Source organism: Cyanistes caeruleus, chromosome 1 (assembly GCF_971803275.1).
Source record: "Cyanistes caeruleus chromosome 1, bCyaCae1.hap1.1, whole genome shotgun sequence".
Lineage (NCBI taxonomy): Eukaryota > Metazoa > Chordata > Aves > Passeriformes > Paridae > Cyanistes > Cyanistes caeruleus.
The window spans coordinates 79,855,684-79,927,772 of NC_141701.1; the positions used below are offsets into that span (position 1 = coordinate 79,855,684).

The following is a 72,089-nucleotide window of genomic DNA, read 5'->3' on the forward strand; positions in this document are numbered from 1 at the left end:
CAGAGACATTGCAGTGTCCTGCTGATGGAGACGTCTAAGAACAAGTAAGGCACATATCCTACAAATGTTGTTGATATTACTGATGTTTTCCTATCAGCATAGTGATAGAACAATCTCTAGATGCCTTCTTCTGCCTCATTTCCTATGACTGTGGTTTATATAAGCTATTAAATAAATATCAGGAATATGTGATATTTCATTTTGATTCTGAGTGATACAAATGCTTAAACCATAGAACTCCTTGTGACATTAAAGTTCTGCTGGTAACACCCCACTGGGCTGGTCAGAGGTTTCTGAGACCTTAGTCTTGGTAACTTCTTTAGACTTCTGGAACCTCCTTCTTTCTATTGTCAGCACAGTGGGAGACTACCCTAGTTCTGTTCTTTTAAAAGCCAGCTTAAGGACCATGATCCTGGGTTTAGGAGCATAATTTTGCCATCTGTTTCACTTTTGTGATCAAGTCTAATGGTTGCTGGGAAGAGTCTGTGTATACAAAAGAAAAAAACAAAACCAAAATATGATTTTTTTAATTAAATGAAAAAAAAAAAGGTAGAAATGGACACAGCTACAGAAGGGTACAGAAGGGTAGTGCAATATATACACATTCCACCTTGTGATTTGGATAAGTCGCTACAAGGAGAATTCATTCATGTTACCGTATTGTGTAAATTTTACCTTTTATTTCTTTGGGGCTTTATTGCATAAATAATCTTTCTGCAGTTCTGTATATTCTATGCAACATCAAGATACATAATTTAGAGAGTTTTGTGTATATATTTACAATGAAGTGAAATTTCAGTTTACAAAGAAGTTCTACCTCTTGAATGGATATTTTGAATTTTTTTTTTTTTAATGCTTTGGAATCAAATATTAATGATGGTAAATGAGGGTCCTAGAATCCTAAACCTTTTAGCATGGATGACAACCCAGAGAATATTGCATGCCCTGTTTCCTCCACAAAATACTAAAAACGCACACAGATGTTGCCACCCTTGTGCTTGCAATATGAGTTTCACATTAAGGAGTTAATAGTATATTTCAACATGATTCTCAGAGATATCAGAGCTGTGTGAATCATTATTTCATGCTTTATGTACTGCTACATCAGATACCACTAACTAAAAAAGCATGTCAGGACACATGTGAGATTCAAAATATGTTGTCCTTGCCAGAGAGAGCAAACTAATCATGGTAACAGTGACTCTTAAAAGTAATGCATTCGTATCTGTAGAAATGTCCTTTGTTCCTAAGTATTAGGAGTATTAGGAGGCATCTTTTCACAGCTGTACAGATGTTGCCAAGAGTATGATTTATTTTTTTTTCCACTGAGGAAAGGTAGGAAATACTCTTGCACATGGCACATTACTTCAAAAAGCCATGAGATAGAATACAAAAAAGGTACAACTTATCATCTGTGTATTCCCTCTTGTCTAGTTTTGCTGCTTTGTGCCTACCTATATTTTTTTGTTTTGGAATTTGGTTTGAAGGGTTTTTATGGAGGGTGGGGGGCTGTCTGTTTTATATAAATAATGTGCATTTTTACAGCTACATATTAACCAAAGGATCTTAAAAAAATCAAATTAATGGAAAAGAAGTATGTAACAGGTAGTAGAATAGCTCATTAACAAATAACTGAGAGGTAAAGATGACTTTTTACAAAGTTCAGAGTGCTTTTATTTAGCAAACAAAATACCAGGGCTTGATGGTCTTGAGCAATGATGTTTTCAGATATTCCTTAGAGTGATTTCGTATGGGGCAGGTCCAGGCCTGTAAGGACCTTTGTAAGTGTCTCAGCTTATATTTAACGCATTTAGAGCAAATGTAACTTGTGACATGCAGTACACATGAATAAATAAGAGGCTTGGAAAATGCTGGGGGTTTTATACTTTATACTGTACTTCTCTCAAGGGATTCTTGGGCTTTTTTGTGTGTTGATCAATTTGTAATGGCCTCTGGTATCTAGTTATCTGGAAAGGTTTTGTAGCACACGATGAAGAATCTGGTTCTACTGATAAAGTCCCGTATTCCATGTCTGCAAGACAACTGAAATAGACACACAATTATAATATGAACAAAGCTAATCCTAAAATCACATTATGAAATGGCTACTATGTATTTAACAAAAGAAAACCAATAAACAAAAATCTTGTTAGAAACATCCTTACTACCACCTAAAAAAAATTATAAAATTTGTAGACCTTAATGATGACCTTTTGTGTCTTTGAGTGATGCAAATTGTTAGAAGTTTGTTTTGTGAAAATTGCAGTCAATCCACCAAGTGTAGCTCTGCTTGTGTGCACATGTCTTTTGACTGGTTGCATGTTTTACTTCCCCCTCTTTGTTGGATTAGCCAGGGACATGGCAACAAGTGGGCAGTGATCAATGGTTTCATCAGCCTAACCAAGAAAATGAGGGCAGGAAAGACAAAAAATGACCAGATACATCTCTTCTCCTTGTATAAAAATTTATTTTTCCTCAGAAAATATTTTTTTCATCTATTTATCCCCTAGACCATGTCCATTTTATCTTGGAGTTAGGTCTGAATTGTCACCATGAAAGAAGTGCAGGTACACATCTGACAATAATAAAACATAATTTGAAATTCAGATTCATTCTAATGACACAGTGCCAATACTGGAAAGAATTTTGTGGATAAGATTGATTTTTTTTGTTATAAAATTAAACATCGTAAATTAATCAAATTTTCTTTCTTTGACTTGCCTAAGTGTCGTGGTTTTAAACCAATAACTAAGAAAATTACTTACTTCTTGCTGTGAGATATGGATTAGAACAAGAGCAAAACAAGCATATAACTTAAAAGGGAAAAAAAGAAAGTTTATTGACAACCTACAACAACAAGAACACCAGAATAAACCTCCAGAAAAACCTTTCCATCCCCTATCTACTCACCACTTCCCCGTTCACATGACAACAGAGACAAAAACTCTGGAACTTTGATGGTTAAAACAGTCCCAATTCTTGCTAGTCTTTTCACCAGTCTTTATAGAGAAACATAAGTTTCTTCCTGTTAATTTATGGAGTTTCTCACAAGAAAACTATTTTTGTTATAGTTTTCTATTGCCCTAATGTTAGCTGCTCAGAGCTGCTATTATTAGAGTTCACTCCTCCCATTTTCACATCACTTTGATGTGTGTATGGGCCATGAGTCTAGAGATAGCATTTTTAAGGATAAGTTATTCAAAGGCAAAAAAAGTCTTCTTCATCTGTTTCTGTGAGCTTCGCCAGAAAACAGTTTTCTCATTGCCTTTCAAGGCTTCAAATCTCCCAACAGTTTTCTCATTGCCTCTCAAGGTTTCAAATCTCCCAGCACTTCACTGTACCATAATTACTCTTTACTCAAATTTACACTTTGAACACTATTCCTCTCCAGATCCTATATCATGAATTAAAGGAGTTCTTTTCAGGACTTCATTGTCCATCTCCTTAGTTTTAACAGGGAGATATTTCAGCTTAATTAAAGCATCTTCTTAATTCTCTACCTTTCCTGAAGCTTCTTTTCTTTCCTGTCACTGGTAGTTTATAAAGTCTCTTTTCATGTTGATCTCTCTCTCTCTCTCTCTCTCTGGATAAAAAGATTAATCCGCAAGTCTCATCTGGGTAATGAAAGAGTTAACATCTTGCCCAGGCTTTTGTAGATGGTTTGGGGATCTCTGCCGAACAGAAACTGGAGCCGTCTGCGATGGGAAGTTCCTCATGGCTGCTCTGGAGCGTGTAGTCGCTGCTCCAACCTGCTGCAAGTCCAGGGCCTCTCTCTTTCTTCACTGGGCAGTTTCTAGTGAATTAGTTACAGTAAAACCTGCAGCCGAGCCAGAGATCGGCTAGGCCCAGGCCTGAGGAAAACCTTCCCCAGGCCCCCCGATCTCCCGGCCGGGAGACGGGGCAGGCCCGGCCCCATCCCCGCCCGGCCGCATGGCCTGGGCAGGGACGGGAGGCCTGGAGCTCTGCCACCCTCCACAGCCAGAAAACAAAGAGAACCCAGAGAGCTCTGCTTTTACATTTTAAGGTAGGGTTCACAAGTTGATCCCACTTTTCAATGGCCTAAACTGCTGTCAATTCCCAGCAATGACCGATAATTGGTCAGGAGAAAAGACTCCAAGCGCTTCCCAGCAACTCCAACTCCCTTAAAGGTAAAGTAACTCCATGACACTAAGTCTATAAGTCTATATATATATAAGATTATATCTTATATATATATATATATATGCCTATATATAAAGAGTAGTTTAAGCTTAATTGTGACCTTTCACTTTCCTGAGGTAGTAGGTTTCAAATACTGTAACTTGTAATTGCCACTTTTTCATTAGGTCTAAAAACTACATATATAGAAGAGCAGATGCTTTAAGCAGAGGATTCCGACTATTCTCTCTCCGACTCTTTTCTTCGTAGCAAGCAGCATCATGTCACAGCATGTGTCAAAGTAAACCAAACCATGAAGAATTCATTTTAAGGAAATGGCTGAATTGTGAATATATAAAGTTGACAATATCAGTCATTTCAGAAGACACTTGCTACAGCAGAGGACACCTTGCTCTATGGCTCTTGTCAAAACTCAGCAAAATACAGGGCTTTGTGCCCTCTTACAGAAGGGGGAGTTAAACTCATTTCTCAAATGTTGTTATTCCTATTTCCTACTAACAGACATTTTCTGTCTCTGAAGACCTTATTACCTTCTTTTCTTTTCAAATACTGCTGCATGCTTTTGCAGCTCTCTTTGGTGGCAGTGTTTGAATAAGGAAAAAGCTGTAATTAAGTCTTCAGCTGAGACCACAAAACACAGCCTCTGTGGCATAAAAATAGAAAATTAAAATGCATACAGAATATGTGCTTTTGTGCCACTTTATTTTTAAAGTTCTAATTGTATGCTGGCAAGTTATTGTGTGCTGGTAAGACATAGACATCATCCAAACATTTCTAAGCTCAGTATGTCATTTGATCGTACTCCTTTCCATAATTTATGTTCTTGGTCATAGAACTGAAGACAAAAGTGTCAAACAAGGACTTGCACACAGATATTTCAAAATATGGCAACATGCTTTTTCAGACTTTCAGTGAAATAGAGAATCAAAAAAAGAATTCCTTTTGTACCTATTCAGGCTGAAATATTTTTCATCCCTATTGTCCATCCTATCCATAAAAGAACTTAATCCATAAAAGAACTTTGCAGAGTAATTGCATGCTAATAGAGAAATACTTGAAATGGTATTTTGAAAATCCACAGGCATTTTGCTGCTGGACTTGTTCTGTATGACCTCCTATCATTCCAGTTATCTTGCTGGAATACCACAGAACTCACCTTGGAAGACTTTTTCTCTAGCAGGTAAAACTGAAATTTGAAAATGAATCACTGTATTTTTACATACAAACCATTACTGCTGTTTTTCTTGTTTTAGTAGCCAGTGAGAGTTATGAATCATTACTGCAGTAACTTCTTCTATTTATTGTTTTTATTGGCTAGTTTTTGTACTGGGTTGGGTAAGGCTAGAGTTGAGTAAGAAGAAAGTGAGCTACTTTGTTCTTGTAAGTTACTGCCACATAGTGTGGAGTGAGACAATAAAGTGAAATATAATTCATGTGTTGATAGCTAAATAAAGACTTTGACACTTGAAAAGTGTCACATTGGTTCTGTTTAAAAATAAAGATATGGCATAATATAATTTATATATCAATGTGTCTTAGAAGTCTGAATCAAAGTGCAGTCATTTTAGCAGAAGTGTTTTTAATAATATTGTATTCTGTAAATATTTTCCTGTAGTGGTTTTCAGTGTTAAAGTCAAAACATGGTTTTCATTCATTTCCTCCTTCTTGTCTTCCTCTCCCATCCTCCAGCCACTACCTTTTCAAGCAACCTGGTGTATAAATGCTGAGACACACTTATTTTGTGGAGGAGGGATGAATATGATCTGAAGTTAGTGAGCAATGTTCCTGGGGGTGAAATGACATCTTGTTCCCTCTGTCATGGTTATACTGGCTGGTGGTCATAAACTCACAGAAAATGTGGTATGGTTTTGTTTTGGGCTTGTCTGGGTTTTTTTCCCTTTCTGAAAATTAAGGCGCCACAACAGAATATCATGCTGTTTCAGCTGAACTCCAGCTGTCGTCTGTACAAACCAGATATGTAATAGAAATATGAACACCCAGAGTGCACCTATGAAAATTTTAGGGTGGAGAAGCATTATCTGAATTGTGGCAACGTGTCTGGAGGCATTGCAAGCACTGGATGAGAGAAGGGCACATTGCAATTCCTTCCTGCCTGCCTGCCTGCCTGCCTGCCTTCCTGCCTCCCTGCCTTCCTGCCTGGCTTCCTGCCTGGCTTCCTGCCTGCCTTCCTGCCTGCCTGCCTGCCTTCCTGCCTGCCTGCCTGCCTGCCTGCCTCCCTGCCTGCCTGCCTGCCTTCCTGCCTTTCTTCCTGCCTGCCTGCCGTGTCCACCCGTGTGCTTTTACCAAGAAATTGCTTGGCCTGCCCTGTGTTATCCTCTGGATGTGCCTCTTCACCCTACCTCAGACCCCAGTCTACACAAGCTACTGCTGACTGGTGGTTCAGAGTTCACAGGTCTATCTGACATATAAGAAGGGTTCCTTCAACCCTCAAGCACCCCCACAGCTCTGACTATTGCTGAGATGGAAACTGCCACCTTTAGAATTACTTTCCAAATCATAGCCTAAGAAGATATTTTTGTCTCTCAATAAGATATGCATACAGTAATGTTTTCCCATCTGTGTAATGTGCTTACTTATAACGGTGTTTTGTTTGAAAATATGGTAATATTCAGAAACAAATCGTTGTGTTTAGCACATAAAATATTTTTTTTTGTCTTTTTAAAACCATATCCTGTCCTGTGGCTCACACTATAGGTGAGAGAATATGCTCAGTGTTCTATAAACTGATTAAATTTTATACAGAGAGGTATACTGAGGTTGTGTGTACGTGCTTCAAGGACCTACTATAATGAGGCAGGTATCTGTCTCCTAAAACACCAAGTCTGTTTTGATCCTTCAGATATTTATTTCTCTTTTTTTGAAGAGTGAGTTTGAACATTGAGAGGTGATGTGCTATAATTTTTTTTCTCCCGATATCACCACAGCATCACTATCAAAGTAATCATGACTTTTCGTCAGCAGGTAGCCTCAGGAATTTTTGGTTTTAATTTTGAAAAGTTTGTAAGATTATTTGTGTTGTAGAAAATCTGGCAACATAACTTCAGGATTTCAGTCAGCTTATCACAAAGATTGCTGATGTTCTCAGTATAGTAAAAGTTAAGTGTTGTTATAAAATAAATATTTCCATTATTGTGAGGATATATTGCTTACATGAAAACTGATGGACCCAGTTATTCTCCTATGGCCATGACCTCCCTCTAGGTTTTTGCTGTAGTGGTGATGAGCTCTGTGGAAGGGGTACTTTCAAAGAGAATCTTAATAGCCTGTCAGTCTCCTTTTGATCTTAATCAGATTTTTTTTTTTCTTTTTCCATTATAGTCTGGAAAGATAATTTTTCTTCAGCAATTTTAGTCAAGTTTCAGTATATAATTTTCATCTTTTACAGTGCTGACCTAATTTTTAAAAAAATCACCATGGGCATTTTTAAAAGGGTAAAACTATGCTCAATGTTCCATTAATTGTTGATCACATAACCTGCTGCTGCATTTTATTTTATTTTTTAAGTAAAATATATGATTGGAATATAGTATCAAAATGAAGCCATTAAGAACATATCTGAGTAGGGCTTCCTTTTTGTAAAGGGATAAACATGTACTCTGAATTGATTCTGGTTCAGAATATCTGTAAAAATGCATAGGTATGAGTCCCCAGTTTGAATATGAAATAATTTTACAGTAAAATTTCTAAAGAAAGAAAAGCCAGGGAACTTAGTCATCCCTTTAAGCCTTGATGCATGCCTGTTCCCTTCCTGCATTAAAGGTGGGGGTTACCAGCTTACTGCAGTGACATCTTTTATTATGAGCACATTGCACGGGATGATAACAAGAGTGAATGTTTTTTTCTCAGTATGGATTTCTAGCCTTATTGAAGTGTCAATATTATGCTCACAAAGACTAAAATAATTGACTTGATTTCATAAGAGATCATAAGAATAGCAGCACTGTATGGTTTTTCAAACAAAAATGTGCTTCATCTTTGGTCTGCAGGACTTCCTGGCAAGGAAGTCCCCAAATCAAAAAAAGTATGGAAAAACAGTCACTTGTTGTCAAATTACTGTTTTACATGCAGAGATAAAATCACAATCATGACTATAACTTAGCTGGTGTATAGCTGAGCCACACTACAGTGAAGCTAAACTGTGGAAACCAGTATTGATCTTCTGTCACTAAGCACACAGACTTTTATTTTCTGCTGATTTAGAGGCTACAGACAGACCTTTAGTGTCTTTTCATTTCTATCTCCAGTTGCTCATTGCATGTCATCAACAAGATTAATGTTCCTACATTTTTTTTCTGTGTGAAGCTTTACCCTATTCTGCTCCATAAAAATTCAGTCAAATTTAACCACGGCACCTGCATAAACTGAAACTTGGTGTGGGTTGGGTTGTTTTGGTTGGTTGGTTGATTTTTGGGGGTTTTTTGGGTTTTGACTTTTTGGGGTTTTTTTGGTAGTGTGGTTTGTTGGGTTTTTTTGTTGTGTTTGTTTGTTTTGGTTTTTTGTGGGGTTTTTTGGTGCATTTTGTTTTTGTTTTTAATTGTTTTTTTGCTTGGGTTTTTTTGGTGTATTTTTTTTTCTCAGAACAGTTGCATTGGGTGCCTTACTTGAACAACTGGGGGAGGTTAGAAGTTTGAGAATTTCCAGTGGAGAGGTTACAACAGACAGGTGATGAGAAAGAGTGAAAAAACCATCAATCAAAAAGATGATTTTCAAAAAGGATAGTAATCCAAGACTTGGAATATAGAGATTTTAAAATGGTGCCTCTTTCTATATGTGCTCTATTTGTGTTAAAGAAAAAATAGTTGTTAGAAAATAGACCAAAATCACCAGGCTCACTTAATTTACTGTTCCTTTATAAGAATGTCTTATTTTTGCACTAAGCTGTTTTAATTCACTGATTAAATTTTGACAAATTGGGTTATAGAGCCAGGAAGGTTGTATGTCTTTAAATAAACATTATTATATTTAGTGAAACTGAAATGAAGTTTTTTTTCTAAAGACATACAATCCTCTTGGTGTATTGACTCAATTATATTATAATATTACAATATAGAAAGCTACATAAAATAGGTATTTAGTAAGTATCTATTAAATAGTTTGACTTCTGTCAGCGTCTGGACAATCCATATTTCAGATTTTCTCTTTTTTTTTTTTTTTTTGTAATGGAAGTAACATAGATGTTCCTCTGTAATTTGTAAATTTGTAAACTAGGTTTACCTAGGCTTTTATTTAAAATATTTATATTTCTTTTTTTACTCTTTTTTTTTTTTAGGAACTTATTTTTAGTTTGTGTTTCTTTGTTTTATTATGTATTATAATTCATTATTGAACTAAAGGCAAGGTAGAGTCAGGAAACCAAAATACTAAAGGTTTAGAAAGGAGAAGCATATGAAGAGAATCCACCAGAAATTATTTTTCACAGTATATTGAATCATACATTTCCTCCACTAAAAGCTGGTATGATGGAGATTTGGACTTTTTTTTTTTCTTTTGGCTGTTGCCTGACTTCTTCAGCCTGGTGTTTCAACATAAGAGGACTACAGGCATTTTCTAACTCTTAACTCGAGGAATCCTGAATGACATATCCTATGTCTTACTGGGTTGTTCCAGTTTTACTCATGCTGTAACATGGTGTGACTTGCGGTCTACTGAGGACTGGTTGTAGGATCTTCTTACACACATTAACAAGAATTATCATCAAAAGTGCTCACTGTTAACATATTGCCGTGGCCTTGAATTACAGGATTTTTTAAAGCTCACTCTTAGAAAAATTTGCAACACCAGTGATATCTGCATTCTATATTGTAACTGGCACTTAAATTAATTGGAAGGGATGTGCTCTGTGTAAATGAATAAAAGGTGACTGTTAAGAATGTTCTGCATTAAACAAGAGTCTGTATTACACAAAACTGATTAGCTACAGATATCACAGTGTTTCTCCCTTTTGACATGGGCAGTGGTGAACGTCCAATTACAGGTACTGTTGATGTACCTGTAAGAAGTACAGGAAATAAGAAGAAAATGAGATAAGCTGCTAAAACGGGAGACATTCATTTTTTACAAAAATTATGCATTCACTGCTCAGGGGTTCTGACTGTGTGCACACAAAGTTACTTATCCAGGTGAGGAAGAAGTAGTTACAGTGCAGTAATTCAGCCCCACTGCAGTCAGTAGTTCAGTGATTATAAAAAAATAAAAACATTAAAAAAAAAAAATGTGCTTATATCAGGCCATGAAGTTTTCAATAACTTTAGTTATAAAACATGGTAAAAATAATTGGACTTCAGTTCACCAGGAGTCATATAGACACTGGAAGAGTGGAAGTTAATTATTTAGAAGATGAAATTTAGCATCTTTCACACAAATGTGAGGCCTTTCACACAAATTATGATGTGAGACCATAACCAAATTCTCAAGGACGAATGGACTTAAACAATGTTTTTGTACAGGGAAAACAGACACACTGAATTATCTAGAGAACTTCAACAACATGTATTATCTGGAATAACATGGGGATTCACTTATTCTCCTCACTGATGTTCTGTTAAACACCATTTTTTCCCCAAAATATTGAGCAAAAAATGAATTTGTGTCAATGGTTCCTGACATTTAGAATGCTACATCAAGCATTTCTGTTCTGTGCTATTCTCAAAAGACAGTGCTACTAACATTTAGCGGTGTGGAGTTGATTCTGTGTACCTCAGGGGAATTATGTCCTAATTTAATATTACAACATAGTACAAATTATTTACCAGGATGAAATGAAACTGTAAGGAGCAGATACTCTGTTCTAGAATTTCCACTTTCCCTGAAACTGTAATATCACCTCTTCAAAGGAGAAAAATAACAAAATAACTTTTTACAGCTTTTAAGTGCTGATAGGCATCCAGAGCAATTTATCATTTGAATGTACATATCTTGAGATTTTCACTAAAATTTAGGAATATCAGAGAGAACACAAGGGCAAAGTAATAGGCCAAGAGTCTAAGCTGTTGAAAATTTTAAAGTATTCAATTACAGACTTAAGTAACTGTATTCAAATGTTGTGTTATCTGCCTTGTACTTGTGAAATAAATTTCTAAAGCATTTCTAGAGTTGTTTAGTTAAAGTTAACTGAATTTTAAAATATAATTCTGAAAAATAGCTTGAGATGTAAGTAGCACAGGTCAAACTACTCATTGTGAACATGTTTATATATTATAGTCACTTGATTCACTGGTTTTCCTACTGAGCACATCTAAGAACAATGAAGGAATCTAAACAAAAGCAAAACTCTTTCAGTACATTTTGTAGAATAACTGTAAAAGTATTTTTTCCATGGGATCTTTATTGTTGCAGGACTAACTACTTAAACTGTTAAAATAAAGGTTACCTAAAAAAATTGTTAAGTCCCTCAAGGACAAGGTACACAAACCTTGACATCTTCATCTTGAAGTCAGGAAATATCACTATCTTTAATGGAGCTGCATGTTTAAAATTCAGTCCTGAGTAAGAGTATCATGGGTTAGAGTGAACTAGTAATCCCAGTATTCCATAACAGATTTGAAGGAGAGAATAAGTACAGACATTGTGTAGTGCATGCACAAGTTTGTCCTTGCCAAGTGAAGCATTGTTTCTAACTTGGTGGTTTGAAAACCAATTGATTTCTTGATGAACAAAAGGAAGAGGTATATAAGACATTTTTATCAGCTGCCTGGCTTAGTGCATGACATCCAATTTTCTCCAATCACTTTCTTACTGAATAATTACATATATGTTGTATGTGTCTTGTCTGATTTATAAAGACTAACTCTGACTTGCCTTAAATTTTTCTATGCAGGAGAACTGAGATGGGTACTTTTTCTTTCCATAAATCTGTGGATGGTTACCATGAGTCCATTGGTTAACAAAGCCCTATTACAAACCAATAGATGCTTTGTGAACTAGTGCAAAAACCCCAGGAAATGTCTAAGAGGTGATTTATTCAAGAATAAGATCAAGCCCTTCATAGAAGGCAAAGAAGGTCCGAAAAACAGTGAAACATGAATGCTAGGTTGAGAAATAATTTTAATCCAATTTGTGGCAATGTTTGTAAGTTTGTGATCATCTCTGATTGCCCTGCCCTGCCCCCTCTAATTTCTCATTTCACACTCATAACTCTAAAGGGTTAAGTTTTGGAGCTGATAAGAGAAAATATGCATACTCTAAATTTGCAGTTGAATGAGGCACACAGTGTCACCATTTCTGTTCATCTCACTGCACTTGGCAAGGGAGCTTAGGAAAACTGACAGTACCTGCTGCATTGCCCTGGGGACATGGGAATTGAAAGCACTAAGCAGGAGGCTGGGAATGATGCTTCAAGTAAAACTCTTACTACTTTTTCTCTGCCTTACAGTACCACCTGCAAGCAGTAATTCTGTCTGTCTTGACTACAGACTAAGAAAGCCAGTGAAAGTGGTTGCTGCGCACCCTTCCTGACCTGCAGTACCCCTTTGGCAAAGCTGTGAGAATAAGGGTTTGATTCAGGGATTGCAGTGGCACTCATTTGCTGCTCACATGGCTTGTTTGCAAAGAACTAAGAAGAAATTTCCATAATGCTGCAGCTGTAAATCTAGCTAAATTTGAAATCTATCCATTAGGTGAAAGAATATTCTTCTATTTCAGGTTAATTGAGACTACATTACAGGCTTCCTAGGAAGAATAATAGACTCATCACTGGCTGCTAGTGGACTCCAACCATATTTGTGTTTCAGTGAAATAAGACTTTGTTGCAGAAAGAATGGATTTAGTTTTATTTTGCAGTCCCCAGTACTGACATGCTATTTTCTTTCCATCACCCTTGTGCCTAAAGCTTCTAAATCCCGCCATGCCAAAAGAGTAATTTCAGGTTTTGCTTTTAAATGTCTCTAGCTTTTCACCACAGGCGCTGCAAACAGTTTTATGCATCAGTATCAAATTTCTTTGTATCAATTTGTTCGTTTTTGGTGTCAGTGTAATCAGTAAGCTTGTAGAAACCCAGAAGAAAAGGGAAAAATGTGTATATGTCAAACACCAATAATTGGATGGCTGTGGATCCAGGCAAGGACTGTTGGTAATAACACGTGGGAACTGTTGGCAGCAACCAAGGGCTGTTGGTATTAACACCTTGTGAAAAAGAACTGGTTGTGACTTGAGAAAACAGCCATGCAGAGGTAGTGCAGCACTTTTCTGGGACAAACAAACTTGTTGCAGTTCTGGAGCTAAGAGCAGGAATGAGTCCCAGAACTGAGCAGGGACTGGAGGTGGGGATCAAGACAACCAGATACTCCCAAAGCCCTCTGACCCATTTCCAGAAAGGTCTGAAAGAACGGACTGTGCATGATAACTAATTTGCATTGAAAGTGAGAAAGCCATCTTCAGGGTGGGGAAAACCCATCTACATGAAGCTACTCTGACCAAGATTGGGCACTGCCCTCTAAGATCCTGGATATCCCATTGGCTGGACTGAGGCAATTGGATCAACCCTGAAATCAGGATTAATATCTTATCATTTGGATCAACACTGGAACCAAGACTGAAGACCTCTTTTTCAGACAGTTTTTCCTTCTTTTTTTCTTTCTCCTCCTCTTTAATTAATCTTTTCCTTTCTCTCTTCCTTTTTACACTTCCCCTTTATCCCAAATCTACTGCCCTATGCTTATATAGGTGGTCAGGGACTAACACACCAATTTCCATTTCAGTTGTGCAATTTACTAACAAAGCTTTCTGCTTGTTTGAAGACCCTCTGACTTTTGTTGTTCCTGGATCAGGAGCATTTGCAGAACTTAGGTGTTTCATTCTCCTTCAAGGGGGGATGTCACATAAGCATGTGACAAAATGCTGAAATATTTTAGGGCATTTACAGGAATAACAGACAACATCTAGTATGTAAATAACCTCAAAGTTGCTTAACAATCTTAGAACAATATTAGGTGCTTGGTTATTCCTTTCCTTATCACTATAAGTAAAAAAGAGAAAGGCAGAAAAATCAATTTGAAAAAAGCCCCAAACATGAAGAGTATCTTTTCTTAACAACCATTCCAAGAATGATGTCTTCATCAATCCATTCATAAAGTTACCTTCTGTTTTATGTGCACACATATACTTCCTATGGTTTTGGGTGTTTTTTGAAAGTGAAAGTAAACTGAGTTTACATGGCAGCATCCAGATTAGTAAAATGTCCAATGAAGTTACTGACAGCAAGACTGGTATTGAATATAATCACATCAAACATGCATTGGAAGAGGAGAATCAAAGGTTCGTACCTTACCTGCCCAATGTGGGTAAAAAGGAAATAATAGAAAAATATGCAGAGCACAAAATAAAAAAGAGATGTAAAGTTATCAATTACTGGCTGAGATGAGAGGTTTCAAAAATATTTGTATATCATTATAGGACACTCATTATTGAGAAAGAAAATTCCACACTATTTTCCACACCTAAGCAGTAGGTACTTGACTGTCAAAATCATTTACATTAATTTTAGATTTTGCTTAATTCATAGAGTGTCGAGTTTCAACGGGGATTACAGAAATATTTCCAGGTCTCAAAGAGATACGAGCAGTTGATGGTTGCTAGAAAGGTATTTATTGTATAAAAGCATCAGTCTCAAAGGCAGAGAGTTCAGGGAGTTGAAGTCTTTGCTAAAAGCTTTGGTATAAAGTCCTGAGTTCTGGGCAGCAGCTCTCTGGTACAAGGTCCTGGTGTTTGGGGCAGCAGCTTCTCGGTGTGGAGCTCTGTTATCTTGGGCCACAAAAGCAGTTGGTGATGATGGAGCTGCTGTTCTTCTTCAGATGTTTTTTTTCAATCCCCAACACAGTGCATTAAATTCATAAATCATCCTATCAGCTAAAAACACGCTTCTAAAACAATACTTTCTACACCAATCTGAACTTAACTCTAACATGTGAAAGCAATGTTCTTTTTACCTAAATCATATGTATAGGGTGTTACCTGTTTACGTGAATAATTCTATCTGTTCTTATCTAAGAATGCAAATTTATCTAAGAATGCAAATTTTCATTATGTCTAGAGCTAAGTTGAATTTGTGAAGGGTATTATCACTGAACTTTAAACTGGGTAATAAGGCTTTTCACTAGCTAACACAGACTCTCAGGGCACTTAAGTTATACTTTTACTTACAGTGAAAAAGCATGTAACCTACAGTAACAGTAGGTTAGAAAAAAAGTTAACGTTTTTACATTAATTATTGTTAATTAACAGTAACTTACATTGAAAAAAAAAAGTACCTTATTGATACTTTCATTGTATTTTACCTTAACCCTTACATAGCATTAGTCTGTAGATGAGGGGCTTTTACTGCATGAAAAACTACACTAGAACTAAAACTTGCACTTTTACTCTATGGTTTAATATATTTTAATTATTTTCTCTCTCTGAGGAGCTCAGAGAGACTTTTATTTTGGATTCCAACAATAGAGACTAATTATCCGCTTAAGAAACTGGAAGCATCTTTCAAATACTTTCCAGAGGCAAGTATCTAGTGCATGCAATAGTCACTAGTCCCAAGGGGAGACACAGTCTCTGATCATAGGATAAAATAAGATTGCACATTTGCCATCATAGCTGTAGTCTGACAGTTTGTAACAGCTTTGTTAATTTTATGTTGCTTACAAAACAGTTTCTTTGCTACCAGGACTGGTTTGTCCTGTTCACAGATGTATGCCTATCTTGTTTGATGTACAGCTGATTTATGCTTTCTTATTATTTTTCTTAAATTAAAAAATAAGTTCTACAACCAAAATTACAGTTTGGTGTTGGGTATGAAGAAGGCAACAAAGCTGTAATGTTCAGCTGGAATGATTTCTTCTGTCACAGCAGTCCTTTAAGGCAGATGTGTGATCTAGGGCTTGAATAACTTCCCAGAAAGTTTAAATCACTTGACTCTGTCTGTATAATTGAGAAGATACATAAAATAAATCACCTATTGAGTTGTCTTACTATCATTTGTTAGTATTTTGAACATTAATATGTTCTTGACGTTGCTTCAGTATATTTTTTGGGCAGGGGGAAGACTGAGACTATGTCAGAACATGTTTAAACCCTAAGTTACAGAATATATCCCCATTAGTACTCTGATACTAAGCACCAATGTTGTTTGTGAAGTGGCTACCATAATATGTTAAATCCAGTTAAAGCAGGAATAATAAACTGCATAATGAAATATTTGTGTTACACAATTTTATTGTGAAGCTTTAAACTATGTATGTGTCATTACCATCCACTAGGAATTTATATATATCATAACTTTTCAGTCTGGATCTGTTTATGCTAGGGCCCACAGACTTCCAGAAATTAGCTACCAACCATTTTTTGAAATGAGTGAGGAACACTCAAACAAACAGACAAACCCCAAAACCCAAACAGCAACAATGAAAAGGAAACAGCTTTTAATCTCTAATAAAAATCTGGCAATTTTTTTTTCCCCAAATGATCTTTCTTAATGCTAAAGGAAATTTACTTATACTTGTATGTATGCAGAGCAATCAGCAGCTCTAATACATGCAAAAGATCTGGCCCATTGCCTTTCCTTCAGTTTTTACTGCATTCAGTTTGTATCGTCATGCCGTGCTTGGGAATACTGCTGCTACTTGTTCTGCCCACTCTTTATCACAAAGCTTCTGGGGTTATATTCTTAGAGAAAAATAGTTCCACTTAGATATAGATTGAAAAATACTGCTTAGAGTCAGACACTGATTCTACATTGTTTTAAAGCACTGCAGCCCCACTGAAGATGGCAATTGTCTTTAAAAGCTTTTTTAAAATTCCCCTCATGATGAATGTATTCTGCCCTTACTCAGGGACAGTTTTCCCCAGTGCTGGCTTCCTTTAGATATCCTAGTTTGTTTGGATGATCACATTTGTCATACCTGATGCACATACACACATTTTGACATGAGTCATCCATTGCTTCATGCAGGGAGTAGTTCTTTTTCAGTGAAGGGTGTAGTAAGATAAATTCTTTTATCTTTAATCTATAGTCTTTTGAGTTATTTATATTGTCTCCACCTATTTAAAACTTAAGAAGTATTAGCTTTAAAAAGTTAATGATTAACAGTGGTGAGACCTAATTACTAATTTTGGAATTCATAAGTGATAATTCCAGTGATAAGGTAAGAATAACAAGTTTGAAGTTTAAAAATAATGATAAATAAGTCAGTTTCTTTATCGCTTTAAAAATTTGGCTACTGTTTTAGATTCCATCTCTTTTGGAAAAATTGAGCAAAAAGAAAGGAAAAACCGTGAAGAATGCTGAGCATCAATGCCTACATTGAAAGTTTTAAGGAATGAAAATGGCAAGTGGCAAGTATTAAGCCATGTTCATCCAGTAAGGTTCTTTGTCAAGTTGCACATTATTGTAGCTGAAACCTGAAAGAACCATATTCAATGCTGTGTTTTAGAAACTCAACTCCTCTTGTAACAAAAAGGGACATTTCCTGAGCAGTGGGACTGCATTTTTTATGAATTGTCAACATGCTGAATATTTATCAGCTGATTTTGGAGAAAATACTTTTTGGGATTGTGAATCCTTGATCCTATTTCCATCTAGTATGTAATATAATACAGGATGCAAATCAGTTCAGGGCGCTTCAATTCCCTACCTACTGGGAATGATGTGGGAACAAAACACAAAAGAACAGAGTACAGGGTTTTTTTGGTTGATTTGGTTCACTGGAGAAAGCAGTGGACAAAACCATTGCAGCAGCATTAAGTATGTCTTTATTTGCATATTATATTGACTATGGCTTTCCTTAATTAGTTTTTGCTAAATCATCATTTGGAAAACTAAGAAAGTGCTAAATGGAGGGTGGCAGGACTCTAAAGAACTGATAAAAATGCTATTTATATATTTCATCAAAACTAGCTGCAATGCAAGCTGAAAAAAAAACCTGTGCTTTTTAATGTCAGACATAATTTCTATGATGTATGTTGTCCTATATTATTTTTGTGTGTCTGAAGGCCCTTCATTATTTTAGTCCATGCATCACTAAAAATATTGTTTACATCGGACCACCTGAAGAATTCACTGCAGAATGAAACTTCCTTGTACAATGAACTGATACGACAATTAAAAAGAAAACACCCAGTAAATAACATTCCACTAAATTTTTACTTGATATTTTTAAGAAATTTCTTCAATAAACTGGAAATGACAGAGATGCAATATTTTCTGATTGTTGTTATCTGAGTTTACATCATTGATTTCCGTGTCAGAATGTGCAGTGAGAGTAGAAAGTGATCCTTTAAAAGACAGGAATGTAATCAAGTGGGTTTTTAGTTGTGATACATCAATATATATGTAACAAGTGAGGGGTTTATTGGAAGAGTAAATTCTTTATTTCCCTCTGCATTCAGTTTTTTATTAAGAAAAAAGTCAGAGAATCATGTTTTGATAGGTTAAATAATGAGTGCAAGTGTAACAAAGAAACATGTACAATGAAAGGTCTTCACTGTACTTGAGCAAAATCTAGTAGAAGAATAATAGTAATCGATGCAAAAGGTTACATTAAAATATTCTAGTAATTTTCAAAATTCTTAATCTAGTAAATTAGGGTATAAATCCATTCTATTGAAATTATATTGCAGACTCAAGAGAGGGGAGAAAAATAAATATTTAACATTACTTTTGATACTTAATTGTCAGCTTTTTTTCTAACACCACAGTCCAAATGGTAACAAATGAGTAATTTTTACTTATTTGCATGTACTATGTACCTATATATACACCTGAGTGATCATTTGAAAAAAGTTAACGTTTTTACATTAACTATTGTTAATTAACACAATCCTACCTTGAAAAAAAAAAAGTTCCTTATTGATACTTTAATTGTATTTTACCTTAACCCTTACATAGCATTAGTCTGTAGATAAGGGGCTTTTACTGCATGAAAATAGAAACCATCAAAGATATAACTATATAACTATATGTTATAGTATAGTAAACATCTTTAGAAAAAAGCCACTTAATGTTCTCTGCCCAGAAACTGGTTTTGGATAAGAAAGGTCTCTTTCCTATTGCAATGCCAAATTTTCTCATGACTAAGACAAAAAGTGGGAAAATTATCCATGGTCAAAATATAGAGTACACTGTACCAAAGAAAGGATCTGTTCACCTTCTTTATTTTCTGTAACTTTTTTCTGCTTTGGCATTATGCAACCCAGGAAACCCTGAGTAAACTTGCCCCTCCTCCTTGTATAAGTACAATAGGGTTTATCTTTTCAATCATTGGCTTCTTGCTTTCTCTTGCTTAAGGAATTGTAGGTTGCTCAAAGTAGTGATTTCCTTGATTCCTAAATGTAGTTGAGTGTGCCAAATTAATACTGTTAAGAAATGGGGGGAGGGCAAGCATTTTAGGAAATATCTGAATTATTTCAACTCAAAGCAGACACAAAATAAATTATGTCCTGAACTTCACTGATTATTAAAAAACATTTTAAAATAAATTCTTCTATGATTGTCTGAGATGTGGAGATCCATTATCTGAAAGTTTATAACAAGGTTGATTTCTGCTAGTTTTTCTACTCCCATGTCTTACAGCTTCACTGTTTCTCCTTAAGGAATCAGCTTTGAAGTCAGGCACTATGTGCTATCTCTTAAGATACAGCTTTGTTATCAGCTTTTAGACATATCTAAGAGATGTAGGTGTGTATAATTATATGCATGTACACATTGTCGAAAGGAAAAAATGTGTGGTAAAAACAAAGCGATGTGTATATATGGCCTAAGAGTGTAGAGCTGGTAACAGAGGGTCAGACAAAACTTCATTTAGCTTGTGACCTCTCAGACAGTGGTAGTCCAGAGATGAACTATGTAACAGGATAATAAAATTTTCCTAGGACATTTCCATTTTTAAACTGATATGTGGCATGGATATGTGTATCTTTGTACTTATAAGAAAGATTCCTTTTTGGCTTAATTCAACCTGCTACTTAAGGTGAAGCCTGTGGGCATCTAATTTCTTGTCCTGGAAGAAACAGTGACTAAGAAATCCTTTGTTAATCCCTTTGCCATTCATGATTTTGTAGATCATTGTTACATCTTCCAATCACCTCATCCTGTGCTGAAAGGTTTTAGTTTGATTGTCTTCTGTGTGAAAACAGCTCCATAACTAATCATCCTGTGTGACCTGCTCTGGAACTTTATCAGATGGAGAATTTCATTGGATTTGAATTCTCAGCAGGTAAGAAAAATATCTAAATATTACTTTTATCTCCTCTCTTATTTTATTTCCATAGTTTTATTCAGTTAATGAATGGAACTATGTACATAACTAAGGAGCATTTGAGTACCTAGTCTATGCATTTAATTTGATAATTACTTATGGCAGTGTCAGGAGGTGACAGTGTGAGAGTAGTAGTTTTTATACATGTCTTTTAATGCCATTTGAAGTCAAAATCTAAAATTGAGGTCAAAGGGATAAGAATCAAATTCATTATTGTGACTCAACATATTTCCAAATATAACTTTGAAAGAGACAAATTTATTTTAGCCTTCTGAAACTACTTAGTATGTAATTCCCTTATTTTATTAATTGTTTTTATTCAATTTTATCTCAAAAAATTAAGTTTAATAATTATAGGTTAAATATATTAGATACTGTAACTCAGGAAAAAAAATCCTTTCTAGTTTTTTGTGTGACCTATGTCATGAACATAAAAATTATACAACACTCAATTTAATGAAGGATCATTTGGATTCCAATAATTCAGGCAATAAAACCATAACCAAAGAAAATGGATATCGATTGTTCCAAATAAGATGACAGTTTATGTTGCATCTTCAGCCTGGAAAATGAAGGAATAGATTAATTAATGACTTTGAAGTGTTTATATGAACTATGAGCAAAAGGCTTAAGTTACTGCTTCAATTAATTTGAAGTGCAGCGATTTCTGGGTCCACTTCTACACAAACAAATGACCCAGTGATTTGCATATGTTCCTTGCAGTAGGATGCCTAAGCTATTTCTTCCTTCACACATCCCTCAATCACCATGTATGATGTATAGACATGAGAAAGAGGAAGAAGATTCTCATTATTTTCCACTTGCAAATTTTAAGTTCTTTTATTCTCCTTAAAAGGAGAAGAAAAATATTTTAAAACAGCTGCATATTGAAGAAGTTAAAAGATAAAAATGGGCACCATACCAAAAAAGAAAACTAATTTCCTAAATATTTCTTCCCAACTGTAAAGATGTTCAGTACAGAAATGTTCAGTAATTTATGTATTTGTCTAGAAATAAAAAAGGATTAAAAAAAAAGGAAGTAACATGACATTTATGAGGACATACTTATGAGGAATGACACATCACATTTTCTGTTGACTATAGTTCATTTGAATTTTTTTATAAATCTTGTAAAAATGGAAAAGTCTAATTTTAAGAAAGAAGAAAATTTCATTGGTTAATATCTTTGAGACGGGCAGGAAAGATGTTATGACAAAAGGGTCAAGATACATTAATAATTATTCCTCCCATGTTACAGGTGAAAAATAATTTACTTAAGGACATAGGAATGTATTTTTTTTTTTTTTAATTTATGCTAGCATTGTTGAAAACATGACACAAATGAGGAAAAAATTTTAATCTCCCAGATTGCCTTATCATCTCAAGCACCAGCATTCAGGTGCACTTTGAACTTCTATTTCCACCACTTACTTTGACTAAAGTATTTCATATTTTTACTCAACATAAATTGTCTGCTTAGGAGTAGAGTCGTAAGTAATCAGCAGAAGCTTTCAATATTTAAAAATCTTATCCAAATATGATACTAAAGACTGGACTGCATCTTAAAAATTTTCAATATTTAACTTCTTATTTTAACACTTCTTACATCAACCAAACCAGAAGCTCAGATCTCTTTCCACAGGGCTGCTTTCCAGCGTCTTTGTGCCCCACTTTGGATGTAAAACCAGGTTTACCCCACCAGTCTACTGCAACCCAATGAACCCTTAGTACCCAGCCTGGCAGCCAATTGTTCACTCAGTGAAATCCATGCTTTATAGATTTATAGAGCTGTCCCGCTGTAATTGTTGTCAGTCATATTTATTGGGGTCCTTATAACAGCAGAAATGGCTAAGTTCTTCAGTGTAACTATGAACATCAGGTCAAGAACATTGACTACACAATGACTTCCAAGTTTCAGTAGTAGGGTTTTTAAAGCAGTATTTGAAGAGAAACTGTCCTGTATTTTTTCTGTAAAATGTGTTTTTTTACTCTAAGAACCTGGAAATTCTTTATGCATAGTCCAAAATTAGCTGATTTGGTTGAAGTTTAGATATGTTGTTTTTTTTTTAATATTCTTAGATTTTTTTATTTTTTAAATTTTAGAAGCTGCACACAATTTAGGAATGATTTGTCATCTTGCTTTTGTTTGTTACTAGAATACATTTTCAACAGTCCTTTAAATATATTAATGCACCACTATATCTTTTTCTGCTGACCACACCGTAATTGTACTTAAGTATTTATAAAATAACAACATAGGGTTGTAAAAGACATTTCTTACGTTTTAACTTTTTATAGAAAAAAGAATGACACTTTTAAACTGAAGTATAACCCTGAAGTTATTAGGGCACATTTTCTTTAATTGTTTCAGTTGAGTCTCTGCTCTGAAATGAGGAACACATTTGTACCTTTTCTTTCAGACTGCTTCCTTCAAGCAAGAAAAATTTGAAGGAATAATTTTCCCATTTTGTAGAAAAAGTTTTTCACTCTATCTTTAATTTTCTGAATAAACAAAAGGCTTGCATTTCCTGAAATGTTCAGCAGATTTTCTGAAGGCTCTACTGAGAAAAGGATTAGAAAAGAAGTAAATACTGCCACAGGTTATTTTTTTGTATCGTTGCAGAGGTAACTTCTGACCCATAATAAAGTAAAAAGCATTAAAAAGGCAATGATTATGTGGTAATCATTATCAAAGGTATCAGTCATCTATTGTAAGTAAAATCCTGTATATTTTACATTCTACTCTGTGGAAATTGTTAGCAAATGAAGTTTAATGGCAGCCCACTCTATTTTCTGATTAGTATTTCTCCCTTTCTTACCACTGCCGTGTGTTCTTCTCTGCCATTTTATTTTGCTTCACACATTGTATAGAAGAAAACAGAATTAACATTATTTGTTTCTCATTTCATATTCTCCCACCCCTATGTGGTTATTTTCTGTGAGCAGCAGCTCTTCTCATCACAATATAATGACTACTGTGGTGACTAGAGGAATAAAACATAACTTTATTTTAACATTATTATCATCTCTAAGTTAAGTTGATGAGGTCCTGACAGATCTGCTGACTTTTCTCAATGCCATTTACAAGAATGATTCAATTACATCTATTATGTTTCCTCTGAAGGGAGTATAGAAGAGATAAAAATAGCTTTGCAGATTTCTGACCAGACCGTTCTAAAAGAAGATTGTTCATCCCACCATACAATCAAACAACTGGCTGAAATTTTCATGGCCTAGAAGGTGGTATTTTTTTTTCTTTCAAACTTTGTTCACTAATTAATTTTAGAATTACATCCATCAGTGTTCAGCTTATGATGCACCTCAAAGGCACCTTGCTAAAGTTCATTTTTTAAAGAAGAGAAGAGTTACAGAGAATGTCAATTTATTCTCAGATTGATTGCATTTTTCAAAATGTATGTAGGCAGTTAAGACAAAATAAGTTTATTTCAGTAGTGAAGAGTGTAGTCTCCTTTTTAAACCCAAAGACATTCAGAAGGATCTCAACACATTGAAGAAATAGATTAACAGGGATCTCATGAATTTCAGTGAAGGGAAATGCCAAGTCCTGTGCTGGGGACAAATAACCCACACACCAGTACATACTGCAGGCTGACTGACTGGAAAGCCGCTGGTAAGCAGTTTTTTTCAAGAAGGACCTTAGAGTAATAGAAGTCAACATGCTGAGCACGAGCCAGTAATGTGATCCTGTGACAAAGAAGGCAAACAGCATCCTGGACTGTGCTAGAAAGGCAATCACAAACTAGATGAAGAGAGGAGATCCTTCCCCTCTGTTCAGCACATTGAAATGCTTTGTTTGTCTTTGGGCTTTTCAGAATTTCAAGAGAGACAGAATCATAAATCATTGAGTCATTGACACAGAGCTACTGAAGCAAATCCAGGACAAGGCCACAAAGACATTTAAGGGACTAGACCATCTTCCACATGTGTGAGTCTGAGAGACCTAAAATCATTCATCCTGGAGAAGAGAAAGCTCAGGCAAATCTTACCAGAGTGTATAAACACCTTTTGGAGCTGAGCGAAGAACACAGACCCTGTCTATTCTCAGTGATATCCAGTGCCAAGAAAATAAATAATGGGCACAAAATGGAAGACAGGACTTTCTAGTAAAAAAATAAAAAAAAAATAATAATAAAAAAATAACTGTCAAACTCTGAAACAGTTAGAGTAGACAGATGCTCCAATCTCCATTCTTGAAGATACTCAAATCCAGATGTACACAGCCCCAGCTGACCATCCTTTGAACTGTGGTAAGGGGGACAGAACCTGACAATCTCCAGAGGTTTTTTCCCAACAAAACTGCTCTGTGATTCTGTAATTGAGTTATGTCAAAAAGGAGCTCTACCTTTAAAAATGAGTTTTTTTTCCTAAGGAGAGAATATGAAAGGTAAACTGTAACCCCAGAAGCACACTGTTGTAGTTCAGCTCTGAAACCAGAGAAAAACAGAGAAACATCAGTGTGGATGGGACCTTGTGAGATTAGTATGTCTGAACCATGAACAAAAATCTCAGATGGAAATTACAGATTGTGACCATCTGGCAAATTTGTCAGTGGGGAACTATCAGTCCTCATTAAGGGAAGATAGAAGATCACTATCAATGAAATGTTCCACAAGGAAAGGACTAGTGGAGGAAAAGCAGAATCATACTAGAAAGACAAATCTCAAGTCCAACAGGAAGCATCAAGGGAATGGTATCATCAAACTAATGGACTAGAAAGATAACTACAGTACGTATATACATATTCATATTAAAGGCCAAATTACTTCAAATTACCATTTAAATCTTTCTCAGTAACTCTATAATTCTACCTTTCTCCTTCCCTGTCTTTTGAATTGGTTTCTTCTGTTCTTTTTCTATTTATTCTTTCTTTTCCTAGGTAGGAGTAATTACAATATTGAATTTCTGTCCACACAGACATTTCTTCTTTGTCTAATTTTTTTTTTTTTTTTTGCAGAATTCCAGTGCAAATCTGAATACTCCATTGAATTAGTTCTGATGCTCTGCAGTTTCACTGAATTTTTAGTCTTCTTTAGTTCAGATATTGGCTTTTTTATTTTTAATTTATTTTCTAGCTGTTCTTTTAGATTTAAAAGTTATTTTTAGTTGCAACACAAATGTGTTTCCACAATCAAAGCTCCACTTGAATGCAAATCATTGGAAGTGTTTAAAAATATCTCCTCCCTGAATAAATAAGGAATTATTAACAAAAGTTTTAGGAAGTCAAACAGTGATTATTCCCATAAAAGAGAAACAAGATTTAGAGTAGAATTTTTTTAATGCATTCTGTCTAGTATTATAAATGTGGATGAGTAGAAGAATCTGGATTAATTTTTGTAGAGCCTCCTTATTTTTCATCAGTGCACTTCACCTGAAATTATTATGAAAAATATGTTAATGCCTGGAATGCATATGTTTATAGGCTGTAAGTGAATGACCACTGAATTCTACATGTAGTCTTATTATGCCATGCTTCTGGTTGATGGAACAGCATTTTGAATTTTTCTGAAATCTTTCCAGTTTTTCAACATTAGTTTTTGAAAGCACAGAAGCAGAATATTGTTTGCTTGTCCAGTATCGGTATTTCTAAAAGATTATTTTTTCTTCATTATTTTTGAGCTACATTCTCTTAATCATCTCTAGTTAGAGAATTATTTTGAAATCTGCTGTATAACAGGTGTTTATGACTTCTCTGTTGCAGTGCTGCAAGGTATAACCTTTAGTTTGCTAAGTTGTATTTTGTACACAAGCTTATAATGAGGCATTTGGCTGTATTAAGATATTCATTCAAAACAGCCCACAGTACTGAACAGACAAGAAGATTTCTCCCTGAGATCTCTCTCCCATAGCAATTTGTTCTTCTGTCATTCTTTTCACAAATTATGCCAACATATTTATTTTTGATGGATATAAACTTATATTAAATCCCTGAGATACCAGTCTGATAAAGATTCAGTGAACAATTTAGTTAATAATTTCAAAATACTTAATCTTAAATATGTAATATTGATTCATTTTTATTATATGTAGAATGTATCTCTATACAATGCCTTGTCAGACACCCTTCATTCAAATACATCTTTTTATCAAAACTTTTTTTCTAAAATCTAAACAAGAAAATTATTTTAAGGCCTGTTTTCCAATCTATTCATTCACTTTTCATCAATTCTCTTGCCCTTGTTTAGTCTTTCTGGATTTTGTCTATATCTGCTTTTTTTCAAAGCAATTGCACTGATATAGAAATAACCAGTGCATCCGTATTTATCTGTCTATTCTTTTCATTATTTGTTTATCTTTCTTCATTCATCAAATTTCTTGTTCTAAGTACTACACACCATCCCATTTTCTAATAAAAACTCCTTGGAAATAAAAACTGTTAACAGATAAGGTGGGTTTTCTCAGACATTTTTGACATGAAAGCATGAATGCTTATAAACAGACCACTGGACTTTTCAAACTTTGATCAGATGACCTGAAAATCAATGCTTGTACCATTATATTTTTTTTTTTTTATAGAAAAGTTGTCATAGAATTTTGTGAAATTCATCAATAATCTTCTGTCTTTGATCTTTCCATCTCTTCAGGTTATGGTAATATGAACAATGTCCTGTTGTCTACTTACGTGTCATCAAAATGACCTGTCATTATGTGTTCTTAGGAAAAGGAGCAGACAGAACTGATGAAATGCTCCGTACATTTGGTCACAAACTTCAAGCTTTTGCCCAGGCTTAATTTTGGTCACATTATGGTTTTTTCCTCCTTTTCACTTCCCATCATCAATTTTAGTGCAAAATAGGAATTGGATGCTCATTGAGTCACAACAAAAAATCCTAAATGCTTGATGGATTATAGTGCATCTATGACTTTAACTATCTATCTGTGCTTTAGTGAGCATCATCCTCATCCTGGCTTGTGTTATGGATGAAAAGTACATAGGACATTCATTAGCAAAGAACATTCCGACAAATCGCAAGATGCTATTTTAATAACAATAAATATTCAAATGAATAAATGGTGAGTTTTTTCCTTCGATGGACTTTACGTTTTCATGTTAAACCAGTAACTCCACTAAAACTAGGAAGAATGTACATTTATTTGCCTATTTTTGTGAAATAAACGATGATTGTTTGTGCTAAGTACAATATGGGACTTTAGTATCTCAATGTAATAACAAGTGTGGGTTTTGAAAAGTTTTCCACATGCGGACTTTCACCACTCAGTTAAGGAATGTTTTAGGGAACTATTTATCAAATTTTTTTTCATGAGATTGCCTATAGACAAGTATATAGTGAATATTATTGTCCACATCAGTGTAGTGTACCTATGCATTTCAAATTTTCTTGTCAGCCATTGCTTTCTCATTCATTCTTTTTTTCTTTTTGAGGATTTTATCATACAGACAAAATTGTTTTTAATAATATTGATAAGAAATTTTAAAACTGTAATACATAATTTCATATTCCGAGGAACAGGCATTCTTATTGTTGTAAAATAATTCATGTAATACTGTATAATGTATCAAATGTTAACTATAATCTTCTTAGTAATATTAGACTTTTAAACCTTTGATTTAAAGAATAAATATTTGTGCTTTAACACACTGAAGTGCAAACCCCATCATTTTTTTCCAGTAAGACTACAGCTGAGTAAAATGTAAAAGCAGTATAAATGTTGCTTTTGTTTATTAGGATTTGAAATAAGAACTGAGAGACCAAGCTTTTGCCTTTGGTGGTTCAGGACTTTATTACTGAAACACATCAGTTTATACTTAATCATACAGTTAGAAAAATTATGAATCAGTCTCTGCCATTTAATAGTTGAAGTAGACTGATACATGTGTCTGCTATGAAGGAAGATTAATAACAGTGGTACACAAGCAACTTCAGAATTACCTGAGCTGTATTCAGAAAATATTGGAAGGGAAAAAAACCAACACTCCTCCTCCAAAAAAAAAAGGTGTGAAGACCATATGATTGAGAGAGGTAGTAAATAGCATGGTGGTGTGTTAATTATGTAAAGCACTGCCAGATGTCACACTTCTGTTACTAAAGAAAACGAAAGAAACTTCTGCCTTGGCACATGTCCTCTCTTTAGCCTTACTGGTCATTACAGTATTGTTATCTTCCCGTAACAGAACTCTCCTTAGACAAATATGAGTAACCAAATAAGAGAGTTGGCACGTTGCCTCAGGATCTGAGACTGGCTTCACAGACCATCCCTGTTAGCTCAGAAATGTAGTAGGTGTAGAAAAAACTATTCTGAACTGCAGTTGTCTGAGTGGTTTTATCCCTGCCTATAATAAAGATGAGGAAAAGTTTGCTTAGTCAGACAGTGCTGCAGAAACAACATAGAAATGAATAATGTGGTATCTTTAATTTCATCTGCATTTCTTCAGTTTTTTTCAAATTTTAACCCTTTACTTTCTAGCTCTCCTCTCCTCATAAGTTGCGTTTCTCCTGATGCTGAAAATCATTTTACTTCCCCATCATAGTAAAGGAAAATATTCACACTATGTATTCAGATAAAATTGTTCTTTAAAATATGCTCCAAATTATCACAGTTTCATCCCTTTAGTCAACTGACAGTACTACATTTTTTTGAGAAGGATGACTTACACCTAGTACAGCTGTGTCTAAGGAATTTAAGTTTCATTTAGGTTACAAAATTATGAAAAAGAGACCTTGTTGAAAAGTGTTCTGTCACTTATACTATCACAGTAGCATTTCACAGCCATTTCCAGCTTTCTTTTTGAAAATAATCAAGTTTTAGTTGTTGTCTGAGGCTAATTTAGGTTCACAGAGACTTCAGGAGTTTTGCCCCTGAATTCTGAGTGGTGACGTTTTAACAATATATACAGATTTTTAAAGATGTAATTTTTCTTTTCTTTTTTTTTAGGAACTAGTTATTTTGATTGGAATAGTCTTTTTTCAGTTTTCTAGTATGACTTTTTCTGTGTACATTTGTTTTACACCTACACATTTCCTTGGAAAAAATAGACCACACACTTAGGAATATTTTTATGTGGTTGGATATAATACTCCAGATGTTGCACATTTTAAAATGCCTGAAAAAGACTCATTAAGAAGGCTCAAATATCAAAAAATAAAGGTAAGATGGAAAATATTCAACTTTTTTTCTGGTTTTTTTTTTTCTTCATATTGCACATAGGCTTTCAGAATGATTTCATACAGAGAGAAAAATAAAACTTGGAGGATAAAAGTCTTTCCAAAACAGTTTGCAAAGTGAAAAGGAAAGGTATATAGGAAACCAAACAAAATAAATTAGAATGTTTTTGGGATTTATGAAAGTCAAAAATGATGAATTTTTTGGCTTTCAGAAACATTCAGTGCTTAGCTGAATAACCATACAGAATATCATGCTCATCAGAGTAGTGTCACGAGAAACTTAAATCATTCATTCAAGAAAAGACTCCTTTTCATTAGAAAACAAATTCAGCTAAGAAGGCTTCTTGTACTCCTTGGACTTAAAAATGTACAAGGAGATACTTCTAGCTCTTCCCCTAGATTACTGAATCAAAAATGTTTATTCTTTTACTTACCCATGCTTCCAGGCCTTGGTGAAGAAAAATACAAAGACCTAGGAATCTGGAAACGAATAACTAAGTAGCCAGTTTGCACATTTCTGGTCATTAATCAATATTTTGCAGCTTACATGCCATTTGTTTTTTGTATTTTTAATTACAGTGGTGGTATTTCCCCCAAACTTCTCTAGTTTGTTTCATCATTTCATTTTTACTACATACCACCTACTACCTTTCTAACTGCTGGTTTATTTTCTTTTCTATAAACATTCCACTTTTTTTTTCCACTTTTTTCTTTTAGATTGAAATTTCTTTGAAACGTGGGGATTTTCTTCTTAATTTTCTTTCATCACTGTTGCTGTTGTTGCTTGATTTCCCTGTATATCTGAAAGTTCTATATTTGTCTTGTTTATTTCAGGTCAGGTAAACTGTATAGTTGCTTTCACATAATATGTTTTTTTGCTAAAAGACAATATATATTAAACTACACCACATTTCCTTTTAAATTTTAGTCATATATCTGCATGTCTGATAGGCCCTGATTTTGATGAAATGGAATGAAAGTTCTGTTGCTGAACACTGATAAAAAAAAGTTATTTGCCTTATCCAGGCTTAATAATTGCCATTTATTTCTGTGTCAAAAGAATAGTTTAGGTTGAAGACATAATTTCAATTTTATACCTTTGCAATTTTTTATTAGGAATTGAACCAAGTAATCTTTTACTTATAATTTGTTAGGTTAAAAAATGAGCTTTTAAATGTTTTTTTTAATTTTTACAGAATATGTAAAAAAAAAATTATAAAGGATTTTATTTACTAAAGGCTGAATTTAGGACATCAGTTGGAAGAGAAGGGAGTACTCACAGAAAAAGTTATAGAGTATCTTTAACAAACTTCTTTTTTAACCAGTCATTTGTATTTTTTGCCACGTCTTTTGTTTATAGTGTACAGGCAAGGCCTATAAAAAAGTGATAAGAAAGCATTTTACGTTATAAATTACAAGTTTGTTTCATGAATTAATGAAAAAAGTGTTGAACCCGAAAATTAACAAGTAAAGACTCAACAACATAATATTTGAGGGCTTTGTTCTGGAATGCTAAGGCGCTGCTGACCATATTGGCTTCTAAATTAGTTGTAGCTACAACCTGCTGAATTAAGTGGAAATTTTAGTTTTAATTCATGCATTCTTGATATTCAGTTCTTGCTTCCCATCCAGAAAATGGTGGTCTCCCAGGGAACCTTGTGAAGGTGATCTTAAGTTCACAGACAGTGTTGTCAAGATGCACAGTGAAGAAATGTCAGTGAGGCTTAAGTAGCAAATTAATTGTTTAATCCAATGGCTCCTGTCTTCATTAGCGAGAAAACTAGCTTTGCATTTTACATCTTGAAGTTCAAAGAGAACTTGTTCCGTGGATGTTGAAACTTTCTGAAGGAGACTTGCTAAAAACTTTGGGGATTTTTGACCAAGACTATGTGTTGTGCATATAAAACTGAAAAGCTCGGCTCTGTGCTGAAATTTTTGTCTGTGAACATCCACCAAATACTCTCTCAAATACATTCTTCACCTTTAGCCTTTGAAATTTACCTCTTTGCCTTCAGTTGCATCTGAATTTATCTGCAATATCTTCCTTTAAAATATACAGTGAAAAAAGCCCCTATATAAAGTTTGATTTAAATGACTAGCCCTGCATCTCATAAAAATCACATGGAAAGGAGCACATGACAAGTGTCCATCTTTTCCTTCATACTACCCCACAAAAGGAAGTGACTGTTTGCCTGAAAAGGATCGGCCTGAGCTCTGGCCAAGTCGAGTATCAAAAATACTGAGCTGTGTTTTTCTGAGGAAGACTGACAGACGTAATGGTACTCTTTCAGTCTCTTGCTGGATTGAGTCCCAAACATTAATTTAAGAACCTTTATGCTTATTTTACAATTGACATGGATAGAGGGATGTACTTTGCATGCATTTCACTTGTAAGAGAGAGGGAACAATATCTTTCAATTATATAAACCAGTGAGTTAACAAAGATCAATGGTAAATATGTCAGTGGCTTAATAAGGTGATGATGAGGCACACATGATTGTGTACCATGTAGAAGACAAGGTCAGATGAAACTTTCAGGGAAGACCCTGTCCTTGAGTCATGAGGTTCAAAAAAGACCCTGTGTTGTTCTAAACTCCTTTTTAGAAAGAAATCTAGATGCCACAGGGTCCAATCCTAGTCCCAGACTTTGTCAATGATTATTGGGAGTCAAGCAAAACCTTGACTTAAGGCTGTGGGAAAAATCCCTGTAGTCATGGCGAAGAAAATATAGCCCACAACACCCTCCGAAAAGTTCTATGTTGATAAGACTAGAAGGTTCCATAGTTACCATTGGTTATGTTTTACCACATCATTTTACATATTCATAATCCTTAGTTGTTATTCACTCCTCTTCAGACTCTGCCCCTAACCTACCTTATATGAGTTTGTAACCTATGCTGGCCCTTGTCTTTTTAGTGCACCCTCTACTGTTGCTTGGTTTATGTGTCATTTTGCTATTAAAAGTTTTTTGTTTTGGGTTACTAAATCATGCCCATCGCTTATTTCTTTCACCACTCCTTTTTCGGACCTCTAGCTGACAGTCCTGGTGGTAACACCCGACCAGACCCTCTGGGCCTGGCATGTTACATGTGGCTTCAGTCTAAAGGATTGTTTGTGCACAATCAATCATTTATATCACTTAGATAAAATTCCAATGTTTATCACATTATTATTTACTGAGAACCTGTTGTAGCAATGAACCTCTCAGTTTCAAGGAGCAACCTTGAGAGGCATCCTTATTCATAGGGAGATCATGCCATGCAGAAGTCTGCCATACTGAAGGCCTCAAAAGGCCCTTTGTTGTCTACTATCACTTGAATAAAATGGAATAGTCATATTTTTGTATCAGCAGTGTGTCTAGGTCACTTTCACATACAGCTCTTGGCTCCCCTATTGCTAGCAGTTCCCCAAGATCCACAGATGGATGCAGCTATCACATCCCCACTGGTGGCGAGAGGAACCTTAACCATGCATCAACATAGGTTACAAATAAGGTAAAAGACTCCTATGAAAACGATTCTTGCATCCCTGTCCCTAGAGAGGATTCACCTAGCAGCCTCTCAGGGCAAAGAAAGCCTCCATGATTGCTGGCAGGAAAATGCCAGCCAAGAATGCCTGGATACCTCAAGCCACGGTGGGAATCTTAGCAGATAAAAGCAGCTGTCTGGGACACAACAGAAACCATTTTATTTGGGTATCTTGGAAGGAGCAGGGGCTTGCTTATAGGGTCCGTTCTCACCCCTGCCCCTCTTCCTTCCCTTTTCTCCCCTGTGGTCCTGCTTCCCTGCTCATATGCACTGCCTGCTCAGACGACGTCGACAGGTGCTGGGGTTCTTGTGGTAGCACTGTCCCTGACATCTGCTTCTTTCCCCCCCTCTCTTTTTTCCTTTGTCTGCTTCTTTTCCTATCCTCTCTTTAGTAGGAACCCTAAACCCTTTATTTTTATTTTTTTATTTTATCAATAAAGAAATCCAGATATAATCTGAATATTCCCAGATATAATCTTGTCATGTTTGTGCTTCATTTTTGTCTGAGAAATCTACCAGAAGAGTCCTCGCCAACTCTAGTGGAAGGGAACAGGATGTTATGGATTAAACGGGGGAAACACATCCTCACAGCTATGTAAAAAATGCAAGTAGCAGAAATGGATTGAAAATAAGAAATTTGCTTTGATAGGAATATTTTAATGAAATGTGTACTTATAACTAGTCATTTTTAGATAATAAATTTGAGTCTTGAGTTATTTTTGGTTTGTTCTTGGGAGGTTTTTGGTTTAAAATCCATTGAATCTTTCTTTCTTCCTCTTCTATTTTGAACCCTCAGTTTGTCATAGCTCCATTTTCTGTTAACTATAATAATCATTTATTACAGTGGGTAAATCCCTTCTACAAAGAAAATTGTATTACATTTTTATTGTTACCCAGTGTTGCATACTTCCTGGAGAAAACAAAAATCAGGTTGTATTGTTCAGATATTTTTCTTTTAGTTTTCTCCAAACTTATCAATATGTGGATATGACTACCATTAAGACATCACCTAAAGTCTGATAAAATAATAGAGGTACATTAATATGGAAGATGATAATGCATAATTATAAAAGTACTTGCATATAAACGTAAGAAAATTGTTTAGCTTAAGCTGAAGTAGGACAGGGACGGTAGTTGTGTGACTTACACAGATGTCATTTTTGTATATCTGATCAAAACTTTTAATAAATTTTGATTCTGTTTATATAGATAAGTGATGTCTGTGTGTGGATTAAGAGAACTGATTTATTTCCAAAGAATTTTTGTGCAATTTTCTTGTCTGGACTTTTCTGCAAATGTACCAAACATATTTAACGTATGATTTCTGTTTTTAATTTATTTATAGTTTTAATTATAAGGAACATAAAAGGCAGCTTATAAAAAAAAGGTTTCTGAGATTTAAAAAAAATTACTTATAAGACATTAATTAGAATCATACTTACCAATATAATTTGAATGATTTTATGAAATTTATTTGGAAGCTCATTTTTTTTCAAAAACATGTAAATTATTAATTGTAAAAATAAAATGAAGAAACATATATAATTCATTCATAACAGGCACCAGAAATAGGATCAAATATTATAAAGTCAGCTTATTTATTATTATACTCTTTATTTTATTTTTTTTTTTATTTAGAGTGTTGTGAAGAACCTTTAAAATAGAAGTACACTAGACTATTTGAAGGTTTTTAAGGATATTTGGACTAAATAAATTGATATTCACTGATATTACAAGAACAAATAGTGAACATAGCCCATAGATTTTGGCAAAAGACTTCTCTTTTTTTCCCATAATAAACTGCATTCATTTACCAGCATTATATTTTGCAAGAATGAGTTTTAATTACATCAGTGTTTTCAACCAAAATGTGTTGTTGGGAAGTTTTATCTTTTTGTTTGCTCAATTTGTGATATGAAGCAAATCATTTGCAGATTTGTAGCAGCCATTTATTCACTTAAAAAAAATAAAAATCTGCACAAAAAAACCTGGCCTGCATAACATACCTCTTTTTTTATTTTTTTTTTATCTGTTTGCTGTGTATTCCAAGTGTTTGTGAGGAATATCCTTGCATTTTTTTTAAAAAAAATGCATGCTCCTAGTTATTTAACATTAAATCAATGAGTGTGTGAATAGGAGAAGAACTATGCTGAATTTTTGACCAATGAGGGTATCTTTTAATGCTTGGTAAAGATGGAGGATAATCCTGAAAAATAAGTGCTAACTGATAAACATATTTCCACAGAAAACACATTTCTACTGAAAAGGTTGCGTAGAGAAAGCCTGTTCCATGATCTTTGCAGACAGAGATATGAGACTGGTTGGTCTGTAATTTCCAAATCTTCCTTATATACTTTTTTAAAAATGTGGGGTTTTCTTCCCCTTTTCTACATAAACTAAATGAATGATGTTCTGGCACCAGTTGTTATCTTGTGGAAATTCAGCTGCAAGACTGAATTTTTGATTCATGTTTTCTAAACATTATTTTAACTCTGTGCTTATTTGTCCTAGAATTTAAGGTCATGTAGACTTTTAGCAATTCTGAATGATTTGTCGATCCCTTTGATTCTACAATATTTGCATCCTCACATTTTAAACTCTGCCATTTTTCCTTTGTTTGGACTACTATAGAGGTTATCTCAAATTCTTTATACTTTCTCATGCCTTTATTTTGATTTATTTGGCCTTTCCATGTTCACAGATTGTCACATTTTAGTATTCTTGAGTCATGTTCTACTCATAGTTTATGTTAATTTGTCTTTGCTCCTTGACAAAGGCAATAATATATGTTTTAGAGAATTGTATCTAAATACCAAAAATGTGTAAGAATGTGAACTTTGCTTTGAAAGAGTATACTTCTGAATAAAGATGTTCTGTCAATGCTTTGAAGGGAAATTGAGATCTTAGAACATACAGATAAAAGTTAAATATTAGAAAGTTAAGACTACTAGAATAAGGCAATACATATCTCCCAGAACAATCTTTGTTTCCATTTGTAACTATAACTCTTTTCTAAGTTTATAGAAACTTGAAATTTGCTATGGGAAGTAAAATAAAAGGAAATTACTGTTATCTTCATGAATATGTAGGAATGGGCTGAATATTCTACATTATACTTCAAATAACAAATATTTTCCTTGTGTTTTTCTACCTTTCCTTCTTTCCTCATCTGTCTTCTTTTCCTTCATTTCTAGTTTCAAGTTGCACACTATTTGCTTCCGTTTTCTACTTTTACCTTCTTTTCTGTCTCTATCTAATTTCTGTAATGGGTTTTTTTTACCTTTGTATGCCCACAGCTGTCTATTGTATACAGAACTATTGCCAACCACATTACTGGTACTGTTTCAGAAATGGTCAGAGCCTTCTTTTCAGGCAACAGGAAAGAAAAAAAAAAAACCAAAAAAGCCTCATATATATGGTTTTTACTAAATTTAAATAATTTGTTTCAATGTTTATCTTTATGCAGTCAATAAGTTTGTTTTTTTTGTTTTGATATATATTTATTCAAGATGCACATTTATTCAAGAACTATTTAGATAGCTTGTCTATCTGGAGAATAACATGAGTTTTCTTCTTGAAATTCTAGATGTGTGTCTTCCTCTTGAGAAAGTGCCACAAATATGAAATAAAAAAATGCTAATTACTTCAGAATAACTGGAACAAGTGATTGTAACTAAGCATTTTCAAAGGCCTTGTTTCTTCAGAAGAAAATAAAAGAACACTCTGACAGTGATTGTTTCAAAATGACACAGGCTGCTTGTGAGCGTGACTGATATGCCTTTAGTATTTAAATTGCCTCAGATTATGCTGTATCTCATAACATTTTCATATCAAATGCAAACTTTCATAACTGATAATAAGCAATCCGAAATAATTCAACTACTTTATAAATACATTTACAAAAACCTTTTTAAATTCTTAAAATGAAAATAAACTAGAAAAAAAAAATGTGTTTAACAGCTGTTCAGTGATATTATACAACATTTATGGAGGCTGGTCTTATTCTTTTTGGAAGTTGGTGATATAATTTAATTTTCTGTTGTTTTAAAAGAAGTAGACTGAAAAATGTTAAGGATCCAGAAGGGCAGGAATGTGGAATAAAAGGCAACCAGAATGTGATTGATACACATTATTGCTGAAATACCAAATGTCATACAGAACATATGTAAACCTACATAGTACAGAGATTCTCCACAAAGGTTCGCTATTGAGACTCAAAGCTGAACATAAGCTTTGTACCAATAGGCAATGATTTCTAGTATTTTCTGGGCTGACCTTAACCAGCTGCCAGACCCCTTATACAGTCACTCCCTCACTCCTCTCTGACCCTGATAGCACGGGGATGGAAGAGTTTGTGGGTCATTTACCATCAAAGGCGAAACAGACTCAAGGAGTAGGAGTAGATTAGTTTATTGCTGATTAAAAAATAGAGTTGGAAGGTGAGAATCAAAGACAATTAAAGACCTTTGCATGCACACACACACACACACACACACACACGCACACACATGCAATCCTTTCTTCCAGGTTCAGTTTCAATCCATTGTTTCTGAGTCCTCTACTTTCTACCCTCCAGGTGGTACAGGCTAGGGGGAACACAGGATAGTGATTAGTCCACAACAGCTCCTTTCTTCCTCCTCACACTTGTCTACTGCTCCAACATCCCTCTCACTGGCTGCAGTTCTTAAATAACTGCTCTAGCACAGGTCCTTTCTTCGGCTGCAGGAATGATTTTTTTCCCCATGGTTCTTTGCATGGGCTACAGGGGGAAAACCTGTTTGACTGAAATGTTCATTGACTGAAGAGAGGTCTCTGCTACTGGAGTACCTCCTCCCCCTCTTTCTTCACTGACTTCGCCATTGTTTTTCAACCCCTTTTTTCCCCTCACACCTCTTTCTCAGCTTCTGAAAAGACTTTTAGTTTTTTGATAGTACATGTTATTGTCTCCTTTAGAGGTCACTGCCTGTAGAAGAGTCCTACAGTTGGCCTTACAAGTCATTGAGGTTTTAATTGTATTGAAGTCTGAAAACTCAGTTTCTTACTCAAACAAGCCCTGACTTGCAGTCACCATCTTTCAAAAGGAAGCCTGCCTAGGTTTCCTTCCTTTTGAGAAAGTCATCCTACTGGGGCAGGAAATTATGGTATGTTTCAAAATCCTCATTGTGTGAGCAATCTAAAACAAATGATTTAGGCATTATTTCTGAATTCATATGTTCTGTAATTTTTATAAAATCATGAAAATAAACACCATTATTCCAAGAAAGAAGTATATTATCAAAGACCCCCTGTTGTTACGATAGACCCTAAAAAAATTTAGATTTTACATGTTTGTGTTTTTTTCTGAGGAAAATGTAGGAGAATATGGTAGTTTCATTTTGTAAATAAGTCCATACATATTTCAAAGAAAAATGAAAGAAAAAACGGCTGCAGTTTGGATGACCAAATTAAAATATACAAGACCATGCAGACTGCCCGTGAGAAATGGAAAAGTACAAATGAACTTTACATAGTAGATCTCATAATGAAATCAGGACTATTTCTCAGATGGTTTTAAATTATTTTTAGTGAAGTCAAATTTTCTGCTGGCGTCATGTGAAAGGGGAGATTTTCTTAAACTCTTTGTACTTGATTAGCACTCCAGGAAAGCTGAGACCTTTGTGCCTGACCTATCACGTCCCATAGTGGAGATCCTTCACTGGCTTGGACCATTTGACTGACTTGTTCAGGGTCACACGCAAACAGAAATGCCTTGGGTCTCCGCCTTTAACTGGTCTATGGGTGTCCTAGGAAAGATCCAGGGACAAACACCAACAGCATCAGAGAGACCCTCTCCCAGGCCTCCACAGTCGAGTATGTTACCTTCTGTGGCAAAAGTTAGTGCCGTTGAAGGACACACACTAATATTTATTGGAATAACAGTCTTTACTAACATAACAGAAAATTGTAACAGGTTAAGATTCAAGGATTGCTGGTGATAATATCTGACTGCAAAAACTCATTTGAAACAATACACTAATGAGCTCTAATCCCTAATAAAAGCTGGCTTGAAGCAATCATTCAGACACATACAATAGGGATCTTACCCAGTAGATATTCCTATGGGGAAGAAGACAAGTTCAGTCTGTCGACTGACCCCAGAAGTTATGATAGTCTTCCCTAATTTCTCCGCATTTTTAACTGAAAATATTTTTATGTTAGGTAGAGCCTGAAGGCTCTAGTCATACATCATGTTCAGTGGGCAGTGTCTTGCCTTGGAGCTAGATAACATCAGTTTTATATCTGAGATAACCTTTGGGATAGAGGTGTATATCTGAGTTTGCCATGTTTGCTGGTTCTAGAGCAAAAAGTCTTCCTTTTTCTCCCTTGGTTAACCTCTGCTATGTTGTCAGGTACTGCCGGGTTCCCCCTCATGAAAGGATTTCAACAGAGCCTGTCCATGGAGTTTCCACTCCACACTCCATTTAGTCTCCCTTACCTCGAGCTGTGTGTGGGAAATTAGGCATGCTGGCTGTATTCCATCCAGGGAGTAGCAATTTTTCAAACTATTACAACACATGCTTTCTACTCTGCTCCATCCTCCGTTTCTTCCCCTTTAGCATGTATGTTGACTACATTGTTTGTAATTTTCCAGTTTTTTTCATTTTACCTTCTGTTTTCCTCACAGCTGGTTTATACAATTGTTCAGGTAAGTTAAGAACAGAATTTTCTTGTTTATCTGATTTCTAGCCATGTTGTCTATGGAATAATATCTTATTATGCTTACAGTTTAAATGAAGAAATATATATGTGTACTAATACAGATTCAAAAGTACCCAGATCTAAACCACTTAGCACAATAGATCTAGGACAATAGGTCTAGGACAAAATCATACCATCAGTGAACCTAAAAGAACCCAAGTAGTCAATCTGCTTGCCCCTTGCTTCACTTCAGACACTAAATTAATAAATCAAAATTAAAATTTGAAAGAAAAAAATGTATTCTACTTTACTAAAGGTTCTCAGAACACTTCTGTTTGGTCCTCTCCTTCTCACCCTTTGAGTGAGAAATAATTTTCAATAATAGAGTAATACTATTGTTATTCTTTAATTGTACTGCTGCTACAATATAAAATATTCTGAGAGAATAATAAAAAGAAAAATCAAAACGGTAATTATTAATACTTGCAAGTATTAATAAATAGAATTTTTCTTTTCAGTGATGTTTTAACAGACTTTTGGTTATGATGTAAGATGGTGTCCATTTCATTTAGCCAACCTATATCATTAAGAAATGATTTTTGCAGCAATTAACATCATTGGGAGTAACTAATCTTGGTTTATCACTGGTTTTTTTTTTTAATTATCAGTAAAAATGCTAGTTTTTCATGTCACTGTTGTATGGAACAAAGCGTGAGGGGAAGAAAAAGACTTTTCATTCGCAATTTGTGTGAGCAACGTTCCTTTCAGCATATAAATAGAGGAATCAATTACCTCAGAATCTATATGAAGATAATTTTGCCTTTGCAGATAATGAACTGTTTTTAGTGATGAAACTGAAAATTAATCCATTACTAATAATGAGGCTGAGAATGCAATAGATTTATATACCACCTCTTCCCTCAAAGACGCCACATAAATCATAGGGTAAAAAATAAACAGAGAAAGTCAAGGACATGGAAACCACAAAAAATATACCCTTGTATAATGCAAATGTACAATGGATGGTGCTTGAAAATTTAAATTCATTATTATTAGCCTGTATTGTGGAAAGAAAAGAAATGTTCTGTGCTACAGGATTTAGTCTGTTTTGCAAATTGCAGTTGCCGAATTTAATATGTTAGTAATACATTATATAAATTAGTAGTCCATATTCATGGACAGCTGTTACTAAAATTTCAGCATAGCATATGTTCTTTGGAAATAAATGATATGTTAAAAAGAAAGTTTGCTTAGTAAAATAGGTTGGGAGAGCACATGGACAGTTTACCCTTTATCTGGAGTCCTACACCACTTGTTTAATCAAAAAGAATTAGTTTCCCTGACTTTATGATTTTTTGCCACGAACTTTAGGGGGAGTCAGGTGATCAAAAGGATGAGAGCTAAGACTTACAGACTCATCTGTGTTAACACCAGGGGCACCAGTTTTATGCCTGCATTTTTAATATTGCCTGGAATATTAAGACCAAAGGCTTGCAGGGAATGATTTCTTTTGAAAAAGTATCCATTCTTTATTTAAAAACTTCAAGAAATGTACCAGTCTTCATTCCTCTTTGGTTTTTTGACCACAAAAATGAATATTGGTATTTTTTGAAATTTTTGCACTTGATTTGCTTTACGTGGATGTTAGCTAAGTCTATTAATTTTACAGTATTTCTCCAGTGGTCATGTTAGCACACTATAGTCAGATATTTTAATTTTCTCACAGATAATGTTCATCTTACCTCACTGGAGTCTTCATAATTTTTGCAGTACTTTTAGAGTCTTTTTTTCAGTACAGTCTCTAGACTTTCTAGAGTCTATAGATTTTCAGTGGCTTCATAGTCTATGGACAGGTATCTGATTAAATTCCTGGAATATCAATGCTTTTAGTTTTTAAAACAATCCTTTTACTTGCTTACCTCTAAGGAACTTTGTGATGTACAAAGAGGCATAAGCAACATTGAGTACCAGTAGTGCCATTCTTTGTTTCATCCATTATGAGGAAGGCATTAACAAGATGTGATTTAAAATATTGTGTGCCCTACTATGTTTTCCCTATACAAAGCAAAGGACTGCACAGTAGAGGCTGGGTATTAAATTCTTGAGCTGGTTTTGTTACAACTAAAGGATTTCTTTTTTAGTAGAGATGAGAAACTCTAGACGTACCTGTAGTTTTAATCCTCTGAGGCTTTGATCACATTTAAAGGAATCTTAAGTTCTCTAAGGGTGTTGAAAATAGTAGCCTTCAAATTTGATTTAGCTTTTCATTGAGCTTGGTATATTGAGTACAACAACAGATCTAGTGAAGTTTCAAAATATTTTCAATGGAATATTCCATTAATTAGCATTTTATTAGAAACAAATTAATTGATGTCACTAAGATAATGAGTCACACATTTCCATAAAGAAATAAAAATAAGAAAGCAGAGACAAAAGCAGTAACTTCTTTAAGACAAAAAAGTTATGGTTCATCTTAAAGATGGCTTAAAGATGGCTTAAAAGAAGAATGAAAAAACACTCCATTAGATCTATGTACTTCAAAAGTCTTCTAAGATTTCCCGAAAAAATGGCCAAATATACACTTTTAAATGGAAATGCTTATCTGATTTGTAGTAGGATGCTAACTATATTCAAGGCTATTGAGTCTTCAAAGGAAATGTAATTGAATACTTCTGTGTACAGTATCATAATACTTACTATTCAGTTTCTTAGACATTACCTAATGGAGTAGGACAGACTTTCTTAAGGAAATAAGGAAATAATGTTCTTACTGTTGCTAAATATTTGCTGCTCTTAAAAGTGTTTGTCACAATATAGACATAAAAGAGTGAAATAGCTTTTACTCTGTGGTTTACAGTGGGGACAAAGAGTTCAAAGAAAGAACAAAATACTTAATTATCTGATTATAATGCAAAGGAGGAGTAAGGTAAAAATAAAATAAATTCTCAGTGGTTATCATGAAATTATTTGTATTACTTAAATCCTAAAGAAGAAATAAACAAGAACCTACAAATCTCAACTGAAATACTATTGAGCACTGGGGGCTTCTGCCAAAAAATTTAATTCCTTCTCAAAATAAATGCTTAACCTTTCTCAAGGTTCATAAATATGAAGTCTTGAAATAGCTACTGTGTTTCTAAATAATTCTTTAACTTCTGGAAAAAATGTAATAATATTAAAAAAGAAAATGTTTCATCAGGTTAGTGCTAAATGCACGTATGCATATCTAAACATTGTACATACAGATGCAGTAAGCTTTTGGCTGAAGTCATGTTTGAAATAAATAAAAAACATGACTTCATAAAAAAATTTATTTCTAAACCACTGATAATTGACAGGTAGAAGGTAATTGTCCATATCACAGGTAACTAAGATTTATAAAAAGGTGTTATCAGCACAACTGAGGAAATCTATGAAGAGTAGTCCCAAAGAAATTTGCTATCAGTGTTTTTGTCACTGCATTTTATTCTTTTTAGGTTTGGTTAACTTTTTTTCTTTATAGCTACATACAGATTTTTGTAAATAAAAGTGTATAATCTTGCTCTTTGGGGGTGGTGGTAGAAAAGTCTGGGGTGGAGATGCTCTTTATTTGTTTGGGGTGGGTTTTGTTGGGTCTTTTGGGTTTTGGTTTTTTGTTTTTTGGGTTTTTTTTGGTTGCTTGGGGTTTTGTGTGTTTTAGTTTGGTTTTTTTTTTTAAACCTTCTAACCAGGTTAGAAGAACCTAGCTCTTCTAGAGCTAATTAGAACCTAATAGAGCTAAATATTTACTAAATGAGATGGGATAATCAGCGTACTGAGATGAGTGCTGACAGAACTGAGAAATATCTCTAGTGTCTAGGAAGGAATATATTCTGAAGTATACAGTACAATTCATATTTCTTTCCCCTTTTGCAAATATTCCTAGGAGATGGGTTGGTTTGTTTTCTTCCTAGGGCACTGCCAACATCCTTGATTGCATTTTCTTTCTCTCTGTGGTCACTCAGGTCTTGGTATTTCTGCTGGTTTACTTTGTTTTTAGTCTTGCTGGATGGAGAGGAATTTTCTCATTTGTGAGTTATGTGATATCGCTCCATCAATTTATTAATATCTAAAAGAAGAATATAGTTTTTTACATCAGGTTATATAAAAAAGATACATCTGATCTTTTGTATGGGTTTTCCCTTTACACACTTTAACTAAGATCAGTGAGATTATTTCAAAGCTAAAGGATTAAGATTCTTTTTTTTTTCTTTTTTTCAAACAACAGAAAAAGTCCTCTGTTAGCTGGATTAATTTAATAAAGCTTGAAACTATCTAACCTGTGGAGAAAATTTTTTTAGGGTTTTTTTTAACAGGATCTAAGATCACCCACCTATATTAAGAGAATAATTTTATTAAAATTCTGTATGAGTTTCACTCGTAGACTTTGTCCCCGCTTTGTTTTATTACAGTGTTTCAACAGCCCATTTAAACCTGTCAGTTTTCCAGCTTACTTTAGTCTCCCTAACTGGAATACCAATAATATTTCCAAATTAAAAGGCATGTCACCTCAGTATAGTATATGAATTTCTTTTAAAGCTAAAAAAAGGAGTTGATTTTTTATATGTTAATGTTTATTTCCAGGTGCTGTGTGTTTTTCCTAGAAAAAGATGTATGGAAATAGATGGATTTAGAACATTTTATCTGTATTCCTTCATTTGTCCTCCCTTCTTAATTTGTCAGTTTTGTGATTAGATCAGATCTAAAAATTTCACTTTGATTCTGTAGTAAATTAAAGACCACTTAATCACTTGGTCCAGTGCAAATGCACTTCTTTGAAGCAATATTTATGTTAATTCCTATCCAAGGTAAGATTTTGCTGCCATTCACTAGCATGAGGTTCAATTGATTATTTTGGAAACATCCCAATTAAGTGAATTTTAAAAATACATGACTACTAAATGAAACATAAAAAATAGAAGGCAAAGTACATGAAATTCAAAACAGCTTTTTTTTTTTTTTTTTTTTAATATGCATATGTCTGAATTCTACCATTGCTATACATGCTTTTTGGACACCACATGGTGCTGCTTCCATGCCATTCCCTTTAAACGTCAAAAAATGGAAAGAGTTTTCTTTCATTTCCTTGTAGCCTGCTTGGCAGAACACTTCCAACAAATGTCCAAAATAAGTGTTTATCTTAGGAGGCTAAATTTATTAATTTTTCACCTCTACATACAGTGGAGCCAAATAACTTTTAAGAAAAATACATTTTAAGAAACAATTGACTATTTTTCTGTCTCCATAGTGGAAATATTTTCAGTGTACCAAACACTTCATAAAGGTTCTAAGACTTTGTGTTTCAGCCTCCTATTTTGAAATTGCTTGATTTTTTTTTTAATGAGGAATACATGTTGCTTTTTTTCCCTCGGTCAGTGCTGTGCATGCAATTTCTTATCTGCCAGAAACCACAAGACTGAAGATAGTTGGCATATATACTTAAAAAGTACTATAGTTAGAAAGCAAATTCATAAGTCTGTGCTTGCTCTTTCACATGTTCTTTTCTCTGTTGAATTATTCATTGAAAAAGCAGAGAATACAATACCAGAGACAGTGCTGGAGACAGAAATGCTAACCCTCTCAAGAAGGCTGCAGTTCTTATAAACGTGCATTGACCTAGAATTGTTTTTTATCTTGTTAACACTAGTATATGGCATGGTTGGCTTAGAAGAGACAATTTGGAAATTAGTAGCAATCCATTTCAGTCAGTCCTTGTGTCAAATATAGAAGCTCACAAACAAAACAGATTTCTTCCCAAGAAGATGTAAGTGAGCCTGACACCACCATGTTGGATCTCTGATATATTGGAAAAGCTTACTTTTACTTTGAAAGTAAGAAAGTACTTCCAATAATAATTGGAATGTATGGCTCTTCTGTGCATTAAGCAAATACAGGAACTGAATCTTCTGCTTAGCAGTCAATAAATTACAAACACAGTTCAGCAGCTTCTTTGGTACTAGCAGTAAGTGGGCAGAGAGTCTGCAGATAATTAGTTGTGAGTTCTAAGTCATGACTGAAATTCTTTGACAGAGTTATTTCTTTGTTAAACAATACCAATTTATTGTTATAAGATTCATAGTCAGTTTCTTCTTTATACTTAATATTGTTCCAGAACCCACAGTTCAGATCCAAGGTGCATCTTCTGATGAGGACTCAGACATATTTTTGTAAATGCTGAATGAGACTTCATATTTTAACTCCAGCTAAATGCTATGGAAATTACTCCTTTTTTTATGGTATCCATTAACATTTGAAATTGATTGAGTTGATTTTTTTTGTTTGAGGGAGATACTGCTTTGCAGAGACATTTCAGAAGAAAAAAGTGGAATAACGAACTGTGACAGAGATAATTATGGCAGCTGAAAATTTGCATTATTACAAAGTTCTTTATTTTTACACTTTTGCTATCATAATTTGAGTTGAATGTCACGTGAGTATACATCCCATTTTTTGAATAAATTTCTTTAATAGATTCATTATAGTATATTCAAAATAATGGGCAAATAAACATATGATTGATATTGGTATAATTTTGATGTTTTTCTCACTGATTTTTTTTTTTTTTTTTAAATTAAGGTCTACATTGAAATATTCATTATCTGGACAGATAAAATGGCAGAATTAGCCCTTATTTTCCAGCTAAAGACTCAAATACCATGCTCTGTTACCAGAAGGAAACTGGTTACTGTGAATCAACTGATCCACAGGAATTTTGTTCCCTTCTGTTTTTTCAGGACAACTGTGAAGTGACAGGATGTAGGAGATATATCTACCCCACTAGAAGAGGGGTTTTATGAGTTGCTGTGCATCAGATGACATACTGCATCATGGTAGCTCACTGAATTTTCTTAAATTCGAGCACTTTAAGTTGTATGGCAAAGGAAAGGACACATTTTGGAACTTGACTTGAAAATCTCTGATAATTTTCTTTTATTTGACATATTTTTTGCTGTTCAATATTTGCCTTTTTAGGAAACATAATGCTGCAAGATATTTATATTATGAAATATCTATTTGTAGATCTGTTTGTTAGTTTCTCTTCCCTGGGCTTATAAAGTCATACGCTACCTTACTATTTGAAACATTTTAACATTTTTTGCTTCCTGCTTTACTGTGCAAATGCTTCCATTATTGATTTCAGTCAGCACTTCCAAATGTTTATCAAGAAAACTTAGTGTAAGGGTAATTTAATCTTTCATCTGGATCCTGAATTCTGGTCAGGTAATGTATCAGATCTGTAATGTATTATTGCAAAAGATGATGAAACATCTCCACTATATTATTTAATAATTTGGGAAGAAAGATGTACATAAGCAGTCAGTATGAAAAGTTGATGTGAAAGAGCTCAGATCTTGATGATGGCTGCCCAGCTGTAATAGACTGGTTTAGTCTGTTCTGGACTGGAAGGGAAAAGGAACAATAGACAAACCTTGCTACATAACTGCTGCTTCACACCCTCACAACAGTTATAGGGTGGAAAACAAGAGGTTGATACAAAACCAGTGTGAAACTCCCCCTATTTGTTATAAATATGGAGGAAATCAAGGCATCTGGGCTAGGGTTATGTGATTACAGTGTTGTAATTTAAGCGTTGTAAACAAGTGGTAGTAGGAGGTGTGTAGGTGCCACAGATGAGACATGGATCTCCCCTGCTCTAGCCATACTCACTAGTACTAAAAACAAACAAACAAAGCAAACAAACAAAAAAACATAACCAAAACCCAAACCAAAACCCAAAAATAGATATTACATATCACGAAATGATATGGTTTGCATTTTGTGTCCAGCTGACACCAACTCCCCTGTTATACAAACAGATAGTAAAAAAAAAAAAAAAAAAAAAAAAAAAAAGCAGAAGAAAACCTTATTTCTGGAATTCAACACCCTAGTGTTTCCTGGATCAGGTGAGAAAGTATGAATATTAGTAACATAAGAAAGAAAAATTTTAAGTTCTTATTCTTCATGAAGAGCGCTTCTTTGATTTCTTGCTGGACTCTGAAATGTCCAGAAATCCTGAATTCAATATAGCAAGATTATTATAAGGGTGAAAAAGGAAAACATATGGTGTTCTATAATCCTTTCTAGCTGCCTGCTGTAATTTTTGTACTTTTCTGTTTTCACGACACTCTTATACTGCGGTAGCATACAAACACCTAACAATCAATGGTGAGGGAATTTTTCCTAAATTAAATTATACACATTAGATTATTTTAAAGCAGTTATTTTGTTGCAATTCATTTTTATGGCTTTTATGACTCCTTACAATGCTCCAGTGCTTCAACTCGGATGACAGATATTTTCTGCAATGGATATTTTATTTTGAGGAAATGTGTTTTTCAGAAAGTTTTCTGAGGCTGTGATGTGAATTAAGTTTCTGCAATTATCTTTGACCTTGGGCCCTGGTCTCTGCTTTTTGGGTTTTCCTGCATATATGTATAGGTTTAATACTTAGATTTAAAATTTACCTGTTGTTATAGTCCTTATTTCAATGATGATGTAGTCAATCTGCTAGTTCAGAACCTGTATTGTGTGAAGTAACTGGAAAAGTGGGTCTTCAGGTTCCTTTGTATGCTGCACACACCCAGCATCATTGCATCTGAGGGTCATGGTGGTTGTGAGCTGCCTGCTGCCTGCCAAAGCCACAGCCAGCTCATCTGGCATCTCTGAATAGGCCTGTGTGAGAGACAGAAACATTTGGGAGGGTGGGAGAAGATGGAAAAGAGGCAGAAGGGACATTACTGCAGACAGACTGGTGACATACTCGGAGAGGAGGTGCTCTCTGACAGAGGGAGTGCTGCTCTAGGGGATCAGAGGCCATGGGTGTTTGGGGCAGGGGCACCCTGGAAGGGCTGCAACTAGAGGGCTACCCCTGCTGCAGCACAGGGAAAGGAGTGAGAGGCAAGGAGCAGCATGCAGAAGCCATTAGGCTCTGGCCTTCAGGCTCTTCACCACCCAGTACCTCACTGAAGTATCTGGGGGGACCTGAATACAATATACAGCAAAAGTGAAGGGATGCTGACACTGAACAGGAGAACAGAGGTGCTTGCCTGAAGCTGAACCTGAGTAAGGGGTAGAAAAACTCTTTCTTTAACTATTTTCTGAATCGTTTGATTTTTTTTTTCTTTAATGTCTGAATGGATTGTCAGAAATTTTGTGTTAACCAGCAGTAATTAAACAAAGTAAAATTCCGCAAGTTAAGATCCTTTTGCCTGCAACAATCTGTACATTGTATATCTCTTGGTTTTAACATGTCTGCTCTTAGATGCCATTCATCTAAAATGGTGTAGCACCAACATTTTCTTCACAGAATCTCAAAGAAAATTCACAAATGTTTTGTAAGACACCTATAAAGCTTGCTGAAGAAATGAATATTTCTGTTGTGCTGCATAAAACAAAAAAGGGCAGAGAATAGGTAGCAAGCAAATCCAAGGCAGATAATGTTTTTCTAGATTGTACTTTTATGATAATAAAGGGATGGACATGTTTGTAAAAGATATCCAAAGCCAGTTGATCTTTTCAATTTATGTACTCTGCCTTTTCTGTTGAAAGAATGAAAATATTTTTATCCATAGATTCAGAATGAATTTCTGTACAAGTTGGTATTTGTAGCTCTTCTCCCATAAAAGCAAGCACTGTAATCTTTCCTGAGGACTGTATTTTCATTATTAAAACTTATGTTTATATTGTTAGTAATCCTGACACAGTTTTGAGTATGCATGCATACTCTGGTGCTTTCCAAGTGGAGCTCTCAGCTGGCCCTCCAGCTACTCAGAACAGCTCTTACATTTTAGTTGGTGGAGGGAGTGAGTTAAACATGATAATTTCACTTCAGAATCAAGCCTGTAGGAATATATTCAATTCGCAGACCAAGACAAAATCTTTCTCTTGCTGATGTTGTGCTTTGTTAAGGGGGCCTGCAGCAATGTCAAATTTGATAGTGTTCCACTCTCCAAAGCAGGAACAAAGTGACTGGTATATGAGAAGACAGGGATGCACTCTCAATGGGCTGTGGAGACAGGGAGGAGTAGAGCTAGCTTTGTTTCAGTATAGCCAGGTTGTGATGTGGGTTGTGACTCAAAAGTGGGCTGCAATGACAGTGTTTCAGGGATTATTTTGTTTTGTTGTTGTAAGGCCATTTGCTAATAAAGAACTTGGTAACTCTAAAGTGTAGATAATTTTTTGGGTTTTTTTAGTTTTTAACCTATAATGAAAAAGCATTTTTCATTTAATGGATAGGCATTTAATCATAATTACAACATTTTTTTATATCTTTAGAAAATAGACTACTTTATAACTGAAAATATAAACCTATATTTTTTAAACCAATTTTTGTATGTATAGAAAATCAGTGCCATCTTGCCAGAAGTAGAAAAGAAAATTGGTAACTATCATCAGAATGTTTTATTACACCTCAAGAGGCAGTAAACAGGAAAGGTTTGCTATTTGCTGTCATATGTACAGTGGTCACAATTATCTTTTTCTCTGAATCTTGCATATTATTTCTTCATTGGCTATGTGCATGCATATGCAATTTCAAAATTCCTACATTATCTTCTGTTTTCTCAGTCTAATAAAATGAAGATTTAATTAATTCTTTTTCTTTCAGATATAAAAACTTATTCCTGATTGTAGTGATGTCACTGCTTACTCCCTTAATGTAAATGAATCTGAGTGCTACGGTTCATGTGAAATAACTGATATACTTTTAATTTTTCTTTTATTCTTAACGTTTTGGCTAAATAAAAGGATCCCTTTGACATGTGTAAGGGTAAGTTTATGAGGGACTGATTCTCTGTGTAGGCTCTGGAGTGACATTTTACAGGATCAAAGATTTTGTACTATGGTGTATTTGGCTTGAGCATCAAAGGCGTTAACTGGTTACAGGAGAAGCTTTAGAGTAAAATTCATGTGCATAAGAGTACAGAATTGAGGAGTCCCCTGACATGCAGGGAAGAAAAATAATAAAGAAAATTTTATAAAAGATAGAGGGATGTCCTCATACAGTTTCTCAAAACAGAACTGAAGAATGAATGCTATTTGCTTTTATCAGTCTGATTGTTAAAATGTATTTCTAAATATAATACCGACCTTAGGAAATTAAAACACAGAAGTTTGCAACTTGGCTGTGTTCTGGAATGTGCTATACGGTCAAGCTTGCTTTACACCTTCACACATGCTAACTTTGCGCTTCTATCACGTTGTTTATGTCCTGAGCCTGTTTATGTGGGAGATCATTTTTATAGCACTAACAACTTTTCAACTAGTGAACATGCACAGTATGTGTATCATACACAGCCCAGCCCTAATGTGTGATTTTGGGTCAGCAGGGAAAGGATTTCCTTTGACAGCAAACGTTCCCTGCTGTCTTTTTAAGAAATTAGTTCTGTGAAGGTTTTTTCTCAATTATTTTTCATACTGCCTTATTACAGACCCTCAGCTGTGTAGATGTGTTGGAGAGTATGGCAATCTCTAGCAGACTCTCAGGAAAGCTTGCAGGCTGCAACTTCTTAGTTTCCAGTCACTTCATGGGTGTACATGCCACAGTAATGAGATCAAATAATGAGCTATTCATCATCCGAGACCTTTGGGTCTGTTCTTTTAATGAAGGGTTTGGAAGAGAATAACCTTTTCATTTTTCACTTCATGGACTTTTTCTCCTAAGAAAAGAGAAAATAATCTTGCCTTGCTTGTTTTACATCTATTGGCACACTGTAAAAGGGATTCCTGGAAGCAGTGTTGGCAGGAAAGTTATTGATAAGTTTGCACAAGAAGTTTTGCAGCAGTGATAAACTAGTTTGCTTACATATGTTTAGCCACTGGACTGATTCTCATGAATCACATAATTAGAGGATATTCCTGTACAGAAATTGAGTCATGAATGTTTATCAGGTTTGAACACTTGTGTATAGACTATAACAGACTTTGCAAGGACAGAGTTCAACCTCTAGGATTCTGATGCAATGAAATGAATGAATGGAAACACAGTGAGGTATTTAGGAAGTTCAGGAGTGTACTAATGTAACTGTATACCCATTGACATAAAAAATGAAACATGATAACTCCAGTTTGAACACTGATTCACTGGAAAACTTGTGGAAAAGGCATCTATATTTACTAAGAATTTTTTCTTAAATGATAATTTTACTTGCCTGTATGGTGACAGTGTATATTAAAGGAATGTTGCACCTAAAGCTTGACTTTCTTATCTTTCCATAATGAAATTTATCAAACAAAAATCCTAAGTAGGAGGAAGAGCAATATAGCAAAAGTAGCCTGGCATGGAATCCTAGGCCCTCTTCTGTGCCAGTTGCATACAGGCTAGTTTCAAATAGATCAGCAAGGACTGATCATTAGGAAGTGGAATTAGAAGTCCTGAGTACAGTGGACATAACAGAGACTGCAAGTTTGCTGCCTTGATGTAAAGGTTGCAGAAGAGCTTTCTCTGAGGCTTTCAGGAAACATCTACACAACTCTACTGTTTGAGCACTTGCATTGACTTGAAACCTGTAACCCTTCATGGAGCTTTTCCTTGAAAAAAACCCAGGATTTAAGGCAATCATAAGTACCATCTTAGTCTGGTAGGTCAGTGATTAGGTTTTGCCAGTAAGCATTAAGAACTAGCTTAAATACTTCCTTTACACTGAATCTCTCAACTTGTATGTCAACTGCACAAGATATTGTCTTGGTCTGGCTTGCTAGATATCTGATTCCTCTTGTTTCAGCTGTGCTTTCATGGCAAAGATCGTTGAGTCAGAAGGAAGATGCCTGTACTGGAGTGATCTAGATGTGTGTGGGTTTTCGAGAATTACTTCAGGGATTGACTGTTAATTTAAAGTTAGGCAGTCATTGGATAAAATGAAAAGCTCAGATTTATACATCCATTTCCAGTGCTTGGCTATTTGATTGGAAGAGTCTGTGAATTCTTTTACTGAAACTGCCAGGTGCTTGTAGAAAAAGAGAGGTGTTTATATGCACCACAGATGAATTAATCTTGAGAACAATGCTAAATGACAGAGATAAAATAGTTTATACTATGTATATATTACATAAAGGTTCCAGTAAGCCAGTCTCTATTTGAAAGTGTATTTTTCAAGACAAATTTCAACAGAGATTAAGATTCAATAGAATTGAAAGAGAAGCTGCTCAGAATAAGAAATTTGTCTTTGTGGATCCACTTTGTGGATAATTTTTCATGAGCAGTTTTATCACATTGTCCTCTTCTGAAAATGTTCATGAGGCTTTATTTTATTCCCTGTAGCAGTACAAAATAGAGTGCATTTTTTATTTTTTTTGCATTGTAAGAGAAATGTCCTTTTTTAGGTTGATTTCCTGGTAAAAAGGCAACTGTGAAAATGACAGTTTAAATCTCAAGAGTCACAAATTAATCAGTGCATATTGCAAGCACAGATGTCTGTGTGTTGAAAAATACTAACTGTATTACAAAGACATGAAACTTCATTATTGACTGACTGAAAATCTTTTTCTCCTAAATTGTCCCCAAATACCACTGTAGTGTCACAGTGTTGAAATGAATGTATGCACCTGCCTCTAGGCCCTACTCAAGGCCTATGCAAACAGCTCTCTTTATAGACTGTTGAAATTTCTTATTCTGAGCTCATTGGTAAACCCTTCAATACCTATCATACATTAGTCTCTTATGATGTCTTGGAGTTGAAACTTTCACTGTGTTGGTCTGTACTTTATTTCTCATTCCAGAGGCTAAAGAGAATTTAGACTTTATACAGAGTTGACCTTTACCTTAATTATAGGTGCTTTGCTATCTCCTATTAAACATTAAGTATTCACACATCTTGAGTAGGTGAGATGATTTCTGTATCCTCAGAAGTGATTATCACAGATGATTTTGATAAAAATATTGATTTTAAAGAGTAACAACCATATTCTTCATTGCCCAGCACCTTTATAATTCCTTAAACACGTACACAATGTAGGAGGAAAATGATGCTACTTTTACTTGCTAAACCAATTGATTAATTTCTTCAAGGTTTATACGACTATGTAGCATTGAAAATAAAATCAAACAAGCCTTGTATTTATCTATTGGTGAATAGGCTCTGAGGATGGACAGCATACATTCACAGTAGTAGTAAACTTAGAAGAAAAAACTATGATAAAAGATAAGTCAGCCTCAAGTATTATAAAGCAGACTGATTTTTGAGAGTAGTACTTTCTTGCAATAGGATTACATTACATGATAATAAAAATATATGTGTTTCTACATAGACTAGAAAGTTATACTTCATTTCTGATTGATGTCAAACAGATTTGTTAATTGCCTTACGTAAGGCATACTATTTCAATGCATAGAACAGTTTGAGGCAAAAATTTTCACAATGCATGCATCCCACCTATTGGGAAAGAACACTTGTGCATGCATGTCAAGACACAAAGTGGGTCTACCCCAGGTTTTGAAGTCATATTATTGTTGTTGTTTTTGTTTTCTTGTGGATTTGGTTTTTGGTGGTGGTGGTGGTAGTGGTGATGGCAGTTTGGATTTTGTTTTTTTTTTTGTTTTTTTGGAGTGAGAAAAGAAGGAAGATGAGGAAAACTCAGGTACTTAATGGAAATTCTTCTAGAATTTAGAAGGTGATTGTAGAAAGGATTTTGAATTCCACTAGTTCATCTTATCAATCAGGATCTCAGCAGTGTATCCAAACATTTTACTTTCCTATTTCATTCTATTTATATTCACTTACTAAATCCAAGCAAAGAAATCTTAGTTACATAACAACCATCTACACAGCATAGTACTAATGTGTGACAGAGCAGATACACCACCTCCAGTTATGATACAGTTATTACTTCTTAGTAGCTAGCAAATTACAGTGGTCTTAAATTTTTGTTTGGCTTGGTTTTGTTTTTTACTTTTTTGGGGTTTTTTGGGTTTTTTTTTTAAGTTAAAATGTAGAGAATGGAGAAAGTTCTTGGAGCAATTTTGGGGGATTCATCTGAAAACATCAATAGAAGAAGATCAAAAAAAAAGAATATAAGGAAGTAAAGTGTGAGAGGCCTTTCACTTTAAAATTAACTTGAAGTTATCTTGGATGAATTATCGTGGGAAAGAAAAGCAGAAATCCGGAAAGATGAGCAAAAAAATCAGTCCAATAAAACTTGCTGTTTTCTCACATAACTTGTTACGAATATTTGACCACAAAAAATCTCTGGCTGGAGCAGTTAATTTTTTCTTCTATTCCATGAGGCATAATAAACTATAGTCCTCCCTACTGAATAATTTCTGACATTCTAATGGGAAGGCGAAATATACCGTATAACATCAAATGTGTATAAATTCATTCCACCCAGCTGATTGAGGTATTTATTCTATGAGACATGCAGAGGAGCAGGCCAGTGTTGCTCTCTAATAAATGATTATTAAGAAAATGGTACAGTAGTCACTTTTCAATCTTCAGAGAGTTTTGTCTGATCAAGGATACAGTGAATTGGCTGATTTGTTTACCTGGTTCAGTTTCTCTGCCTAGCATGAATACAAATCTGCTTGGAGTGTTCTGAAAAACACTTCAGCATAATTACTATGCACATCATTGATCGGCTGGCTTCCTGGAGTTTCTTGTACTTCACTGGCTTTCCTGCATGTAATACAAAAAATGACAGACATGTTTTTGACACTGAAATTTTGGGTTTTATCCTGAAATACTTTATTAATAATAATAAAAAAAATAATCAAATGATTGTTGTCTCCCTATATCTGTCTGTATTGTTGGTTTTCTTAAACAACTAAAACCTTCCTTTAACACTTGAAGAACAAAATCTTGAATCTTTTCTATATTGTTATAAATTTTTCTCTTTTTTTTTGTCTCCATGCAGAGATTTTTGCCACCATTTAATTGTACCTCCTTCTGGTAAATTTTCAAGTTTATTTCTTTTATCTGTGGTGAATCTAGAAATAAGCTCATGTTAGTTACTTTTTATTGAAGTTGCTTAAAGGACTGATTGTTAAAGCACTACTGTGATGTAAGTAGGAAAAATAGTTCACCCAAGCAAAGTTTTTTATGAACAAATGGTCTAATGACCTTCAGGTGTTTCTGAAAGAGCAGAAAGAAAATAGATGCTTACAGAACATAAATGAGTAAGCCAAGCTTCCTATGAGCCATGTCTCCTGTCAGAAATTCCTCACAGTTCAGCTGCTTCAGAAATACACAAATCAGTATGTTGGCTATGGATAGGAGTCTAGGTTCTGATCTGCCTGTAGTTCACATTTGCCTGTCTTCCCCTTTTTTATTCTGTGTGCACATGAGACTTCTAAAGAGCTAGCTTGGAAGTTTGGAGAGAGAGGCAGAAGTGCTTTTTCATATGTGTTAGGAGGAGATTTCCAGGAATGAGATCTATAACAGGAGACCAATCCATCTGAAAACAATGGAGTGTTTTTTCTAGCCTAAGACTTACTAGTTGTATCTTTTAGTAAATTACATTATTGTTTAGTTATTTTTATAAATTAGACATGAAAATAAGGACATTTTTATACCCCTTCAAAGTGGTGTCAATATTTAAGACCAAGGCTAAAAGGGCTCAGATACTAAAACACTAATTACAGAAGTCTGCTATTCCTGCAAGCAGAAGTCACAGAAACACAAAGTCACAGAATCATCAAGCTAGGAAGAGACCTTCAAGATCACCCAGTGAAACTGTCAACCTAGCACACTTACCTCAAAACCATATCCCCAAGGTACACATCCAGATGCCTCTTGCACACTTCCAGAGGAGTTCAGGAGGATCAACATGGGTCAGGAAAAAAATTGAGTGAATGGGCACAAGTTTTTGAGCCATGCAGTGTACCAGGACCTGTGGATCCGTCTCTTGATTCTCTCTCTCCGCTCTGGATCCTGTTGGCTATGGGATGGGGTAAACAATATCTAATTTCTGACTATTCAAATAAATCTGTCTGCCAACAGTTGCTGTTGCTGGAGGTAAAATTCTGTCTCACTCAAAGGTTCTCATCACCATCACAGCTTTAGCAAGGATTCATTGGCAGTTTTTTTATGCTCAAAGAACAGAGCTGTTTTTCAATTAAACTACTACTTTGTCCTACATGGCTGATTAATACCCTAATATTACTCTCAGCCAGGCCTAACACCTACCAATTGTGACAAGAATTTACTATTGTTTGAGCCAACTGAAAAAGAAGCTTAAAAGTCATCCATAATATGTGCTACTCAATATATTCCTATATTTGACTCAATATGGCTGTTGCCATCATCGAGATTTTCAATACTCAGAACACTTTCATTTGACTGAGTGGTGACACAGTTGTTGTTGTATTTGGAAGGCATTTCTGTGTCCTAACAGCATTTTCATTAGTCCTTTCTTTTTCAGAACTTCTAAACTCCTAAACTCTCACCTCTCAGTATATATAAGCTATATCAAAGCACAGTGGTTGGTGACTTAAAATATGGATTTTAATTAAGCTGCAAATTAAGGAGGTGCTGGCACACCCCTTTCCTGTGTTCCAGGAAATCTGTAAGAGCCTCTCTTGGGACTACTGTTTATAGGATCACAAGATGATTTTCTTTAGACTTTTGAAGTTTCCATCCAACAAGATGGCCATAGCTCATCTTGTTAACTACTACATTGGACTCATTTTCTAAAAAGACTGCTGAAAATGACAATGTTTCACTCAAGCTATGATTCAGGTTAGTGATTTACCAAGGTTAACAAGGATAAGTGCTTATCCTTTGTGCCCCACTTTGGCTGGTCAGGTGATGTTTCTTTTCCAGTCCAAGTCATTCTTATCTTTACCATGCAAGAACACCTGGTATAGTCGAGGGATGCTTCACCACCCAACTAGTACAATAAAGAAGTGCTTCACCTCTCAGCTGGTTCAGTCAAGGCTTGTCAGGAGCTCCTGAGATCATGGAGAAGGCTTGAGGAGGGTGGAGGAAAATGCACATCACAGCTAGGAGCTGCCAGTTGCTGCTTGGGTATGGTCTGGGCATCAGTCAGTGGGTGGTAAGCAATTGTGCATCACCTGGTTTCATTCCTCTCTGTCTCTGTGTCTCTCTGTCTCTCCTTTTGATCACAAATACTATTATTATTATTATTTGTATTGTTAGTTTTAGTAATTTTATTTTATGATAACATTTTATTTTGCTTCAATTATTAAGCTGTTTGCCAGCTGGGACTAAACCATGACACACATTTTTTCAGTATAGCTTTTGTTAGCTGTGATCAGAAAATACTGATGAACAGATTGAAAGTCTAACCTAAGCTTAGAGAAGGATTCTCAAAGTTCATTGTCTTCAAAGTATTTACTATACTTTGACTGAATGTTTTCTCCTATTTGCAAACTGTTGGCCTTCAGTACAACACCTTTCTGGAGAAAAGTTTCATATCAGCAATGGATCCAAAAGTTTGCTTCAGTTAAATCCATCATTTTAACTTGGTTATCAAACTAATTGTTTCCTGCACTAGACTGAATTGTAGAAAAATTAGGTTCTTGCAAGATCTTCTTACAAAGATATTTTGTTCAGTAATTCTGCTATTTGCATATGGGATATGCAACAAGTAGCATGATGAACGAGTTAGATTTTTTCTTCTTTCTTGACAGAAGAAACCATACATGACAATAGGACAATTTGAACCCGTCTGGAGATAAGCCTGCAGCGACAGGTCAAGTAGTAAAATACAAAGATGCCTGTACTTACTGACAAGTATTTAAACTTGTCAAGAATAATAAATTTTTCAGCAGACAGGGGAAAAAAAATCTTTGATAAAAGAAGAAGTAATAGAGAAGTATGGGAAAAAATCTACTTGAAGGAAGAGCAAGAATAAAAGAAAACAAGGTAGTAACAAAAGGAGGACTTGAAAGAGAGAGGAATAGTGGTAAAACATACTGAAGAGCCTGTTGAATTCTAGAAAATCTTAACAGAGGAACAAAGGGTAAGTACTAATGGATAAAGTACACAGGTGTTACACTCAAATTAGAGATATGGTAAAAATGCAAAAATGAGTAAAAAGCAGGTATTAGACTACCTGCTAGATGCTGCAGAGTTCCAATCTTCTCTGCAATGAAAGAACAATAATATTATTTAATAGGTCATTTATACCTATATAAAGACACATGGAAATGATGAATGAAGATGTGTACAGGTATTATTTCAAGAGTGAATCATTATTAGATATTAAAATGGCTTAAATGTGTTTTCATTTCTGGTATAATGCAGGTGATTTTACTCCTCGTGTGTCACTCTGGTGTTAAGTTCAGAAGATTTTCTGAGATTTTCCTCAGTTTGATTGGTTTTGCTTGTTTGGCTTTGTTTGCTTGTTAAAATTTTAATTATAGCAGGTTTACAATAGGCTCTTGTAGGAAGCCGATGAACATTGTTAATGTAATGCATTTAGAAGTTTAGGGAGCCTGAAACACAGAAGGTTTTGTTTTCATTTGTACATTTTGTTTCCATGAAGTTTGGTAACAAATATATTTATGCTATCAGACTTTGAAGAGGAATTTGATTCTCCACTTATTGTTACAGTGAAAGATATTCTTCCTTTTCATACAGGAAGGTCTGAGGGACAATAATATTGCTTGAGACTCATCTGTAAAAGTTAAGACTTTAACATCAGTCACATTTTCTGTAAGACCAAGCAATAATTAGGACAGAGAAGGAGTGAGCTCACAAAAAATTATAACCAGTTTTGCTTCTATTTATTGCTAAATAGACTGACAAATCCTTCAGGGAGTCATAACACCCCTAAAAGAATGAATTTAACTGGAAGTGCAAAGCATTTTAGGGAGCTTTTTGTTTGACTATGACTGAGAAAGTTTTAAATTATCAAAAGAATATCTGTTAAAAATACCATGAAGAATGAAATGAAGAAAGTGAAGGAGAAAATATTTAGTAAAAAATGAAAGAAATTAAAAGTGAGGAAACAGTCAAAAACTAGAAATGGTAAGAAAATGGATTATTGTATTAGAAAGTATGTATTTTCAAGATTAGGGCATTTCTGGGCTATTGTGGTTTGTTTTTTTTTCCCTTCATCTAGTAATTTCTTTAATAATATTCTGATATATTGACTTCTACTTTGATCATTAAGCATTATTTTTGATTTCACTATCCCACAGATGTCTTACTGAGATATTATCATCATTATTTCTTCTCCCAGTTAAAACCAATGACTTTCTTTCAGGATAAACTTTTTCACAGCCCTCAGTGATTTGGTCAGTGGTACATCATTGCTATTTGTGCAGGAAGTCTACAATTATCTTCATGTCTTCTTTCTCAATATTTAATGATTGATCATAGTCAGTAAGAGATTTAAAGCACTGTGCTTCAAGTATGAATGATATCCTCTACTTAAGAGAATTTGCGATAAAGAGTATGAATACATTGTTGATATTTTATATAAAGATGCAATCATAAATACTTACACACAGCTACAGAACTAAGATAAATATATCCAAATAAGTTAAAAATAAAATAATTCAAACATCTGGAGATTTTTTTTTGTTTTTTTTCTTAATTTTATTTTTCAATTATATCTTTCACTTTCTTTCTTTCAGTGTTCATTTACTTTCTACTTCTAACTAGAAATAGTATTGCAATCACTTTTACAGAAGAGATCTTGAGGTTAAAAAAACCAAAACAATCAGTGAAGAGGTTGAAGAAGGAAAGCTAGTTTGTTGCTTTATGTTTGGCTTTAGATCTCAAAATGTTAATTTTTTGGCATTTCCCTGCTTTACTCTTAAATCCTGTCTATATCTCAAAAATTATGAAAAAGGTGGTTATTTTACTAAACCTTTGAATAAAACTGGAAAAGGGAGCCTACAAGAAAGTGAGAGCCCCAAAATTTTAGCTTCCAAAAATCCTGTTGCAGTTGAATATGATTAACTCTATTTTTTATTTTCTCATTTTTTCCCATCATGTCTGTGACTGTTTTTTTGTCATATTAGAAGAATAATGTCATACTGACTAAACGTATTTTGTATGGCTGTACTAATTTCTGTGAAAGTGCATATTTTTATTATGCATGTTTTATATTTTTAGTGGTTTTTTCCACTATATCTGGCTTAGAGCTAACAGCACATCTAAAGGAGTCTAATTCACCAATATAAGTTAGCTCTTTTTCTTCTCCAAAACATTGCATTTCATAGGATTGTGGGATAGTGGAGCTTGGAAGAGATCACTGAAGGTCATCTAGTCTAATTCCTGTGCTCAAGTAGGGCCAGCAAGAGCACAGAGAAATGCCCAGAGAGTTTTTTAGCATCTCCAAAGATGGAGACTCCACAACTTCTGTGAGCAATTTGCATCAACACTCTATGACCTTCAGAGTAAGAATGTTTCCTGATGTTCAGAAAAATCTCCTGTGTTTCTATTTGTGCCCTGCTGCCTCTTGTCCCATCACCAGTTACCACTGAAAAGAGAGTATAATTAAGTAAATTCTCAAGGTAATAAAATGAAAAGTTTTTAATTCTAACACTTTTTTCTTCAAGGAAAAGAAGATGCTCCTTTCTTCTGCCTCTAACTTCAATAATCAAAGTTGGGAATTCTTGGGAATTAAAGGCAGCAATTTAGGAAGTAATTCCCATTCACAAATTGAAACATAGATTATGTCTCATATATACATAAATGAGGGTTATATGCACATCTAAATTTAAACAAAAATCTAAGGGCTTTCTTGAAAAGGACATGAATGTAAAAATGTTTCTCGAATTGTAGGAATGAGTAGAGCTGTTATAACTATTAAATTAGTACTTAAGAATATGTAACTTTAAGAGTGAACCAAGTTATTTTAGAATGAAATAAAAAGTAACTATTGCAGACATAGCATAAAATCAGCTTATATAAATGCTAACATACAGGTGCAAATTAAAGATAAAAGATTCCCACTTTCCATGGCACACCAATTAAGCCATTTTTTGCTGTTTCAGGTGTGTGTACAGCCATAGCTCCTATATTCTACTCTCTGTACTGATTCATTGCTAGTAATGAATTACAGGCCTAATCTAATAAAATTCAATATTAAAAAAACGCATCACACTTACATAACTGCCTACATACAAGTACCCCACAGTGCAGCACAGTACTCATCAAATTAAGTTTCATTTAATTAAAAGCTCAATCAAAGAGATCAGTATTAAGTTCAGTCAAAAATGGCTATTTTGTGTCAATGCATCTGATATTAGGCTATAATGAAGATAAGGTGCATAACTGCTAAATGGCTTAGTACTTAACAAGCTCAATAAGAACTTTTATATTACTAAAAACCTCTGCCTTCAAAAGTCAGCAAGGCGAACATGCAATTGAGATAATAAGAACTCAGCTAGAGGCACTGTAGGATTTACAGTTCCAAAGCCCCACTTGAAGTAACTTTTAACACTTGTATGAAAAAATAGCTGGGCACTTTTAAAAAGTATTCATGTTCACATGATATCAAATAGAATCACTATTGGATAATGTCTGCTGAAGAACACATATTCCTGCGGCCTTTTTCTGTATGAAGTGACTTATTCTGAGGTTAAATAATTTCATTTTCTATAAATGAACTGTTTCCCAGTGTTTTGTACTCACAAATAAATACGAAAAATTCAAACGTATTTCTATCACTGTAAAGCTGAAAGACACAGAATTAACAGTATTTTCCTGGACAGCTCTAGAGGTAGAGTCTGTGTAGAAATTGTCAGATATGTAGACTCAGGAAAGTTTTCCTTGGTATCTACTTTTTAATTCCACGTTACGCGATGTTGTGTTAAATTTAAGGGAAATTAACCTAATCCTTTTTCCTCCCCCCTACATTATTTTTTGTGGTAAAATAAGCAAGACTTGCAAATTCTTTCAAATGATAGTCTTCTTAATTGACCTTTTCTCCAGGTACTTGACCGATGGCTGCTCCAGCAATATGAGATCTGAATGATGCCCATTGATTTGAATTTTGAGTACTGTTTCAACTGTATATATCATTCTCTTTCTCTCTCCTGTACTCTTCTATTATTTTGAATTATTATCAAAGCACCTCTCCAGTATATCCTTCCTGTATCTTTCAATTTGGACAAGATAGCATGCCTTTTATAGTGAATTCTAATTGCTTTGACATGATTTAATCCTGGAATTGTTTGCTTTTCACTGTTCTACGTTTAACTGTCATGATACCAGCCAGAACATAATCTCTTGTGAGTAAGCTGTTACCTCCACTGGTTCCAGACTGTCAGACTGAATTTCAGTTTCATATCATGTCTAAATAAATTGGAAAACTTCCTCCTTTATACATAATTTACAGCACTTGTGTGGTTTTTACTACAAGAATTGCTATTCTCAGTGCTGTAATACCTTTCAGTAGTAAATCCTTGGAATAAGTTAATAAAATTAACTTTTTTTTTTTTTAAGGCTACAGTATTTTAAAATTGAAGGTATGTAGTATAGTACTATTTAAGTTTCCCTCCCTTGTCTTTCACATTTATGAAGCTTCATTTCTAGTTCTTTCTTTGCCTAGACCACTTCTACTACTCAGGATTTTGTTTACCCTTTTACTTCTTTTTCTTCTTGTTCCAGATTACACAGCTCTACATGATTGAAGTACAATACTTCAAGTCAAAGAAGTCTGCATTTTAGAACTAAAATTGCAATGGGCAGTTTTAAGGCAACATTAAAAAAGCAACATTTTAGAATTTGAGAGTAAACTACTTTATCTGTAAAAGCCATATACATTGTTATTTTCAGTATTGTGTTCTGTTTCCCAAAATTATCACCAACTAATGGAATAGCAGATAAAACAACAATTAAGCTGGTTGTATCATAGTATTCAAATTACAGTCCAGGAATCATCTTAAAGTTTAAAATATACACAGGTCAAAATTGTCATATCAGATCTTATTATAGGGTAGAAAACTTGTCTGTAATAACAATAGAAATTATAAAAAGTGGGAAAGAAAATATTTTTTATTAAAACTATCAAAAATTAACTGATCTGTTTTTAGTTCAATGAATTTATATTACTCTTGATGTAAACCAGAGAGACCTTCAGCATTGCTTTGCTGAAAATCACTTATTACTGCACTGCGTTGATTTATCACTGCACTGATTTATGAACTTGCACTGATTTATGAACATACATACCACATGCCTCTATTACCCCCAGAATTCACACTGCAAAACTGAAAAAGTTCTTTTATTTGACCAGCTTTTAGGTGCAAGAATTTAGATCGAAGGAAGCTGGGGCATCGTTAAGCAAAAAAAATAAAAAAATAAAAAAATAACGGAAACAGAACAATCACCGAAAAACAACCAACCAACAAAAAAAAATCCAAAAGATGTAAAAAACCCACAAAAACAAACAAAAGACCCAAATCAAGTAAACACTCATCCTTTTGTGGAAAGCCTTCTTACAACCAGATATTAATTCTGGACTTTTCTAGAGCATTATCTCTCTATGCTTTTCCAGAGTATGTGGTATTTTGCTGTGAATTTATAAGAAATTCTAAACAACTAAAGAGTGAATAAATGAGATCCTTGCTTTTCTGCATATGCAAGAAAAAAAAGTTGTTCTGTGTACTTAAAAATGCTCAAATATTAAACTGTTGGAAAATATACTTGCCGACATAATTGTGGAAATAATGTCTAGAACTCATATCTTCATTACTTTAACATTAACTTCTAAACACCAAGTCTTAATGTGTTCACAGAACCACTTTATTCATCAGCTTCCTGCTTTAGCATTATAAAACAAACAGTTTAAAAGCAGTTTTCATTCAAACAAGGTGCCTGGTATTTGATACTAAATTATTTTAAATCAAAGCTCTTCCAGAATCAGTAATTGTCAAATTCACAGCTTGACATGATCTTTTTTTTTTTTATTGTGACAACCCCAAAGGCCAGTGATTAAGGTATTAAAGTGGGAATTAATTTATAAACAACCTCACAGAAAATGGTCAAATGGCTTCTTAATTATTCTGCTTAAAAATCATACAAGTCTATAAAGTATTACCTGTGTTCATAGGTAGGAATGTTATGGCAAAAGTTGATATTCTGTTTCTATCTAAGACTAATTTACTTTTACAGTTTTGTCTGCATATTGCATTAGACCAACATATAGTTCAGGCAGTTATTTTCCCTGCTTTAGTCTATCGATTGTTAAGACTTGATAAATAATGCACATTTCTGGAAGAGTCCATAGCAGAAGTTGAAAATAGTTTTATCAGCATATAGCATAGTGCTTTAATTGACAATATGCTTAGCAATTTATGTGTTTCCATTTGCATACAAGCGTTAGAAAGAACTGAATCATTCATGTTAAAACAGATGGGTGAATATCAACTTCAATGCATAATGGAGTTTAGAGCATAAGATAAAAATAAATAAACAGATGTGAGTAAAACTTTTTTTAAAATTCCTTTCTGCAAGTTTGGTTGGGATTTTTTCAGAGATTAAAAATAGCTGGGCTCTGTCTCAATTACAACCATTAATTTCTGCAAAAAGCAATTAATTACTTAATTTTTATTACTAATTAATTTACAAAAAAAAACCCTTCTCACATGTTTTTATCCTTTTTTTTTCCCTTTTTTTTCCCCCAAAATATGTTTCTATCCCAAAACTAACATTCTGGCAATTTAGTGTTCATTTGTGGCAAAAGGTTTTCTGCTTTATTCATCATCACCTAGAAAGTACAGCTGCATTTTCTATAAGTTTTTGTTTATTTGTTTGTTTACATATACCATAGGCCTCTATGTTATCTTATCTATCAGAGTAGTGACTTTATTTTAAGAAGGAATAAGAAAATTTATTCTTTCCATTTATATTTTCTGACATAAACCAGCTTCTTGCCCTCAGTAATGCTGTCCACGGATCTACAAGAAAAATATTGTAGGTTAGACTTTTCCTAGCATTGTTTTGTTACAAAACAGTGGGTAAAGATGCAGCTTTTCTTCTAAAACTGTTATGCTGAAAATTCAGTTAGAAAGAACTCTCTAACTTAGGTATGCATGAAGAGTTTTTCCTGACACAGATCTTAATGGCAGAGCTCCAGAATGTTGTACACCATTACTGGAAGTGCCCTTTTCCTCCAGATAGAGCTGACACACAGTCAAATGACAAACTAGTCCAGACAAGTTAGCTGAGCAAGTGCAGTAAGTCTGTCTCCAAAATCTGTACAAAGTGCTGAGCAGCTTTGATTGACAGCTTAAAAGTTTGGAATTGCTTCACCTGTATCTGTCCAGTCAGCAGGTGTGCTTCTGGTTTGACACCTGGCATTTGAAATCAGGTAAACCACTCTTGCTAGGAGTCCTGCTTTGAATATTGAGTGACCAAACCTGTGCATCCTGTTTTTGGAAACTCACTGCAGGTAAGAGGTATCACTGTCTTGATAGGAATGTGCTTGGTCTTTTTCAGGGATTCACTTATACAGTGTTTCTTACAAACCCTGTGAATCGATCAAAGGTCTGTGTTTGACCAAAACATTCTATCTTTCACTGAGAAAAATTACACCCTTTCTAAGGGTGGCAGTTGCAGCACCGTGGTGGTCACAAAAGGAAAGGGAAATATGTGTCACTCTACTGTATTTAGTTGTATCTTCTCTCAAATTACTAAAACAGAGCCGAGAAGTCACTGTCTGGATGAAGGCGACTTTTTTCCAGTCTCCCTGTCTCTGCCAAGTGTATGCCAAGAAATACAGTGAGATGTTCCATACTGCTTGTATGCTGAGCCTCTCTAGTGAGGGTTTTTCCCATTCAAAAGAGGTACTCCCACACTCTGAGATCTGTGTTTTCATTAACATCTTTTCATTAACATTAACGTTAATCCTAAATGTAATAGGATTGAAGCAATGCCTTCAGGTGTAACATTCAATGGAAAGTGATGTAGTCCACAGGCACCTGACAGCAGCTGGCCACAGGCCCCTGAAAGGAATATTTTAGTTGAGGATTATGTTGGTATATCTTTTTCTTTTGTTGTACAACAGCTAAATCAAGCTTTTTTGTGCCCTGAATACATTAACCTGATGTTTATATTTGCTTTTAACACATGCTAGAGTTATAAAAAATTCAGTACTATTATTGTCCTTGATGCTTGCTTGGTTATCTGCTTTTTTTGATGGTTCACTTGTTTCTTTTTTAAAATGCCTACCAAGCTACCTAGTTTTAAATGGTAGGAGTTTTCACTTTGGTGCCTTTATATGAAAAAATGGGTAAGAAAATTGTGAGAGAAGCTTTGATAGAAAGTAGAGAGAAATGGCTCTGACACTGAGGTTCGTTCTATGATTCCTTACATTTTTCACTGTGAATGTTATTCATGTTTGACACTATCTTAGAATAAGCCTCTGTAAAGAGACCTCAAGAAGTTATCTATATCATACTGCATAACTCAAATAAGGATGAATTATATTCAAATAGTTTCAGCATGTATATTCTTGCAAGATCTTAATTATGGTGACTCCCCAGACAGCTGATGCCAATGTTTTACTATTGTTATGACTAGGAAGCTTCTTTTAATATCTAACCTAAGTCTTCCTTCTTGCAGCTCAAACCCATTATAATTTTACTTATTGACATTCACTGTAGATTATTCCCTTCGATGCCTTTTATGTATCTGAGAACAGCTATTGTATCCTTAACACCTGTCTCCTTTTTAAACTAAACACTGGAATATTTTCCAGTCCTTACTCTTAGACCATTATTTCTAGATCCCTGCTTATCTTATTCTTCTGCACTCACTAGATTGCTAATTTCTCGAGCTGCAGTGTATGAAAATGACAGATTTTCAGTCAAAGCTATTGACTATTTATGTTTTTTATTTCCTACTAATGCATTCATATACATACACACATACACGAACATATTTAGTAACAGTGTGACATTGTTGGCTCATATCCATCTACTGATCTGTTATAACCACAAATCTTTTTGGCACAACTGCTTTTTACTTGTGTCACTATAAATGTATGAGTGTCTGTTGTCAGTTTCTAAATTGAAAAATTCAGATCTAGCCGTGGAATTTCACTGAATTCAGTATTGACTTCAAAAATATGAATATTGTTTATTGCAACTGAGTTACTGATAGATTCACCTCAAATGACAGACAAGCCATTCTGCCTATCTGTCTTTGAACAGAAACAGCAGGTATTTTCACTCTATCCACCTCTGTTGCCAGTTCTTAGTGAATCAACCTAGAGATTGTTTTCTTAATTTGTTTATGAAAATAAAATGCAAAGATGTGAAAATGGTTATTGCATCCCAGATATCTTAGCTGTTGCTTCTGTTCATGATGCATGTTATCACATTAGAGAGAAAGGAAAAAAAAAAAAGTATATGATTTGCTCTTTCCTTTTCACAGAATTGTTGTTTCTTGCAGATACCTGCAAATCATATTACTCTGAAGGACAAAATTATTTTGCAGTTTTGCATTTCTTCACCTGTTTTCTTCCCCAAAGGCTCAAATTTATCTTTGTCTTTTAATACAGTAGACTCCTAAAAATAACTTTTAACAAATGTAAGATTGCTACAGCCAGATCTGTGTCTGGAGCAAAATTTTTCAGGCCCAGTGGACAAGTTTAATATTTTTACACTGATTTGTTTCACAAAATATTCAGATGACAATCACAATGAGTGCAACTACAATAGAGCAAGATAACCCTTGAATAATGAAAGAGCAAGTTACAGGGTACTTGGCTAAATTAGAGGCTTTCAGAAATAATCTCTAACCTTTCTTTTTCTATCAAATTTGAGATCTTATCCTGTGTCTCCAGTATTATGTTAGTGCCCTTTTTTCTCTGATTTTTATGGCATTAGATGTCTGATTTAAACTGACCTTTTTACTTAAGACTGAAAAAGACTTGCATGCAAAGAAGCATTCAACACTTAGGCCTTTCTCAGAGTAATTTTTGCTTGTTTTAAAAGTCCACTAACTAGAGAACCTTTGCTAACTTTAGTTCTATTTCTAATATAGAACATCAATTTGGTCTTTTGTCTCTTTCTACTATTTGTACTTTGGGTTCTTTTACGTATTTGACCTGCTGTAAACTTTGTGTAAAGTACCTGTATATAGTCTTCATTTTTTCAACATTTCCATCTTAGGTAAAAAAGCAGATCTGATTCCATTCCCACTTTGAATGAACTCTCCATTTTCTATGAACTTCTCTGTAACAACAGATATGATTTACTGTTGTATTCACATGCAAAATAAACTATCAGTAGTTATGCTATTCAAGATATGAAATAGTACACCATCTCAGGGTAAATTCTTTGGTGATAATTAATTTGTTAGCTTCTAATTACCCAGTTTCAGATTTAAATTATAAATGTAAATGTATCCTTATAGAAGTGTAAAAAGTTAAAAAACTTAATTTGGTTTGCTATGCAACCTGTCTAATCCTACTGCGTATTTATTAATATATTCATATTTGTACCATGCACCATGAATTATATGCTTTTCGGTTCAAAAACTTAACAAGCTTCTCAGAAGTATACTCATATTCTTATATACAGCTTAAGCTTGAATTGTGTGTATCTTACATGAAAGAGTGAAAATGAACTCCAAGACACTTAAACAAAACCGAAAAGTGAAAGAACAAGTGGTAAAAATGTATTACTGACAGGAAAAAAAACTCTTGATGTTCCAATTTCTCAAAATTTTTTGAATAAATTTCTTTTTGTTTCATAGCAAGATAATATAAGGACAAACCCAAAACATTAACAAATTAAGATACAACTCTTTTTTCTATTTGTCTTTTAGTTCTGCACCTTCTGTTGTTTAGTTCCTTCCATTTGAAAATGTTACAGAAATGATGAAAACCCTTGAAAAAATAGGATTATGATAATGAATCCTGCTTGAAAAGTAATGACTGGCTTTTCAATCATAGTATTTTTTCACTTACTTTGCATATCCATGTTTTCCATCCATTAATTTCTAAAGGAACTTTTGGCTTCTCCATTGCTCTAGTTTTTCATATATGAGCTTCCTTTTAAAGGTGATTCAAAGTCCTACATTCTCTACTCTGTTAAGAACTACATGCTTAAAAGCAGATTTAATTTTGAAATTTTCAATAAAATTCATGGGTACTTTATTTTTTATTACAGTTGATTGTTTTACAAAATTGATGAAATTTCTCTAGGATGCTGTATATGGGCATAGGGATTTCTATCATAATTTTATTTTCTATATAGTTTTATATATTATACACACTTTACGTGTGTAAATTGTGAAACACTATTAATAGTTTCTTGATAGGCAGAATCAAGATTAGATTAACTGGATATGGATTGATCCCTTCGTGATCCAATAGGGCCAAAGTGCTCTGAGCATTACAACTACATTGTGTCAGTCATACTAAAAGTGTTTCTCCATTCTGGTCTTTTTTTTCCAGTAGTGACACTTGGCCTTGATGGAACAGTAAATCAAAAAGCCAACACTGCATAGTGAACCAACAAGAAGGAAAGAGAAATAAGTCTTTCTCTGGATAGCATTCCTCACAGACAGAATATAGGAAACTATTAACATCTGGAAAATGGGGTTTGGGAATAAGATGCTTTGTACTGGAAGGCTTCCTATTGAATGCTGCAGTTAAAAACTATCTGGGTAAAATCTGATCAAATAGAAGATAATTTCTTCCTTTCACACACATAGGAAAATGTGCAAATAATTTTTCTTTACATAATGAAACAACTGAAAATGAGAAAGATATTATTATAAATTATCTCCTTTTTCACCCATTAGGTGGGAAACACTTTAATATCTTTCAAACTGAGAAGCATAATTGTTTGATGAGCCCAATCTCCATTACATATCTCATCCTCTAATTACAATATATTAGTTTTACAAGTGATTATAGAGCGGTTAGCTAATCTAAGCAAGAAATCAATAATTCAAACCAATAGTTAAATTGCATGAACTACTTCTTTATTGGTGTGGACAGACAATTAGTGACTTATTTACTTTATTTAATATATTTAATATATTTAAGAATAAAATGTATTCTTATAAAGTGCATGCATCACCTAAAATAAGATCAGAGGACAGAACAATTGTGTTAGTATAAAACTGGATGAATGCAGAAGGAAATTGATTTTTAAAAAGCATAATGCAGCATTTTATAGAAGATGTAGAGAAAAATCCTTTCCTTTCTAGTTTAGTACCACCAAGTCTTTTGGCTTAAAGCTCACAAAGTTTTATTTGGTCCAACAGGCTTGGTCTTCACAGTTTCTGTATATTAGAATCACTTGAAAGAGTAAGCCTGTAGGAAAATGGGAACTGGAACCTTAAGACTAGCAGGAAATACTTGCAAATGAAAGATCTCTTGAGCAGCGCAAAAATCCCCAACCAACCAAAAAAATAAACAACCAAACAAAAAAAAAACAAAACAAAGCAAGAACAAGAAGTCTGATGTGTTGACTAGTTCTTTTTCACTCTTTTGTGGGTTTTTTTGGTTTGGTTGGGTTTTTCTGATTGTTGTTTTGTGGGTTTTTATTGATGCTGTTTGTGGGGATTTTTTTATATGTGTTGGTTGTTTTTTTTTACTTTTATTTGAAATGTATTTATTTCAAAGGAGACACATTAGCAATATTAGCTAGATTGAGAAAAAGAAAAGTTGGAGATTTTGTTTCTATTTCTGCAAAAGTCAACTGTTGCACAATCTGACATTCTGTAACTGAGCCAGGACATTTTAAATTTTGCACATCTTTGTGCACATTATACCTTTTCTTAGCTCCGGTCTTCATTCAAAGCAATAAAAGATGGATTCTAACTCTTGTTGATTATCCACAAAATGCAACCAGTTTTTTTGATATAGCTTTTTCATAAGCAATTCAGAAGTGTTTAAACAAAAGCCAGAAGAAAAACAGACGTAGAAAAGTTTAATTTCTCTTGACAAACAACAATGGACTCTATTCGCAGGAACATGGTGCACAATTTACTATTAACCTTTATAATGACTTTCTGTTTATGGAGTAGTGAATTTTCAGCGTATGACTTTCAGTACAATGGAGTAGTACTACCATGTGGAAATGTTGTAGAATTTCTTCACTTTTTTTTAATTTTTTATCTTTTCAGGTTTATGTTGGATTTCATGAAAGAGTATTTAGCAAATGAGTGGTCTCCTATTTCATGTCTGTGGTTTTTTACTCTCTATGGAAGTAAGTATTGCACTAATACAAATGCTTAACATTTCAGTGCTTTCCAGAGTGTGACAAAAGATATTGATATTTGTGATAGATATTCATTACATGACATTCTATACTAAATACATATTTTGATTTTGATATCTGCTTGAAGAAAGATGGATGCTCACATACCAGAAATTTCTAAAAAAATAATTTAAATTGTCTTCTAAATTTGATAATTTGCAGGTGAACC

At 34.3% G+C, this 72,089-nt stretch overlaps 1 long non-coding RNA gene across 1 annotated transcript; it reads left to right on the forward strand.

Moving 5' to 3' along the window:
• The first annotated feature begins 3,707 nt into the window (after positions 1 to 3,707).
• Positions 3,708 to 21,351, forward strand: LOC111924063 (uncharacterized). Its single transcript, XR_015289613.1, has 3 exons — positions 3,708 to 4,148; positions 5,240 to 5,338; positions 20,221 to 21,351. It is a non-coding gene; the product is annotated as an uncharacterized LOC111924063 (long non-coding RNA).
• Positions 21,352 to 72,089: the final 50,738 nt, after the last annotated feature.